Source organism: Lotus japonicus, chromosome 3, assembly GCF_012489685.1.
Source record: "Lotus japonicus ecotype B-129 chromosome 3, LjGifu_v1.2".
Classification (NCBI taxonomy): domain Eukaryota; kingdom Viridiplantae; phylum Streptophyta; class Magnoliopsida; order Fabales; family Fabaceae; genus Lotus; species Lotus japonicus.
In genome coordinates, this window is record NC_080043.1 from 78781115 (window position 1) to 78851525 (window position 70411).

The 70411-nt window shown below is 37.9% G+C and overlaps 8 protein-coding genes across 9 annotated transcripts in view; 5 read left to right on the forward strand and 3 right to left on the reverse strand.

Moving 5' to 3' along the window:
- The first annotated feature begins 4653 nt into the window (after positions 1-4653).
- On the forward strand, positions 4654-7744 carry LOC130746195 (F-box/kelch-repeat protein At3g61590-like). Of its 2 annotated transcripts, none has more exons than XM_057598745.1 (2): positions 4654-4981; positions 6304-7744. In XM_057598745.1, the coding sequence occupies exon 2, from the start codon at positions 6326-6328 to the stop codon at positions 7541-7543; it is 1218 nt and encodes a 405-aa protein (XP_057454728.1). In that variant the 5' UTR covers positions 4654-4981; positions 6304-6325; the 3' UTR covers positions 7544-7744. The 2 variants fall into 2 exon arrangements, with proteins under 2 accessions (XP_057454728.1, XP_057454729.1); XM_057598746.1 differs by lacking the exon at positions 4654-4981 and adding an exon at positions 4999-5599.
- Positions 7745-16297: 8553 nt separating this feature from the next.
- LOC130746196 (uncharacterized) lies at positions 16298-17293 on the forward strand. Its single transcript, XM_057598747.1, has 2 exons — positions 16298-16575; positions 16657-17293. Exons 1-2 carry the CDS (start codon positions 16426-16428, stop codon positions 16939-16941), a joined length of 435 nt encoding a protein of 144 aa, XP_057454730.1. The 5' UTR covers positions 16298-16425; the 3' UTR covers positions 16942-17293.
- Positions 17294-17470: 177 nt separating this feature from the next.
- Positions 17471-21224, reverse strand: LOC130744786 (uncharacterized). The gene is made up of 4 exons (XM_057596941.1): positions 19371-21224; positions 18158-19240; positions 17913-18089; positions 17471-17830 (listed from the first exon to the last, which is right to left on the reverse strand). The coding sequence occupies exons 1-4, from the start codon at positions 21222-21224 to the stop codon at positions 17540-17542; spliced, it is 3405 nt and encodes a 1134-aa protein (XP_057452924.1). The 3' UTR covers positions 17471-17539.
- Positions 21225-26919: 5695 nt separating this feature from the next.
- LOC130746197 (uncharacterized protein At5g41620-like) lies at positions 26920-31222 on the forward strand. Its single transcript, XM_057598748.1, has 3 exons — positions 26920-27437; positions 28658-28783; positions 29593-31222. The coding sequence occupies exons 1-3, from the start codon at positions 27126-27128 to the stop codon at positions 30808-30810; spliced, it is 1656 nt and encodes a 551-aa protein (XP_057454731.1). The 5' UTR covers positions 26920-27125; the 3' UTR covers positions 30811-31222.
- Positions 31223-41787: 10565 nt separating this feature from the next.
- LOC130744788 (uncharacterized) lies at positions 41788-42774 on the reverse strand. Its single transcript, XM_057596942.1, has one exon. It carries the CDS (start codon positions 42772-42774, stop codon positions 41788-41790), a length of 987 nt encoding a protein of 328 aa, XP_057452925.1.
- A 16460-nt stretch (positions 42775-59234) lies between these two features.
- On the forward strand, positions 59235-62549 carry LOC130746198 (BTB/POZ domain-containing protein At2g46260-like). Its single transcript, XM_057598749.1, has 6 exons — positions 59235-59594; positions 60002-60130; positions 60469-60596; positions 60673-60736; positions 60827-61106; positions 61585-62549. The coding sequence occupies exons 1-6, from the start codon at positions 59315-59317 to the stop codon at positions 62402-62404; spliced, it is 1701 nt and encodes a 566-aa protein (XP_057454732.1). The 5' UTR covers positions 59235-59314; the 3' UTR covers positions 62405-62549.
- A 1701-nt stretch (positions 62550-64250) lies between these two features.
- Positions 64251-64975, forward strand: LOC130746203 (eukaryotic translation initiation factor 1A-like). Its single transcript, XM_057598753.1, has one exon. The coding sequence runs from the start codon at positions 64378-64380 to the stop codon at positions 64813-64815; it is 438 nt and encodes a 145-aa protein (XP_057454736.1). The 5' UTR covers positions 64251-64377; the 3' UTR covers positions 64816-64975.
- Positions 64976-66701: 1726 nt separating this feature from the next.
- Positions 66702-70411, reverse strand: part of LOC130746200 (uncharacterized) — a 3890-nt gene continuing 180 nt past the window's right edge. Inside the window, exons 1-3 of the mRNA XM_057598751.1 lie at positions 70104-70411; positions 69238-69617; positions 66702-67013 (exon numbers count right to left, since the gene is read on the reverse strand). The exon at positions 70104-70411 is cut by the window's right edge and continues 180 nt beyond it. Coding sequence (XP_057454734.1) covers positions 69249-69617; positions 70104-70411 — 677 coding nt within the window. The 3' untranslated portion in view covers positions 66702-67013; positions 69238-69248. The remainder of the gene's footprint in view (positions 67014-69237; positions 69618-70103) is intronic.

The window sequence follows — 70411 nt, forward strand, 5'->3', positions numbered from 1 at the left end:
TTGCTCTTAAAGCACTGTAGAAACGATATTCAAAAATATTCAGAGGAGTATAAGAATTTCTCTTATTCCTTTCCACGACAAGTGTTTTGACACGAAACCCTGGAATGTACGAATGATCGATTTCGATTATCGGAGGTTTGCCGAAACTGAATCCCTGATAGCTCAAGAACCTTTAAGTAAACAGTCGATGAAGATTTTTTCTATTCGAAGCTTCAAATGAAGATTCCACACGCGTACACCCATTTATTTCCATGTTTCCAATCTTTCTTCAGAAGGAAGTTTTGTCATCCGACATCAACTGCAAAAAGTAACTTTTCGGGTTAAATCGATTAACACCGTTAGTGAATCGTTTGCTTAAATTATGAGAAACCTGTTTCGAGTTCTGAAATTCTGTCACCGGATTCTATCTTATAATTCACAGAGGAATGTGCAGGAAAAATCGTAATCGCGAAATATTCATTTTCCCGCGTTTTCCATTTTCTATAAATAGCTAGAAAAATTAAAAAAAAATATCATCACCACCAACACACACACACACGGCCGAGAGCAAGGAGGAAGAGAGGGGGCGAAGTGATTTTCGTCGATTCTTGTCTGATCGTCGCTCTGTTCGTTGCTACGCGTATGCCTCGAGGTACTGATGTTTTTCCTTACCTCTGATCGTAAATTCTGTCGCTTTTCTCTATGTCTTTCTGTGCTCAAAGTTTTGAGCTTTTTGTAAAACTGTCCAAATAACTTGATTTTTCTGTCTAAACTTATTCCCTGCATGCCCAAGAGCATGTTTATCGGATTACATTTCGCCGAATCTCGCCGAATCGCCGCAGAACTTCAATTCTGCTCAAAAACTCATTTTTATGCTGAGGTTCCGCTTTTTGAATCAAAAACACTCGACTGAGCTTAGCGTCAGTAGGATTAGTTGTCATAAACGTCGTGGGTATCGACCTCATCCAATTTATTTTTCGAAATTCCGATTTTGAGTTATCGAGCTAAAAATCTTGACCAAAATACCCCTGTTCTATTTTTCGATCCGATAATTTTTCTGAGAGTTTCCGTGGCCTAGATATCGCCTAAGAATACCTAGGAATTGATTTAGATCGAAGAAAAAGTTCGAAAACCCTATTTTCTAAAGTGGCCGAAACCTGTTGTTAGGGTACCGTGTCCAAAAATAATTTTTTTGGTCCCTATGACCTGAGCTATAGCGTAGCTCTTTCGATTGTCGAAATTTTGGCTTTGGTTTCGTGTCATTCCGAGTTCTGTAGCTCAAGTTATGAGCGTTTTAGCAAACGAAGTTCTGTTGTCAATTCGTGCCTAAATAGGAACTCTGAAGCTTTAAAAGCTTTCTTTCCGGTTTCGATTAGTGTTATTAGATATTGTTGCTCCTAGTGAGGCTTGTGTTGATTATTGTGTTTCCTTGTTCTAGGTTCGCAACTTCCATGCACAACTTCTACTCACGAAGGTAAGGGTAACTCGGTTTTAGAGTGTCTTTGAGTCTTGCATGCTTTTATCGCACTGCCTGCGTTTGAGATGAAGATGTTTATATTGATTGGCAGATGATTATGATTATTATGTTGAACATGGAAAATGTTTTCTGGAGGCTTCGGCCGAGTGAACTTATTGAGACGTGTGTCTCCGTTTTCTGTGAGGCTTCGGCCGTTTACTGGTTTCTGTCATTACTGCTTTCTAGTGGATTGGACATGGTTATGTTTTACAGCACTGAATTATTATTTCATCGCTCAGTAGAGCTTGATGTGTTTGTGTGAATGTTGTGATTATGAATAACATGTGGTTACTCTGAATTGACTATTGGATTGGGAGTTATTGTCTGACTTGGCATATAAGGCTTAAGGTGAAAGTGGCGATGAGGATGTGTGGTCCTATCATTGTCTCGTCCATTGTGACGCTAAGTGGCGATCAGGAGGTGTGGTCCTATGATTGTCTCGTCTTGTGAGACGCTATAAGTGGCGATCAGGAGGTGTGGTCCTATGACTGTCCCGTCCATAGTGACGCTAAGTGGCGATCAGGAGGTGTGGTCCTATGATTGTCCCGTCTTGTGAGACGCTATAAGTGGCGATCAGGAGGTGTGGTCCTATGATTGTCCCGTCCATTGTGACGCTAAGTGGCGATCAGGAGGTGTGGTCCTATGATTGTCCCGTCTTGTGAGACGCTATAAGAGGCGATGAGGAGGTGTGGTACTATCATTGTCCTGTCTGGAGAGACGATATTGATCGATCCATTTTGATAGCAGCATATAATTGCATTCTAGAGCACTAACATTTGATCTTGTCGATATCTGATTTGACTTGTTGAGGTTATTGTTATATGTTTTAAATCTATGTTATTATGTTGCTGATATCTGATTAAGTTTAGGTTGTTGGTATTTGATTTGATGTTATATGGTTGAGGTTCTTGATATCTGATTTGATTTCATGTTGTTGGATATATGTTGTCATCTATCTTGAAATAAGTTGCTAGTTTATGTGTCATGAAATGCACTTAAATCTGAATAGCATGCTTTTCCTTTTATACGTGGTAATTGCATGGAGTTAACCCTTTCTATTTGCTACTTGTTGTTTGGGCGCTTAACGCTATTAGGCGATGGAGATCCTTCCGCCGAAGCTTAGCTGCTCGAGTTGGAGATCGGGTTGTAGGCGGTGGAGTAGAGGTGTAAGAAGCAGCTTTGCTTCTCTTATTGTGGACTATGTTTGAGTCTCTGTTTCTATATGAGAACTCTGTTATTAAAGCCTTGCTTCCGTCACTGTTAAAGTGCGCATGTTTATTCAGAACCTTACTTATGGTATTGTAAACTATTATTACTGTATATCGGGAAACAGGTTATTTAAATAAAGTTATGATGTGTTTCCAACCCTTTAGCTGAAGTGTTTAGTTGTTTTTCAGAAAAAAAAAATACCCTTGGATTTTAGGGATTGCAGAATAGTCCTTAGACTTTGTTAGGTTACTTAATGTGATTCCTCAAGAAATTGGGGCGTTACAAAATACATGGCCAACCTCAAATTTGATCACAGAACCTTCATCTCCCACCTTGAATTTTGGAAATTTCCTCCTCCTTAGCTTCCCATAGTCCTCATCGCTGTCATATGGACTTTCTAGGTCTTCAGAACTCTCATTCTCATCTTCAAAATAAGAAATAATTTTGCTTGGGCAAACAGAAGGAGGAGCTTTGTAATTCACAGGAAGAACTTGACTCCAGTCATAGCCTTCTTCATAATCACTGTCATCAAGGCTAACTTCACTGTCATCCTCATCATCTGAATTACCAATGTAATCTTCATCTTCACTTGATGGATTTTCACCTTTAGGTTGAGCTAGCACAAGTTCATCATCAACTGGCACAAGTTCAGCTTCAAGTTGAGCTAGCACAGGTTCAGCATCAACTACCACAGGTTCACCATCAACTTGCACAGGTTCAGCATCAACTACCACAGGTCCACCATCAACTTGCACAGGTTCAGCTTCAGCTTCACTTTGAGGTTGAGGTTCAGGTGGGGCATGAGATATTAGTTGAGCATCAGAGTAAGAAACTATCTCAAGATGACTAGGTTGAGCAACAAAGCAAGAAACTATATCAACCTCATCATACACCACATCATCATCAATTACCAGGTTATCTAAAGATCCAGGAACATCAGTGAGTTTCTCAATGTAGAAATTGACAATATCACTCCCACTGTGCTCTTTGAAGAACCTCAACACATCTGCATCATCTACAAAGGGTCTCAAACCATTTTGAAGCCTAAACTCAGGTTCAAGGTACCAGACTTTAAATGAGCTATAACCTAGATCCCTAGCAATACTGTTCAACCCAATTGAGTTTAGGGTATCAATATCATATTTTTCGAGCTTCACACATTCCCCATCAATATATTCAGACCTAGGGTGAGTCACAAACTTCCCTCCATGAAAAATATTTACAGGTAAGTACCTAGAATCCAACAACCACAGTAAAGACCTTCAATAAATTAACACCACCAACATATTCTATGTAGAAAACGACAGAGAAAAGGCCATAAAGGTACCTCGGAGGAGTGACCTGGTGGACCACAACAGGAGCTACAGGGAGCGTTTGCCTTGGATTCCCTGCGACAGAAGATCCTCCCCGTCCACGACCTCTCCCTCTCCATGCCACGCGCACCATCTTTGGCTGAGCACTGTTGGATTCGAAACTTGAAGAAAACCCGGAACTTCAGGGGTTGAAGCCGCACCAACCTCACAATCTCTCTTCTCTTGCTAAGTTAGGATGAAATTAGGGTAAAAAATTGGGGGAATCGTGTTTGTGTATTGAGGGGAAATTTCTGGGTAAAAAAAAGTTAAAATGAAAAAGAAAATCCACGTCACGGGCTCTGTTTGGTCAAACTAACGGAACTTAACATAAGGGGCTGGATCGCACATTTTTGAAACGTTGGGGGGTGCCTGACCGCTACACGGGGGGGCCCGATCGCTCATTTTTGAAACATCAGGGACCCAAAATGAAATTAAACCTAAAAAAATACTGGATATAAACTTTAATGTAATTTATGCTTAATGAAATTAGGTCATGAAATGAAAAAAAGAATATAATAATAACCCTTTCCCTACACGGCTACACAGAAAGCACCATCAATACCAACGCCAAAACCGCACTACAATTTCATGTCTTTTGTTTGTGTCGAATTAAAAAAATCAAAACTTTATTTTCTTTTTCTCTCTCTTTCCCTCTTTTATGTCTCTCTATTCATTCTTCTCAGTGTGTTGCTTGCTTCGCCTTGTTTATCAACCAAATCTAGATCAACCCATTTGCTTCTTCTTCCATTTCAAGCAAATTTCAAGCGTGCCCATTATGTTTTCACCAAAAAGTTAAATGCTTTTGTATTTGCTTTTGATTCCCCTTCAGTAATAATTTCATCAATCCCAAGTTTCTTTCTTCTTCTTTGGCTGAATCAGCTCACACCCTTTTCCACAGTGACACTGCCAGAGCCTTTCAACCAAGGTATTCATCTCTTTGTGATGGGCTTTGTCTTACAATCCTCAAAATATTTTCTTTTAGCCCCTTTTCAATGCTTTTGTGGTTGTTTTTCTATTCTGTGTTCATGGATCTTGATGTGTTTTTTGAATTTGATATCTGCTTGAAATTGCTTCTTTAGTCATCTGAGGATTGATGAGGTTGGTTTTTGCTTCATGGGTATTAGGGTATATAACCATTTGATTCCTCTTCCCCCACCATCTTTTTTGTTTTTGTTTCATAGCTTAAATCATGTCAACCCTCTTATGGAGAATTGTTGTTCTGCCTCTAAATGTTGCTTCTTTGTGCAGAAAAGGCAATTTGATTTTTGGATGAACAGTTTTTTGGATTTTTTTATTGTTTTAAAATTTGGCTTTAGCACCATTTCAAATGCTTGTAAGGACTCATCAACTTGCAGTGTTTTCTCTATTTATTAGGCATTTGTTTTTTGTTAAACTATTCTTATATGTGAATCTTGACATCTTTTTGCTTTCGTCTGTTTGATAAAAATCTTCCCTTGGGTTATACGTGGTTTTCATTCACTTATGCCTTATATTTTGATGCCAAATTCCAGAGCTAACAAGAATATGGTTGTCTTTTAGTATGGTGAGCTGAGGTTCATATTGTATGTATCTGGATTTGTGAGAAATATCTTATGTTTGATAGTTCTTTCATATTATTAGAAATAGATTGTAATTTTTTGTTTCTCCATTTCATATTGAATATGTTTTACCTGGCTATCTGATACTAATGTGGTATTAAATCCATTAGCAACATTGGTTTCAAATACCAAATCCTTTTGTGGATATTTTCCTTCTGTAGGGGTTTAGCTTTAATTGCTATACCAAATCATTTCATGATCTTACTAATAGTAAGGGGACTAGACTGGGTTTTCTAATTGAGTAAGCGCCGTACTCCTTTCCGTTACCATTTAGACTTCTAAATACCTAATAGGACGATAGGTGATTGCTATAAGTCCCCTTTGGATATTTTCAGGTTCAGAATTTGTATAGGTTTCTTCTTAAAAGGTGATGAATCTTTTCTATGAGCCTTCTTATCTTGTTAAGTTCAGATGGTTGTTCCGTTCCTGTATTTTATCTTATTCATCATTTGATTATTTGCTATGCACTAGATGTTTTTTGTTGTGTGTGTGATGTTTTAGTTGTCTCTTTCTTTCTTGTGGCACTTCACCGTGTATTGATGTGAATTTCCATGATCTAGTATATGTCAGCTTGAACTATGATTTTCTTTCATATTGGTGTTGGTATGTTTTAGTAATTACCTGAGTCTGTTCTCAATATTTTCATCAGGCCTTTCCTTTCCGCCTCTATTATGGCGGGAGAAACATCATGGATCAGCGACTATGATGATGACACACAAAGTGAGACTAGAGACTTGGATTTATTTTTGGAACAAGGTGAGGAAGTTGATAATGAAGGAACTGCTGTTTCAATGGATATAATTTTGCCTGATGATCTGTTGGAGCGTATTCTAGCGTATCTCCCCATTGCAAGCATTTTCAGAGCAGGTTTTGTGTCTAAAAGATGGTATGAGATTGTTACTTCAGAAAGGTTTCTATGGAACCTTTCACGTATGCTACCACAGAAACCGTGGTACTTTATGTTCACTAACTCTGATGAACCAACTGGTTATGCTTATGATCCCCTCCTTCGGAAATGGTATGGAATTGAGCTTCCCTTCATTGAAACCTCTAATTGGTTCATTGCTTCATCATTTGGCTTAGTTTGCTTCATGGACAATGAAAGAAGAAATGTGTTATGCGTGTGCAACCCAATTACCAAATTCTGCAGGAAGCTTGAGGAGCCTCCAGGTTTGAAATTTCCTGATTACAGCTCATTAGCAATCTCAGTGAACAGGGAATCCCTCAGTTATACTGTGGCAATTGTAAAATCAAAGGAAGTCCCTGAAAACTTTTTCCAGTGGGATGTCTCAATTCATATATACAATTCAGCAAGGGAGACATGGGTGACTACTCGGAGAGAGGTTTTGATGGGGTGGAGAGGAGGTGATGAGAGTGTGATTTGCAATGGCGTTCTATACTTCTTAGTCTACTCAACTGGTGGTGGTCATCCGGAGATTCGCCATGCACTTGTTGCATATAATATCTCTGATCATTCATCCCAAGCTAGCTTGAGAAGGAGCTTTATTCCTGTACCGTGTTCTCTTACATGTGGCCGTCTGATGAATCTGAAGGAGAAGCTCGTGATGGTGGGAGGAATTGGTAAACATGACCGCCCTGACATAATTAAAGGAATTGGCATCTGGGTTCTTCATGATACGAAATGGGAAGAGATAGTAAGAATGCCAAATAAGTACTTCCAAGGCTTTGGAGAGTTTGATGATGTTTTTGCTAGCGGTGGCATAGATGATCTAATATATATTCAGAGTTACGGATCTCCTGCACTTCTCACATTTGACATGAGCATTAAACAATGGAAATGGTCACAGAAGTGCCCAGTAACTAAGAGGTTTCCTCTACAGCTTTTCACTGGTTTTTGCTTTGAGCCGAGGCTTGAAATTGCTCCATAGTTTATTCTCCATAGGATCAAGGGTTTCTATTGGCACGTGTGTGCAAGTTTCTGCCATTTACTCCATTGTTCTTGAGTTGAAATTTGATATGATTTCTGTGTTTCAACAGTTCAAACAAAGTGTACTTGCTGATAAAGTTGGTTATTCATGAATATTGGAATATTATCACAGAATTTAAAATACAACTGAGCTATTCTTAAAGGCTTTTTTATTCTCTCTATTTTGATTTGTTAGTTGTTTACCCTGAGATATATATATATCTGCATATCTCCTGCATGGTTTGCTGTTTTTGTTAATCAAAGCAGAACAACATTTCACACATCTGTTGTTTAGCTATAGAGTTCTCATTTACTCTGAAAAATGGAGGTTGTGGTGCATCTAAACTTCTTCGTTTGATTTTATAAAAAAACTGCCTTTGTAAAATTTGATATGAAGCTAGTTTACTAATTAGTGGAGGGTTTTTATTCTACTTTCTTTATCCCTTCTTAATTTAGCCGGTATGTAATTCAAGTTACATATAGGTTCAACAGCTTCAAGAACTTGTATTAGATTCAGAAAATTTAAGGCGTGTGCTTTAGTTTAGTTGTTGGTAATCTGTTGCATGGATTGGTTAGGGAAGGTGGTTCTTTGTTCCCCTGCTTCATCTGTCTCCACACCAGGTAAAGTCTAATTTTGTGGAGACTTAATGGAAAGAATTTGTTTTTTCTTATGTGGTTATATATTTGTTAACTGCATGTCTCCTTAGTGATTTGAATGGACTAATTCTTCCAGTTGCCTAACATATGAAATCTCTTTTATTTATTGCATTTTCTTACTTGAAAACTACACATACAAGTTTTTTACAGAAGTAATTTTGACTAGCTTCTCAACCTTTATGATCAATTCTAACACTCAGAAACTACTACTCGCACAAACCTTTTACAGAATTAATATTTATTCCGCTTCTTTTTCTTCAAAATCAATTCTAACACTCATACTAATCACAAAAGTTCTTTTACAGAATCAATTTTAAGTTAAATATAGAAAGGTTGCTAGTTATGCTCACATCACAATCTTTAGATTTGAGTGTGGCATGTTTGTCGTCTGTAAATCATATTATTTTATAACCTGCTCTGTGATGGTTGGTGGAGAAGTGAGGTCCACGACTGCTGCTCTAGAAAAGCAAAGGTAGGTTTTCCTTGGTGGATTGTGACAAATAAAGCAGCTTAAACAAAGCTTGCTTTTCAAGATGAAATTTAGAATACTCATCAAACAGCCCCTTAGAATATTCAAACGGCTCCTCAAGACTCAAGAGGCCTGGGGAGTGTGAAATTTGCCGTGTGTGATCGATGGAGTTCACAGTAGGACACTAGAGTCACATCCTATTGGAATTTAGTGATGACTTAATTAAGTGCATTTCACTGTGTTGAAAAATACTTATATACTTCTGAATTAATTGTATGCTTCAGTTCATAATCATGTTCTAGAATAATAACTATAAATGGTGCATGAAATGTAGCTTGAGACCAGTTCTCACACTAATTAGTTTTTTTTTTTTGGGAAAATTCGTCCGAGCTTCTAACTATTTTTTAACAGGATTTGAACTCTAACCCTTAACCCTGCAAATCCCGTAATTTCCCTTAGCTATGATTATTAACTAGTGAAAAAAGGAAAAGCTTACTGACTCAACCTTATTTCACCAGGTTTAGACCAATTTAAAGATCAATTGGTTTTTTTGGAGATAAAATGAATTGGACACTTTACTAATCCACTTTTAAAATTATAAAATTTTATTCAAAATTGATTATGATTAGTGCATGTTATATTTCTTTCAAATCTTTATTTTAAGGAAATTCACCTAAGTAACCATGATTAATATAAATCAGTGTGTTTGGAAATTCACCTAATGAAGCATAGTATACGAGCATGCTTTGGATCATACTGTGCCTACAAAGTATCTCATTTGGTAATAATTTGAAGAAGATGACAATAATCTCATTATACTATTTCCCCATTTGTCATTTTTGTGATATAAAAATACTAGCAGATGCATTAAATGGTCATGGATGTTGTTCTGTGTTTTTTACCTCTCTCTACATGGTGTTAGGTTTGGTACCCCACCTATTGGGTTTTGCACCCCACTTTATTTAATACGGAATTTAAAGTTCCATATTTAATACGAATAATACGGAACTTAAAAAACCGTATAGTATTTGATCATATGTGACACATTTTCAACCATTCATTACATACTAAAAAAATACGGAATTTTAAATTTCGTATTGAATACGGAAATTTAATTCCCATATTGAATAAAGTGTGGTGGCAAACCCAAACCGAATAGGTGGATGGTAAACCCAATTCCCCTCTTTACAGTTGAATTGAAATCCAATGTTTATTCGTACAAGGGACAAGAGTACTACTCTTATGCATTAATTGGAAGGCATTGTCAAATCACCACAAAAAGAGAGCTTGGCCGCAGGAAGGAATAGAAGGAGAGTAGAGAAGAAGAAGCACATGGTGTGATCACTGTTCGGTCTCAAGTCACAACAGCTAACAAACAAAAAAAGAATAATGTTACTCACACACCTCTCTTTTGAGGTGTGTGAGGTGGAATGATGAGAGAGATAGGAAGAAAAGAAAAAGTAAGGGAGAGAAAGTATGAGATGTGATAGATGGTAAGAGGAGAGAGATAGAAACAAAAAAAAGGTAGAAATGAAGTGTTTTAAAAATAAGGTGTGAATATATCATTACTCAACAAAAAATTATCTATAATGATAAACTCAAACCCCAACCATGTGAATGAGATGAATAACAACGAAAAGTACCCTTTGTTTTACAGCTATATATGAGGGTCCTGTCCTGTAGCTTTAATGAACACCTCCTTGCTGGACTTTCTATATATTCCAGCTTGTTAATATCCTGTACCTTGGATCCGTTCCTTTTCAATTGTGTGAAGCGATGAATTTATGGTCAGAAACACAAAACATCCAATACTTATTATTACTCTTTTGAATTTAGTTTGTTTTTGAATATTAATTAAGTGTGATGTGAATAGAATTTTATTTTAGTTTATAATAAGAATTTTTTTCACTTTTTATAATGAAGTGAACACTAAATTTGTTTACAGGGTTAATCTGGTACTATTGAGTATACAAATCTAATGTAGTAATCAAGTCTTTACATTAGTCATTATTTTCCTATAAATTTATGGATGTAATGGTAATGCAAAAAATAAACTTTTAAATTAATTGAAATAAAAAATGAACATAACTCTTTTTGAATACGTGACCTTCAATTATTGAATGTCTGCCTAAAGATGTTTTACACTCACAGCAGAACAATTAAACTCTAAATTTATTTGTAAATGTAATATATTGTGAGGGTAGTTTTTTTAAAGGCTTAATTGCAACTTTGGTCCCCGACGTTTATCAATGCAACGATTTTGGTCCCCCACCTAATTTAATTACATGGATGGTCCCCGACGTTGTAGGCCGTGTGCAACGTTAGTCCTACCGTTTATTTCTTAATGAAGGAGGTTTACGTGGACGTCCAGTTGGAGAGAGAAAGGAGGTATGAGGAGAGAGGGAAGCACGCGAGTATCACGTGACCCTTATCTGAACCCATTATACCCAAACCCCTGACCTCCCTGGAACGAAGAAGGTAACGCGATTTAGATCCCCAGGGTTTCAGATTTGGGTATAATGAGTTCATATAAGGTTCACGTAAGTTCACGTGATACTCACGTGCTTCCCTCTCTCCTCAGATCTCCTTTTTCTCTCCAACTAGACGTCCACGTAAGCCTCCTCCATTAAGAAATAAACGGTAGGACTAACGTTGCACACGACCTACAACGTCGGGGACCATCTATGTAATTAAATTAGGTGGGGGACCAAAATCGTGGCATTGGTAAACGTCGGGGACCAAAGTTGTAATTAAGCCTTTTTTAAATTATATTTTGATGATATGTCCATACTATTTAAAATTTGTGTTTTTACGTCATTTTTTTGATAAGTACTTGTATTTATAGTTTAGCGATATTGGATAATTATGGATAAATGGTTTCTATCCAGCCCAAGATTTAATAGATGGAATCAGATCAATAACAAAGGCCAAAAGGCCCATTGGGAACTGAAGAAGAAAATGTTCTGTGTCTAAAATCCATTTGCCACTTGCGGTAACAGAGCTGGGCTCGGGTATTTGGTCTTCTGTTTTCAAATAGCCCTTTAAGGGTTACATTGCACAAATATAAAATTTATCTTATGCTAAAATCTAACTTTGCATTAAAAATTGACCCAAAAAAAAAACTTTGCATTAAAAGAATAGGAATGACAAAAAGTAAGATCAAGATACCAACACATTGAATATTTGACCACTTGACCAAACTATGATATTGTGTTTGGAAAAATTTATTTAAACATATTTTATAGCTAATTGAGTTGTTTTGTATATCTATTAATTAGTTGTTTTGAGCCTATTTTGATAAAATGTATAGATTAGCTTATGATTATAAGCATATGCGTACCTATAGCCTATTATACTCATGAATAGGAGCTTAGGCGTTTAGCTGAGAAGATTAAGGGTTTGGATCTCTTGCGTCTAGTAAAATCTTAGTTGGTGAACATCTATCTTTTTAGGGAGATTCGCCAGCGCCCTTATTTAAGAGTGGACTGTTATATTTATTTATTATTATTTCCGTCTTTTGTTATGTGAATTAATATTATAAATTAATTAGAATATATTTTGTTCAATCATTAATATCAATTATGTAAATTAGTAATTTAATTTTTTTACATGTATTATGATGGATGATAGATTAAGCTTTTGCTATTAACTGTCTTATGATAGTTTAGATCAATTAATCTTGCCTAATGAGTTGACTTTGGTCTCAACTAGTAATATATAAGTTGTACTCTATTAGACAGTTTATTCTGAAAAACAAATTATCAGGTCTAGAGAGTAGTTTCACGTGTCTTTTCACTTTCATACTGGTTAAACACAACAGACTCATGGATTCCTCAACCATGTCAGCTGGTACACAATCTATTCTTATGACGAATCAACATGCTATAATATATGCCTACATGGTTGTATGATCTCTTAGGATCATTTTAAAATTAGCATGACATCTGTTGGTCTCCCTTACATATCATTGACTCTCTGTCTAGTAGTCTAAATGTGTTTTTTTTTCTTTGTTCTACCTTTAATTTCTTTTAAAAAAAGTTAGGTCAAGGGATCTAATATTGATGCTGTGCTAGCTTTTGGAAACCAATATAAAATTTGCCTTTTCAAAAGTTGAGGTTCCTTTCATTCTCTGTTGCATTACTCTCTTGCATGCTGTTTTACCTTGTTTTTCTTAATTGTTTCTATTCTCCGAAGTCCAAGCACTGAACATGTTGCTTGTAGGCGCCAAACCTAATGCTGTTTGTGACAAAGAGAACAACACTAGTCTTTTGTTGAGTAGTTTTGCTGTCTTTGTCGGGGAACTTTAAATATGCTGCACAATTGCACATGATAATTTTCATGATTTCCTCATAAAGTTCAACAATTTGGAGGAAGGGGGGGGGGGGGGGGGGGAGTTCAGGATAGGGAAAATGGTAAATGAATTTACACCATTTACACGGGCTTTGAACCACAATCAATTAAAGAAGGAAAAGAATTTCTACAAAAGTAGACTGATAACGTGAGTTTGCATATTAGTTTAACATTTTGTCCTTAAGTATTTTGATTCTCAACTTTTATGAATGAAAAAAAAATTCTCAATCCAACTTTGTAGTTCCTTTAAGAAAACATGCGTTGGAATTTAGGTGTCTATGTAACACCCTAACCTAACTAATTCCAATTTAAAACCAAACACAGTCTAATGCATTGATAGTGAGACGTGAGATTAATCGTGTGAGATAGTTAACCTTAAAAATAAGAGTAAACAGCCATTTTGGTCCTTGGTTGTGTATAGCTGTGACGGAATGGTCCTCAGCTTTTAAAAATGGTCGTTTTTAATCCTTGAATGTGTTGACGTCGGTCAAGTTAGTCCTTTTTTCAATTTTCCGTTGGTCCCTGAGACGGAAAATGCCAAATATCACGTTTTTTTACACGTTGGCATCCTACGTGGCTCTCCAATGGTTAGAATGAAAGTAAGTAAACACATTCAGGGACCAAAATGACGGTTTACTTCAAAAAATCACTTAACCATAATCTTCAACCTCATCTTCCCTTCATCCTCAATCTCACCTTCTTCTTTCATCATTTCCATAAAACAAACACAAAATCCTCAAATCTTCATCCTCCATCATCTTGACATAAAACTAAAATCATACCCAAAATAATCTCAATTCTTGTTCGAATCAAACTAAAAACCATACCCAAAATAAAACAAAAAATGAATTAACCATTAAATTGACATAAATCAAACAACATATGCCAACGGAATTTGAATTACACTTGTACAGATTTTTTAAAGTAGACTCGCATAAAAAAAGGGAAATAAAAGATCAAACAGGGGTCAAAAGCCATGAACTTTAAAGTCGTGTGCTAATAACTGGCACAAAATAGTCAGATCAAAGACAAGAAAAAAAAACTTTCTTATTCAATTTTGCTGCAAATTCATTCAATTTTTCCATCCCCAAAAGCTTGGAATAATTTTGTTGTTTGACTTCATCCCCTAAAGCTAAAGCTAGGGGTGCGCGACCTTTCCTTTTTACTTCTCCAAATTTAAGGAACCCAGAAAATGTCATAAACTCTATCTCCCAATTAAACACAAATTTCGTTGTTTGACTTTACCTTCTTTCTCACTTCTCCAATTTCTGAAACCCTAACATCATGAACCAGATCAGCCCACACTACTAGATCTGAAATCACTCGCTAAAAAATGAAGTAGAAAGAGGACCTGTTGAAGGAACGCATCATCATAACCGGGCCACCACGCCTCCAACCACCGTGCCTGCAACCCCACGTTCTCAGTCCTGTAATGCACCACCTTCTCGCCGAATTTCCAATCAAACCCATCAACGAACCTGCGAGGAGTTTGATGGTGAAAGTGAAATTGTTGTTGGGGGAAATGGGGGTAGGGTTTGGAATTGGGTTCCGGAGGGTGAAATTAGGGTTTGATTCTAGGATTGAAGATGGGAGACAGGATTGGTGGAAGGTGTAGAAGATTAATGCGGCGAGGGAGATGAGGATCAGTGGGAGCATGTGCCTAACCCTAATCCCACCATTGTCCATTGGTAAGGGTTGAAGAAACACTGACAACAAAAAAATAATGAATAAAAAGACCCAAAAATGAAGAATAAGAGATGAGTAACATGAAGTTGAAGAAACACTTTTTTTGGGTTTTTAAAGTTTAATGGTTGAATATGGAAAAAGATGATGGAGGATGAAGATTTGGGGATTTTGTGTTTGTTTTCTGGAAATGATGAAAGAAGAAGGTGAGATTGAGGATGAAGGGAAGATGAGGTTGAAGATTATGGTTAAGTGATTTTTTGAAGTAATTCGTCATTTTGGTCCCTGAATGTGTTTACTTACTTTCATTCTAACCATTGGAGAGCCACGTAGGATGCCAACGTGTAAAAAAACGTGACATTTGACATTTTCCGTCTCAGGGACCAACGGAAAATTGAAAAAAGGACTAACTTGACCGACGTCAACACATTCAAGGATTAAAAACGACCATTTTTAAAAGCTGAGGACCATTCCGTCACAGCTATACACAACCAAGGACCAAAATGGCTGTTTACTCTTAAAAATAATGTCCAATCACGATAAATGTGGTCCTCTCATAAAATTAACTTGGACTTCGTACTAAATGCAATTTAGCCAACTGGATACATTGGCTGTAAGGGTTGGTGGCGATGTTGGTGTTGAAATTAATCACCTTCTTTCATTGTAAGAATATATTGCTCATTTGCCATTGATGTTGATGGGAAGATAGAAAATACAAGGTCTATCCACAAGAGCACAAACCTCCTTTATCAATAGTACCCTTGTGCATGAGCTTTTCATGATAAATTTTGTCAAGATTTGGATGACATTACTGGGAAAGGAGGACCACAAGTTCCTCTGGTTGATGTCTCCATGAGGATCATAATGGTCCATGTGCTTAGTATTGCACCCAATTTATGGACCATGTGTCCCTAGCTTGAGCCCAAAATCGGTGCACTGACAAACACAACACCAGATATAGAAGCAGCATGCTTTCGACCAAAAAAAAAAAGAAGCAGCATGCTTAAAGTTTCAAGTTTCAACCTTACCTGAGTCACGTTTTAGTCATAATTAATTACATATATATGGATATATAGTCTCGAACCAATTCAAGACCACTATGATCTTATAGATTCCATTAGTTGAAAGAAGGCTTAATCCTCAAATTAGTCCCTGTCTTTGTTTCGCCGTCTGAACCAGGTCCCTGACCGGAAAAATTTGTGGCATCAATCCCTCTTGTTCAAAAATGTTTGGAGCCAGTCCTCGCCGGAGCTCGGAGCTCCGGCGAGGGATGAAGTGGCATGCTGACTGTGTAAATAAATGTGACGTGGCACTTAAAAAAATAAAAAAATAAAAAAATAATATAACTTAATATAATAAACACATAATTAACCCAATTAAACTTAATCTCATCCTAAGTCTAAACCTAAACCTAAACTAACTAAACATTCCTAATTCCCCAGCCACCCCCAATTTCCCAATTCCTCAATTCATCAGAAAGTGAATGAAATTAGGGTTCATACCCATTTCCCCAATTCCCCATTTCCTGAATCGGGTTCATACCCATCCGCACGCGTTCTCCTCTTCTCTTCTCCTACTTCCTCTTCACACCAGTTCCTCTTCTCTTCTCCTACTTCCTCTTCACACCAGTTCCTCTTCTCTTCTCCCTGAATCGCGTGCGTTCCTGTTGTCTTGAGCCTTGAAGAATGAATTCTTCATCCGCTTCGTCCTCCCGTTCCAGGACAATGTCTGCAAGTGGAAAGGCCAGGTGTCAATGTGGTCTCACTCTCATCATCTACACAGCTGGTACTCGAGAAAACCCAGATAGGAGATTTTTGAGGTGCAGAAGATGGCAAGTAAGTGAATGAATGTATTTAATTGAGGCTTTTTAATCTCATGGTATTCATCTTGTAACCCAATTGCAATATCTGCTGCAGTTTCCAGATTCTTGTGGTTTCTTTTTCTGGATTGATGAACCACTTATGGGAAGAAATGCAGCTCAGGGAAGGCATGCTCAAGTTGAAAGTGATGCAATGAGTTTAAATTCTGAGATTGGTAATGGTCCTGTCACCTCTGTGCATGTTCTTCCTGATTTGAATAAAAAGATTAACAAACTCAAGAAGAAGCTTGAAGTTGAGAGATTCCAGAAGAAGATTGCATGCTTGTTCACTGTCCTTGCAATGATGGTAGCAGTGTGGAGTTTATGTATTAGAAAGGGTTGAAAAGTTTAGTTGAGGGATGGTAGTATGGAGTATGTAGGCTAAGGAAGTATGGAGTATGCCTGTATCTTGTGTATGGAAGTATGTAGGCTAATGAAGTATTTTGTATATCTATCATGTACTTATTGCAAGGATTCCCTGAAGTTAATGAAAAGAAGAATAGTTGTTGGGCTACTATTGATGTCATTTATTTCTTTTGGTTCACATTGAACTTCATTCATTATACACATTGAATAGGCTCATTGAATAAGATTAAAATGACACAGCAAAAAGAGGCATCTAATTAGAATTAGGTTAACCATCAACAGCAATACATAAGGAGTTAAACTACTCCACTAGTCATTGTTTGAACAAAGATGAAAGGCTAGGATAAAACATAGCCTAAAACATAATCAAAACACTTATAATTCAGCAAGTTGGTGGCCAAAGTAAGTGGTCTACATACACCCATAAATAATACAAAAAAAGTAAGGGGTCGACCATAGTGGCCATGTGGTCCATATTCTACTGCTTCAGAACCATGTGAACCATTAAAAAAGTTTGAAAGATTCCCTTGCTTTTTTCATACACTAAAAAAGCTTTCCCTTCATCCAATGCAAGGTCAAGTTGATTCCCCCATTGCTGTGTCAAGGACAACACTGCACTGTGTTGGTAAAGTTTCTCCATCTTCAATAACTTGGTCTCTTGTGGCTTCTGGAATCTCAGTTGCAACCCTCTCAACAGTACTGGAAGTCTCAATCTCCATCTGAACTTGAAGGACAGAACCAGAAGTGGATGCTCCTCCCTGATTCCCAGTCATGACATATGAAGTAGTAGCTCCTCCATGAGTCCCTGCATAGATCTTATGCCAATTTTCATCCACAGATCTTGGATCTTCCACTACCTTTTCTTTCTGAAATTAAATTCAATTGTTAGCATAATTTTTACCAGTTACTCATTGCATAATTTTACCAGAAAATGAATTATTATAATACCATTTTTCCAGAATTAAGAGGGAGTGAGGCAGTGACATTAGGATTGACAGGCTCCCTTATAACAATCCCAGGAAGAGAGCGGGGCTGAGGCATTACAATTAACTCTGGGATGTTCTTGCATCTTGTTTTATAATGTCCATACTGCTTGCATCTACTGCATTTTTTAAATCCCTTGTTCTGCAGAAATAAACAAGATCCATCATTATAGGTTTCATATTTTTTGAAGCAGTGTTTGAATTAATTACCTTTGGTTTCTTCTGAGCAGTTGTAGGTTGAACTCCATCATCTTGTGCAGTTGAAGGTTGTACTCCATCATCTTGTGCAGTTGTAGCTTGTGTTTCACCTGGTACAGCTTCATCAACTTCTGGTACAATTTCAGATTGCTCTTCTGGAACAGGGTTCTTACATCCTCTCTTGTTGTGCCCATATTGCTTGCACCTACTACACTTCCAAGTTGCACCCCCCCTCTGTAATTTAGTTGGGTTAGGATCATTTTCATATGGGTCTCTCCTCCGCAATTTCTTTGGCCTCCCTGCACTTCTCTTATACATGGGTGGTAGAATGCACACAGGATCATGAGGGGTGACAATCCACTGGTTAGGGCCAGGTAATGGAGTCACATAATTTTCATATGTTGCATTGTAGGCTTCCCTCTTGTAGCAATCATCTACAAATTGTTTAGGATCATTGCCATTGAAAGTAAGTGCAGATGCAGCATGTCTACAAGGAAAGCCATTAAGTTCCCAGAATCTGCAGGTACAGCTCTTATCCTTCAAGCTTAGTACATGTCTCTCCAAAGTGATAGTATGTCGAACCTCATACTTTTGAGCACCAACAACCCTAGGGATCCAATTCTTAATGTGATCAACCTCATGTAATATCCTCTTCAATGGCCTAGGCATGATCTGTCCATGATGCTTGTGCAGCTTCTCCATCATCTGTGGAAACCTTCCCATTACATAGGTCCTAATCCACTCCATCATAGTTAAAATAGGCTTGTCCCTAGCCAACATAATTGCTGCATTGAAAGCCTCAGAGAGGTTGTTCATGACCACATCACATCTTGAGTAAAGGCTAAATGCATGTCTGCACCAGCTTGAAGTTGGCTTCTCCATCAACCACTGATAAGCACTTTCATTGGCATCCTTTATCAGAAGCATCTTTTCTTTCCAGGCAGCTTCATATGTAGCCTTGGCAGCACCCATCATCAGATCTCTTAAAAGCACACCACCTCCAAATTTAGTTTTCATATTTGCATAGAGATGTCTCACACATAGTCTATGTTCACTACCATGTAGCATATCTTCTTTGAAAACCTCCATCAAACCCTATGATCACATAAAATTTGGCAAAATCATGACAATTTCTACATTAAGGCAGACCAGTGACCAAGAAAAGCATGACAAAAATCTAGACAAATTATACAAAAGCATGACAAAGAAAGAAAAAAAAAATTACCTTTTGTTGATCTGAGATAAAGACCCATCTTCTTGATCTTTCAGGGTCAATGTCATCCATCAATAGCTCCATAAACCACATCCAACTATCTTTTGTTTCAGACTCAACCACACCAAAGGCTAGTGGGAAGTACTGCTCATTGGCATCTCTAGCAACTGCAGCCAACAAGATTCCTCTATGTTTAGTCTTCAGATGGCATCCATCCAAGCCAATGAATGGCCTACACCCAGCTAGAAACCCTCTCTTACAACCATCCAAGCACATGTAAAATCTGCTGAATCTAGGAAACAAAGTGCTTCTTGGTGATTCAAAATTAATTTTACATGTGTTTCCTGCAGCCCTCTTCCGCAATTCATTGCTAAATCTCCATAGAAGGGTATACTGCATTTCAATGGCTCCCTCAACCTCTTGAATTGCCAGCTGCTTACCCTTCCATGCTCTGTATCTGGTTATACCAGTGCCATGGTTAATTCTGAAGTCATCTACTATTTCATTTGTGCTGATTTTATTCATTGTACTCACTTTATTCAACAGCTTGAGCTTCACCCACCTCACTGTAGCTGACTTATTATCAAACACTCTTGCACAATTGTGCTCTCCAACTAGAGTTTTGATTCTGAAAGTCTCTTTATTGCCAACCTTGCTGCATAAGATGACAAATGGACACCCCTTACTTCTGCACTTTACCCTACACCTTATGCTATCATTTTTCATGTATTCGAATTCTCTGCCATTAGTAACAAAGTGATCATGTAGAGCATCTTTGAACTGTAGTAGTGATGAAAAGTCCATTCCAAGGCTGAATTTGAAATCTTGGCCCATTTTTTCCTTAACAAACTTAGGGAACCTTCTTCTAGGAACATCTTCCACCTCAGAATCAGTTGGCACACTCTCTAGATCCTCACTCTCATAACCTCCTTCAGAATCTGATTCATCCCCAAAAGCTAGACCCATACCTTCTTCACTTCTACTACTAAGCATCTGTTTGATATGCTCATTCAAAAGAGCCTCTGCCTCAGCAAAAGATGTGTTGTCCAATACATCTTCATGCCCTAAGTCTCTTTCTTCATCACTATCCTGAAGCCTTTCTCTTTGCACAGAAACATCACTGTCAGAATTTTCCCCATCTCCATCAATAACTTCAGGAACATTGTTGTCATGGCTTATGTTCTCAGGACCAACAACAACATCTACCTCAGGGACCTGCTCTGTACCAGGAACATTGTCATTTTCAGGACTTATGTTCTCAGGAGCAACATCTACCTGAGGAACATTGTTGTCAGGACTAGTGTTGACATTCACAGGCAGCTCAACTTCCATCTCATCATCGTCAGAGAGAACCACTAAGGAAGGCTTGCCCAAATATTTTGCTCTAGTCACCACAGCTTGTATACGACTGGACCTTCTCACACATTTCATCTTTGTTGGTAGGACCTTATTCATTTGTGCTGAAACCTTGTTATTTTGTGCTGGTACCTTGTTGTTTTGTGCTGAAACAGTGGGAACAGAGGGAAGCATGGCAATAGTGGGAACATTGCCAACACTAGGTTGCTCTTGTGATAGATTTTCTACAAACAACAAACCTTGACCAAGTGTGCTCGCATATTTAGCAAATTCAAGAGCATCAGCATCAGTTTTGTAATCCCTGAAGACATGTCGTTCAGCATCCTCAGCAGTGACCCACCATAACTTAAACTCCTTGTATCCCATCCCTTTCACAATGGCTACAGTGTCAAAGTAGGACCATATGTCTTCATCTTGATCAAGAAGCTCAGTTCGACCACCACCAAAGTAATGCAGGTAAGGGGCGGTCCCAAACAAACCACCATGACGAACAATCAGTGTAAACACCATCCTGCAACTCCAGAGAAGCCAAATAAACATTTATCCCTAAATAGCAACCCTAAACGAAAAAACCCACCCAAACAAACCATAAACCCTGAACCACACAAAACCAAAAGGAAACCCAAAGCCTCCAAGATAACAGCCAGTCGAACAAGCTTGTTCGTATTCGAAGAAGAGAATGTGGCTACTTACTTAGTAATCGAAGACAAAGAGCCTTGTCCTAAACGGTGACCTTCTCGAACGAACAACACCAGCACAGCATAAGGAAGAAGCAGCGAGAGGAAGAATCGGAGAGAGGAAGAATCGGCGAGAGGAAGAGGATTGATTGCAGGGCTCGAAATGGAAGAAGAAGAAAGAACTAGGGTTCTTCACGGTTGATGAATTGGGAAATTGGGGATTGATTTGGGAATTGGGAAATTGGCTGGGGAATTAGGAATGTTTAGTTAGTTTAGGTTTAGGTTTAGACTTAGGATGAGATTAAGTTTAATTGGGTTAATTATGTGTTTATTATATTAAGTTATATTATTTTTTTATTTTTTTATTTTTTTAAGTGCCACGTCACATTTATTTACACAGTCAGCATGCCACTTCATCCCTCGCCGGAGCTCCGAGCTCCGGCGAGGACTGGCTCCAAACATTTTTGAACAAGAGGGATTGATGCCACAAATTTTTCCGGTCAGGGACCTGGTTCAGACGGCGAAACAAAGACAGGGACTAATTTGAGGATTAAGCCTTGAAAGAAAGTAAAATGATAAATTCAGAATTTGTGGCTCATCATTTATCGCTTAGTATAAACATTCACACTAAAAGAATTAGTCTTCACTACAAAAAAAATGTTATTTAGTGGGGGTTTTTTTTGCAATTAGTGGGGGTTTTCAACCCCCGCGAGTTACTTAGCGGGGGTTTTGAAAAATCCCGAAGTTACACTCCCCACAAATCATTAGCGGCGTTTTTCAGCAAACCCTGGTACCTGTATATGGATTTAGCGGCGGTTTTTAGCGGGGGTTTTAAACCTCCCTTATCCGCAAGCTTTTTTAACGGGAGTTTTAAACCTCCCTTAAATGCAAGAGATTATTTACAGCCTAGAATATATTCTAGGAACATTTTTAACCTCATAATCCAACATAACAAAACACTTCAATTAAAGAAACAAACCCATAGACAACTTACAATCCAAAATAACCCATACACAACTTTCAATCCAAGAAAGCCTATAGCTAGAATGTAAAAAACAATCTTTGAAGCCAGTTATCAGGTCACAATATGAAGTTCCTGAGTCATGCTAAAAGAAAGTTCAGATTACAGGAACTCAAAGGTTACAAATTTCCCATTACTCTGTCAAGATGAATATTCCAAACTGAAAAATATAGACTATTAAGTTCCGCTCGGTTTTCTTTGGAGTTTGGATTTTCTTTTCTTCTCTTACATGCTTTGCTTCTCTTCTTCTTCCTCATTTCATTATGGGGTAGGGGTTGGTAAAAAAACTAGATAGATACATTATACAACACCTCATCAATCATCATCTAAATATCAAGCATAAATGTATCATGAACCAACCTGAATAACATTTATAACTTGCTTGGTTGCCCATCCAAATAGAGTAATACCAATTAGGAAAGAAATCAATGATATATTTTGGAGAGTACTCCATACAACCTGAAAATGAAAACTTGAGAAACTGAGATTATAGCAAGAAACCTTTCAGATAAGTAACAACAGTAGAAAGAAGAAACAAAGAGAGAAAATTTACATCCATCAATTTCCCTGTTTGAGTCTCTGAAAGATAAAACAGAGTTAAGTAAAGAACCTGTAGTATATTAAGGATAAGAAGCATGTGTTTATTGGGTGCACTACTGGTCTTAATTTCTTTCATTCTCAAGGTATATGCTATTGCTTACAGCATAGGTCGGTACACATCTTCTATAACAGGTAAAAAAGGAAGGAAAAGAAAGTAAGCTTAAAATGTAAATTTAGTTGGAGAACCACTAGTAACTGACAAATCCTACAAATTGAGCTAAAATTAGCAGAGACTATAGAAGAAGGGGCAAGTGACTGTTTCCTAAGATGGACATAAGATGAACAACACACCAAAAATCTAAACTTCTCAAAGCATCTATCTCATTTTTCTAGAGAAATTACACTAAAACCACTTCAAAAGTCCATCTTCTAAAGTGTCATGATCTTATTTATTTATTTATAAATTATTCTATGATTATGAACACACAGTTTTCTCTGCAGCATCCCAGGCCTTCTTTCTTTATTTCAGTTTCAACTTTGTCAGTTACTATTTTCACTCGTTCAAATATCAAAACCAATCCATTCATTTGTTTTTTAATATTCTCTTTTCCCATTCTAACTAGTATAAATATATCTTCTAAAGTGTCATGATCTTATTTATTTATTTATAAATTATTCTATGATTATGAACACACAGTTTTCTCTGCAGCATCCTAGGCCTTCTTTCTTTATTTCAGTTTCAACTTTGTCAGTTACTATTTTCACTCGTTCAAATATCAAAACCAATCCATTCATTTGTTTTTTAATATTCTCTTTTCCCATTCTAACTAGTATAAATATATTTCCACACCCCTCACTCATTGCCACCCCGCATCATAACAACTCTCATTCTTGCCTGCTCTTATCTTCCTAGAAGTAACAACCCTCACCAATGTTTCAGAACTTCATCCTACTTCACTAGTTTAAACGAACTCCAAATAGATGTTTCATTCTCTAACCTATATAGTTCGTACACTTTAGACAACCAAACATGTCTAGGATAAAAAAATACAACCTATGGCTATCCTCAAGTTTCTCGCATGATCTATCAATACTTCAACCTTCACTGTTACACTGTCCCTTTGAAATGCAATTTCCATGTGAATCTGGATAAAAACAAAACGAATTGATACAAACAACCACTGAAGATTGAAGAACAAAGAAAACTGATGTCATTGAAGTAGATGCACTCCAGAACAAGGATCATAGGAATCTGGTCTATATTATTTTTTCTGTGTAGTGCACACAGGCTAAGATGCTAATTAGTCATAAACTCATAACGCACCACTAAAAGCATATACATATTCTACTCAGCAGTATTTATTTCTCCCAAGGAAGATTTGAAAACGATACATGGTTTAAGAAGAAAGTGTTCAAATGGCGAAATTAAATTTCACCAAACAGTCAGTTTATATAAATGAGTTAAGCTCAAGTTTTGCAGGCTAACCATTATAAGCTCATTAATATCTTGTGTGTATGTAAGCTGATTTTTGTGGGTTGTGGAAACGCTTGAACCTTGGCATGACTGCATAAACAAAGCAAAAACCTATCAAGCAACAAAATGATTAATAGCTCAAAATGACAGTACCAATCAGTTCCCAATAACAGTATAAAAAAAATTCTGCTTCATAAAATATTGAAATGATAAGGAAAATATGTTCTTGTAGTGCAATAGAGATTGCCTTGAAACTTATTCCTGCCTAAAACACAGTTAAAAGGAGAAAACAAGCCATTAAACATCAACAAGAACAAGCTCTTATGGGGAGCAAGCAAAACATAATACCATCACTGCTTATAGAAATATAAAATAGAGATATGCAGCTATAAGGGATAATCCCATTTATACTGGCTACAAACATCACCAACACAAGACTTGGAAAAGTAAATATAAATACTAGTGTGCAACGTTCTTCTATAACAGAATATGCAGCTGATGTCAATGCTAGATGCTGATATCAAACAGAATAAATGATTTTATACTATTCGCTTTGTTTCTAATATAGGAATTTTAGTAGCTAAAAGGGGTTCCCCATTCAGATTCAACTTGAGTATTTCATTGAAAAATTGGGATAGATCCAAGTTATCAATCGTATGAAACAAGTCAACACTCCCAGAAGTCAATTGAAACTGGAAAACCTGTATTCACTTCCACAGTTTTACTCGATCATATCATACCAATCCAGCCATAGAAATTCAAGTTAAGCAAACGAAATCGACTTACCTTCCAGCTCCTAACAATGTCTAGGTTCCAGCTCCAGAGAATTTCTGCCTAATTTGTGATTCCAAAGAGAAACAAAACTCAAAATCAGAAGCAAAATTGAAACTCATATGGAAGTGGAGTTGCTTACCAGGAAAATGCAAGTGAAGCAGAGATTGAGCGTTTTCTCGTGAAATACTGGAGATTGAGGAATCATGAAGAGAATCGAGAGTAGATTTTAGGGTTTAATCGAGAGTGGAATCAGGAGAGTGAAATTGAGAGTCGAATCAGAAGAAATCGAGAGTGAATCAGGTTGAAATCGGTGGAAATTGAGAGATCAAATCAGGTTGCAATCGGTGGAAATCGAGAGATCAAATCGGTGGAAAGGATTCAGGAGCTTCCATGGTTAACGAATCAGGTTGCAATCGAGAGAGTCAGAATGAGAAACGAGTTCAGAGTGAGAGTGAGAGTGAGAGTGAGATGAGAGTTCAGAGAGTGAAAATTGGGAGAGTTAATAACGTAATTTTTTGCGGGGGTTATTAAAACCTCCCCTAACTAATGAAAATTAATGTAATCTGCGGGGGTTTTAACAACCCCCGCTAAATAACCCCCACTAAATAACCTCCCCTTTCCTTTCCGCCTCTATTACATACTTAGAGTTGACAAAAAGAAATTGCATCTTGCACCTTTTGATTTTCTCCCTTCTCTTTCCATTCCTTAGTGTCCTCATGATGACATTTTTGTTTGTCTGGTATTGTTAGAAGTTAGGAAGGGGGGCAAACACTTTAAAAGAAGTTCGTACTCATAAAATCGCAAACAGTCAAGAAAATTATCCATCATTAATTAAGAAGAAACTAAAATGGGTGTCCAGTTCATTTTGATGAGCATCCAATGAGATATATTAATTGTAAGTTACAAAAAAGCCTAACTCAAGTTAGTTGATTATAAGATAATATAAAAGTTAATTATCCATATATGTCTTATGGCAAAGTAAATATTCGTAAAAGTTTCACATCAAATATTGTGAAAAAAGAAAATAAGTAGTGAGTTTTGCATAGTTTATACACATTGAATTATTATAAAAATCAAGAATACCTTTAATTTGTTAAATTTTGAAGAAATAGTGAAAAAAGAAAAATAGGGCAACACATTTTCATTCAACTAGTAAGAACATGTCATTTTCTCTCATATATGATAGGTTTTATGTTCGATTTTCACAGTTAATGTGAAAGTTGTGTTGAAGAACATTTGGAAACACAACTTAATTAAGAGCTTATGGTCATAAACGCTTATTTATAAGCTATTTTAATTTTTTATTAAAATAAATCGAAAATAAACTATATATAAGCATAAGCTCTTTTTCATAAGCTATTCTCAGTAGCTTATGAAAATAAGCTGAAAACACCTTATGGTAAGCCATAAGCTGTTTGCATAAGCTCTCCCAAACACTGACATAAGAACTTATACTATCAAATAAGCTCTTCCAAACAAGGTATTATTAAGTATACTTTCTAAGCTGTCTATGCTTTTAAAGCCATTTTGTAGCATGTTGGGTGTGGTGATCAAGTTCAACCCACATTATTTAAGAAAAAGAAAGTAAAGACATATTTAATTACTATTTTATCTGTAGCATTTAAAAAATCGTTTGTGTAGAGTTTTATTGAATGACAAGGGACCACAAGTCAGGAAGTAACCATGAATGAAGGAACTAGTCCTACTGTGGTGGCTAATATCTTGGGAACACAAAACTGAGGTAACTTGTTCATAGAACTTGTCACAGAGACATTGTCCCTTGTCATGTCTCAAAAAAGAAAGAAATAAAAGAACCATTTCAATCAACTCAATTTCTTAAAAATAAATCAAAATTGAAAAATTGAAACATTGAATTGTAAGATAGATAGAGAGGTGAAAGAGGAGACAACAGAAAGAGAGAACAAATGGCAGAAAACTGGAAGCAGCAATGGGCGATGGTGGTGGGGAAAAGGGAAGAAGGACCTTCTACTCCACCACCAACATGGAGACTTGAGCAGAATGGTAGTGGTGACAGCAAAAACCCGGTTCAAGAGTTCCTCAATGTTCCCATTTCTACAGTTTCTGCAAGGAAGCTCTGTGCTAACCTCTGGGAAATTCAGCCCCACCACCAACAAACCCCACTTGCCAAAATGAACAAAACCGGCACCACACTCCGCCGCCGGCGCCGCCGTAGGGACAGAGTGGCTGAGCCTTCTTCCAACACCCCTTCTGACAAGGTGTTGTCTGCTTTCCTCACATGAACTGTTTGTTTTGCACTGTTAAGCTCTACCTGCTTTTTTTTCCTTTTTTGGAAACTCATTGTTTTTGGTTCTCTGCTAGTTCAGTAGAAGTGCCTGTACTCTAGGAATTTCTCCCCTTGTCTTCTGTTTCTTGTTGGCTTTTCTTTCACCATTTCTTTCAGTCTAACAGGATTTTGCTCCTTTGGGATCTGATTTGGTGGGTAGGGTACCCATTTGTTCCACTTAGTTCAACCATACACATATAACCTTAAACTCTATCTGTGACTCATGTTAAATTTCTCCCCATCTTTTTGCTTTATTCCTTTATTATGCCATACAAGTGAAAATTTCAGTTTCAGTTTAGAAGTTTGCAATTGATTTGGTTTGTGTATATTACTTAAGCAAGTGGTTTAGATGTGTGGAAAAATATTATGGGTTAACATATGCTTTATTTCAATTCTTAAACCTGGAAGCTACTCACAGAAATTTCTCCCCACAATTGATTATAGCTCCAGAATCAAATGCAGAAGGGTTTTCAAATATGCATTTCATTTTCCCCTTAGCTGGTTTTCATTTTTCATCCTTGTTGCTTGTTTTCTTCACTTTGCCTTGCATTTTTATTGCCTGATGAAACTAATGTAAGTCTGCTTTGATGTTTTAGTTCCTTTCAAGTTTCTGGTAGATGATTGATTCTGTATAGCTCCCCATTCTTAAACAGCTTACTTCTCATTAGAGGCATCCAAGCATATTTTTTCCTACAATTTTTCTGTTGGTAAACCTTTCTTCCCATAGTTTGTTAACCCACATTGTCTTTTGTATGCAACTTCTAAGTGAGGCAAGAAGCCAAGCATAGGTACCTAACTGGCTAGGAGTCTCTTATGTGGAGAGGTGATTTATTGTTCATTTATTGCATTTGTGTGTTGTTTTTATTTAGCTAGATTATGATGAGTTGAATTGCTTTCACTGACATAGTGAGATCCTTTCAACTCCTTCAACTGCTTCTCTTTACTTTGGTCTTTGGCTTGCATCAATGCAGCTGAATAAGTTAGAAGATAGAGATTTTTGAATGCTCAATTCCTGAAGTTGAAATTTTGTTGTCAGCATTTTGGGTACTATTGTTGCATGTAGAAATATCTGTATAGTGTCTTCTTTTTTAATTAGATTTTAATATATATTTTCTATTGAAATGCTGACTGTTGCCCGGTTCCTTATTGCAGCCAGCATCTGCTAGTAGTGTGAGAAGACATGTTGCTGCATCACTTGTTCAGCACCATAGATCAGTTGAGAGCAATGGCAGTGCTCAACAGCCTGTATCACCCACTTGTTCCAGCAGTTCAGTGGAAGTAAGCATAAATTTGTCCATTTGAATCTTGTCTATATGAGTCTTATGCAGTTTTATGTTTCATTCACTGATTTTATGGGTTTAGAGTTTAGGTGATGGACTTCTATTTAGATAATCAGTTTTTTTCGAAAACGAAATAGACACACACACACACACACACACACACACACACATAATATATATTTAAGTTGAGAAACAACCCCTCTCAACATGGGTACAGTAACAAGCCAACAAAAAGCTGGCAAAAGCTTAGTCGCTACAGCCAAACCCTCCCAAAGGCCTCTAAAGAAAACCCCCCCACAAGATGCTTTAAAGCCAAACCAGAACCCCTGCGTCTGCATAACTGGGAAAGACCCCCATTTGTAGTAAAAAAAACAGAGACAAGAATAAATCCTACCAAACTGCACGACACAGAAAACCAGCAAACAGGTAGATAGTTGAATGACTATCTTAGTCTTAACTATAATCCCTGTTTTGTTTGCAATGAGACATAGAGCCTGTTTGGGTACGGACTTATTGGACCTTATCTACTAGAAAATGGACTAAATAAGCTTCAATAAGTGTTTTTTGCTTTGCATCCAAACAGGCAAATAGTTGAATGACCGACTGTTTCTTAATTTAGATTGAGACATTGAAAAACTGACTGTCATGAATCTTGAATCTTGATGCATTGATTCTCTTCAATGATCCTTCTGTAATAATTTTAATACATCTCCTACAAACTTATTGTAGACCAGAGAATTTTCTAAATGTATTTTTGAAGTCCTTTGAAGCTGTCAGAGTCATGCATATGCTATTTGCTGCAAACAGGTGGCACCATATAAATCTGCAGTAACTCCCACAAGTTCCTTAGACTTCAAAGGCATGGTTGGCGAGTCTAGTTACGGTCTTACAACATCCACAGAGTTACTTAAGACACTCAACCGTATCTGGAGTCTTGAAGAACAGCACGCATCAAATATATCACTAGTGAAAGCCTTAAAAACTGAACTATATCACTCTCAGACTCAGATTAAGGAGTTACTAAGTGAGAAGCAAATGAATAGGAAGGAAATAGAGAACTTGATGAAGCACATGACAGTGGACAGACTTGTTAGGAAGAGCAAAGAACATGACAGAATTAAAGCTGCAGTTCAACCAATCAAGGAAGAGCTAGAAGATGAAAGGATGTTACGAGAGCATTCTGAAAGTTTGCATCGGAAGCTGGCCAGGGAGCTTTCTGAAGTAAAGTCTTCGTTCTCCGGCTGTCGGAGAAATCTAGTAAGAGAGAGGAAAGCACGAATCCTTTTGGAAAATTTGTGCGATGAGTTCGCCAAAGGAATCAGAGATTACGAGCAAGAGGTACACTCTCTTAGGCGGAATTCGGAGAAGGGTCAGGTTAAAGGCAACAATAGCCTTGATAGGCTGATACTTCATATTTCAGAAGCTTGGCTTGATGAGCGCATGCAAATGAAGCTAGCCGAATCCGGCAGCGATCTCGTAGATAGAACGTCAATTGTTGACAAGTTAGGCTTCGATATTGAAACATTTCTTCATGCGAGAAAATCTGTTGATTTGAAAAAATATGGTTACTCCTCCCCGAAGGAGCTCAAGGAAATTTACCCTTGTCAGCATTCACTGGAATCCTTTCCACTACATGAGGTTGGAAGTGCACCCCAGAATTTGGCTCAGGAAGATTCCATTGACAGCAGGACTTTGTTAAAGGAAGAGGCCAAACAAGATCCAAAGGAAAGTGATAGTGCCAGACCAAACCAGATTGGAAACAGTTCCTTGTTGTCATCAGAAGGTGATAAGATTTATCCTGAGAGTATTTGCAGGGAAGATTCTTGTGTCCAGTCTGCAGTTACAGCTAATGGTGGTCATGTGAAAGTGTGGAAATTGAAGTTGAGTGCTTCAGATTTTGACAACTCTGAGTCTCCTACCAAATTGCCTAAGGGAGTAAAGGAAAACACATTGATGGCAAAACTGCTAGAAGCAAGATTAGAGGGACAGAGAAATCGCTCTAGAGCTGGCAAAAGCACTTCCTAATATGAGTAGAGAAGTATCACATGGAAAAATTGGAATGTGAAATAGTTGCTATGGGTAATTGGGTATGACCGAGGGATCTCTCATCAAATTCCTGTAACCATGTTGTATCATATATGCAAGAATCATTAAGTTATTCAAAGTTGAGAAATGCTAGCAACACACTTTCACACTTCATGTGGTTGGTTTTTTTTTAAAGAGAAAAATGATGATGCACCTGGACTGGGCGAGCCCCTAGAGGGGCAACGCCCAGCATGTATCCCGCCCTGAGGCGGGGCCCTGGCCTTCAGATGGGCCTTGACCTCGGAGGCCCAATTGGCCCAATAGGTAGTACCCAAGCTCTATAAATAGGAGGTAGTTATCAAGTGTAGGGGACTTTTGACTCATTTGATGAAATAACACTCGAAATTCAGCACACTCTCTCTCATTCTGATTCTCTCTTAGCACAATCCCTCTACCTCTAGGTACTATACCTCTCCTCAATGTTCATTCCCAGAACATTTGGCGCCGTCTGTGGGGACTGTAAACACTCTACTCCCATTCACGTGGATTGATTGTGCATGAAGTTACCTCTGATTGTGATTAGGCAATTCTCTGGTTTTCTGATTTTGATTCTGTGATTAGTGGTTGGTTTTCCGATCGAGTTTGCATCGTTTCTGGTTTGGATGGAGACTCGACGCAGGAGGCAACATCATTCACCAATGCGACAGCGGATTTCGCCGCCTCGGCGGCCTCATCGAGTGGTCCTGGATTCTCCGGTACGAACGACAGGAGTACAATCGCCTTCTCCTCCTCCATCACCTCCTGTACCACCACCTCCTCCATCGCCTTCACAGGTGGGATCTCTGGAGCGCTCACCAGAGAATTCACCTGCTCCGGGACAACAACCGGCGGTGACGCAGGAGCAATGGCGCCATTTGATGCGCAGCATTGGCAACATCCAGCAGCGGAATGAGCATCTACAGGCTCAGTTAGATTTCTACCGCCGCGAGCAGCGAGATGATGGAAGCAGAGAAGCAGATTCCGTGGCTGAGTTCCGTCCGTTCTCGGAAGATGTCGAGAGTGTGGCGATTCTGGATAACATGAAAACGTTAGTTCTGGATTCTTACAGCGGAGATTCCGATCCGAAGGATCATCTTCTGTATTTTAATACGAAGATGGTGATAATTGCGGCGTCAGATGCGGTGAAGTGCAGGATGTTTCCATCGACGTTCAAATCGACGGCGATGGCGTGGTTCACAACTTTGCCGCGCGGATCGATTTCAAATTTCAGAGACTTCTCATCCAAGTTTCTAGTGCAATTCTCGGCGAATAAGAATCAGCCGGTGACGATCAACGACCTATATAATATTCGCCAGCAAGAAGGAGAATCACTGAAAGAGTACATGGCAAGGTACAGCGCAGCGTCGGTCAAGGTTGAGGACGAGGAGCCTCGAGCTTGTGCTTTAGCATTTAAAAACGGTTTGCTACCGGGAGGGTTGAACAGCAAATTGACACGTAAGCCGGCGCGTTCGATGGAGGAGATGCGTGCTCGCGCCAGCACTTATATTCTTGATGAGGAGGACGACGCTTTCAAAAGAAAGCGCGCGAAGTTGGAAAAGGGCGACACGTCGCCCAAGCAGCGATAAAAGGAGGAGTTTCAGATCGGTGGCAAGGCGGAGGGGAAAGAACAAGGTGCGTTCACGAGAGAATGACAGATCGAGATTCTTCAAGGCGCATCCAGCGATGGCAGATCGGAGCAACACGGTTCAGACCGACAATGAAGAGCGTCAACAGAGGTGAAGCTTCAGATCGAGGAAGCATGTAGGCGAGGGAGAGCAGATTGGTAATGACGAAGAAAAGAACGAAGGCGAGGAATCTGTCCAGAGCACAATACATGAAGAGCAGAGCCAATCCCGAGACGTTTTTTTTATGAGGCGTTGGAATTCTGGCGATCACGTTTGCTTTGGCGAGCACGTTTGCTTTGGCGAGCACGCGTTGGCTTTGGCGAGCACGTTTTGAGGTTAGGCGGCGAGCAAGTGTTGTTGGCGATGGAGTTCGGCGGCGGGAGAACGTCGCTGGCGTTGGAATCTGGCAAGCACGTTTTACTCCGGCGCGAAATTCTGGCGGGCACGTTTTGTTTTGGCCGTGGAAGTTTGGCGAGTAAAGCGTTGCTATGGTTAAGATCGCTGGCAACAAATTTTCCAATTCCTTCGAACTTTTCCTCCATCTTTCATTTGATTCCCTTCTCAGTTGTTGTATTTCCTAATTTTCTTATTTTGAAGTTGATATTAGAAGTTATATTGTCTTCACTGGTTTTGATTCAGACAGAGAGGAGCAAATCGGATCAAAGAGAAGGAGTGGGTGAATTGAGGCACACCATTAAAGTTTTATGAAACTTGGAAGACTCTTCCATAAGCGGTTTGTTATTGGGTGGGACAAGCTCCTGATGGCGCGATTTAGTTACAAAGTGAAACAAGTTTCACGATGAACTAAATTAGCCCCGGAAAAGCCCACGTAACCACCGGATTCATTGGCGATGTGTGGGGTACAAATTGCCCATTCTACTGAGCACCGCTTTGGTAATCCAACTGGCCATTGGAACCCAAAGCACTTTGAGTCCCGAAATGGGACGATCACACCAAGGGTGGCGACCTACCGCTAGGGTGGTGACCTCATGCCAAAGGGTGGCGACCAAACGCTATGGGTGGCGACCTGTAAGACTCAGTTTTTAGACACACAAAAGTCGCCAAAAGGGTGGCGACCTCACGCTAAGGGTGGCGACCTACCGCAAGAGGATGGCGACCTACCGCTAAAGGGTCGCGACCTACCGCCAAAAATGAGGGTAGCGACCTACCGCAAAATGGTGGCGACCTACCGCAAGAGGGTCGCGACCTACCGCAAGAGGGTTGCGACCTACCGCCAAAAATGAGGGTAGCGACCTACCGCAAAATGGTGGCGGCCTTACGCTGAGAGTGGCGAGCAAGTCAAACTAATTTCTTATAAGGCTAAAGCAAGATGGTGATGGCGATGCGGCAAGTGAGGACACTCCTACTCCTCATGACTTGGACACAGTCTGGTGGACTTGTAGACTATGGCGAGTGAAGGAGCATGCGTGCTGGGCGGATCTTCTCCTAGGGACGATGCGGCGGCGACTTCAGCTTGAAAACACATTGTGCTCTCCTGCTTCGAGCTTGTGGACTTGCGGACCAAGGGCGCTCGCCCTTCATCTTTTGGCTGTCAAACCCAATTGTTATTGTTTGTGGGAAAGCGCGAAAAGCCTCGCCACTATAAAGATCAAACACCATCGCCTGACAGGTGACACCAACAACAAAGTTCAGTCGCTCGCCGGGGTTACCGCCAGTCGGTGATTGAATGATCAGCACATGACCCATGCCTGCCACCTTTTCCGCCGGCGAACGATCATACACCTGCTCCAACTTATCGCCAATACGAAGTAATCGTTCTCACCGCTTGTGGACTAGTGGACTTGCCAGCTCGGGTTGCTCGTCAAGTCAGTGGACTGGGTAACTGAAAATGCAAGTTTCCTTTTGCTCACGCCATGTTGGCGATATAGTTTACTTCTCTTTTCTCAAGCCATGTTGGCAGTGCAGATTCTGGTGTACTGTAAGACATATGTAAAAGCATTTAAAAGACACCCTTAGCTCTCGTACCTCGAGCTCGGTGTCTTGTGGACTAGTGGACTGGGCGAGCCCCTAGAGGGGCAACGCCCAGCATGTATCCCGCCCTGAGGCGGGGCCCTGGCCTTCAGATGGGCCTTGACCTCGGAGGCCCAATTGGCCCAATAGGTAGTACCCAAGCTCTATAAATAGGAGGTAGTTATCAAGTGTAGGGGACTTTTGGCTCATTTGATGAAATAACACTCGAAATTCAGCACACTCTCTCTCATTCTGATTCTCTCTTAGCACAATCCCTCTACCTCTAGGTACTATACCTCTCCTCAATGTTCATTCCCAGAACAGCACCGATGGTGTAAAGTTTTTTTACACCGTCATCCAATCGGATTTTAAGGATGTGTCACGTCAATTAATGAAATTGAATAAAAAGAGAGATTTTTTCACATCCTTGAAATCTGATTGGTTGATGGTGTAAAAAAACTTTACACCGTCGGTTTATAGAAATTAAACTCTTTTTGAAAGTCTCAATTTTCAATATGAGAGAAAATGCATTGATTATTTTGAAAATAGACCAATCACAAAGAATGTGTGTGAAAGTGTGTTGGTATCCGTTCTCATTTACGGGTGGTAGGTGCCTTGAACCCGCCCAAAGCAGGACTCGAAATTCAGCACACTCTCTCTCATTCTGATTCTCTCTTAGCACAATCCCTCTACCTCTAGGTACTATACCTCTCCTCAATGTTCATTCCCAGAACAGCACCGATGGTGTAAAGTTTTTTTACACCGTCATCCAATCGGATTTTAAGGATGTGTCACTTCAATTAATGAAATTGAATAAAAAGAGAGATTTTTTCACATCCTTGAAATCTGATTGGTTGATGGTGTAAAAAAACTTTACACCGTCGGTTTATAGAAATTAAACTCTTTTTGAAAGTCTCAATTTTCAATATGAGAGAAAATGCATTGATTATTTTGAAAATAGACCAATCACAAAGAATGTGTGTGAAAGTGTGTTGGTATCCGTTCTCATTTACGGGTGGTAGGTGCCTTGAACCCGCCCAAAGCAGGATGAGTAATGATATGGACACACCTCATTTTCTAAACACTTAATTTTCACATATTTTTATTTCTATCTCTTTCCTCTTATCATCTATCGCATCTCATACTTTCTTTCTCTTACTTTTTTTTTTCTTCCTATCTCCTCATTCCACCTCTTTCCACCTCTCTTAGAGGTGTGAAATTATCATTATTGAAGCGGGATAGCCGGGTTGGTCAACCTATAAGGTGTAGGTTTCCCTTATGGGCGGACTCACCTGCTGTAAAATTAAACAAAAAAGAGAGAAAGTGAGATTTTTAAAAATAATTGAAACATATTTAAAAATTATAAAAGTAATGTAAATATTATACATTTGAATTGAGAATAATTCATACACTAATATCTGAAAAGAGCTCCAAAAATTATAAAAGTATTGTGAACGCTACCTAAAATCCTTTTTTTTTTAATAGACAAATGTTAGTTGTTAGAAATGTTAGTAAATTAGTCCCTCCTCCGGGTTCGAACCCAGGACCCTTCACCCTCACCCCACTCAACCCTTATGTCCTTAGCTCTTACCACTTGAGCTATCATTCGGGAACCGCTACCTAAAATCCTTAATTCTTCAGCGGTAAAAGGAAAAAATGCTAAGGCCTCGTTTCTTTTTAGCACATGTGCATTTTGGGCCGTTTATTTTTTTTGCAATTATTTTTAAAAAAAAATTAAAATGAGAGAGACACAACCAACATACCCTTCTCCATGAGACCACTTCATACTTGTCCCTAGGTGGTTGTCCCCCTAGCCTCACCACACCGCTTGGTTCTTATTTTTCTCATTTTGCCCTCTCTTTACTTTTCATTCTCAGTTTTAGTCCCCCCTTTGTCTCCCTAGTCCCTACTGCTCTCTTTACTGTTTCATTTTCAGTTTTGGTCCCCACTTTTTATTTCCATTTTGATTTATGGCTTGGATCTTGAATTACTTGACATTTATCTTTATCTTAAGATGTATCACTTTATCTTTCATTTTAATTAGGACTTGGTTTTTTCATCGGTGCCACCTAATATGCACCACTTTTTAGTGGTGCAACCTTGCACCACTATACTAATTGTCAATTTTACCCCTGTTAAAAAAAATTATTTTATAAAAAGAAAAAAATATTGGTATTACTGGGTGGATTTTGATGGGATTAATTTTTTGAACAGGGGTAAAATGGACAATTAACATAGTGGTGCAAAGTTACACCACTAAAAAGTGGTGCATATTAGGTAGACCCTTTTTCATCATTACTACAAAAAATGATACTGGTAGGTGAGGTTAGTAGCCAAATGACATTTGAGGAGAAGCTAGGTGATACAAGTTCTAAGACACACTTGGTTTTAATACTTAAGTTACGATATGGTGGGTTAACAACAATGTATATATTATCCTTTATGATACTGATCTATCCTCATGCAAAAGCTATCTTTAAATACCAATTCATGTTAACTCACTTTGCGAGAACGAACCACTTTCCTTCATAAGATTGTGTGTACAATATTTGCTGTTGAGGGCTATGTTGGTGAGCAATCCGTAAATACATTTGTAAGCGACATAAACATATCCTGACTCGTGATATTGACTAGAGTCAAACTCGATCACCCAAACTTTTTTTTTTGTAAATACTTCATTTGTTCCACAAAGATTGTTGTTTAAGGTTGTGGTAAAAAGAGTAAGATGACAATTATGGATAGTACAATGTTACTGAAATACTCTTACTTAATTTTACTAGTACCATGTGCAACTATTAAATTCTACCTTGGATTTAGAAGAACGTAGCTAATGGAAAAAAAATTATGGTTCATTAATATGAAAGAGTATAAGTGAGAAAATTTATTAAATAAAGGTATATGTGGAAAAAATTTGAAAAATATGTCTTGATTTTATAAAACAACAAACATTTTGAAAATATGAAGAGAGACTTAAACAACAATCTTTATGAAACGAAATGAGTAATATTGGAGCCGAAAAACCCAAAACCTACCCAAACTTTTATTCATCCAATAAAACTATATCTTTAAATGTTTCACATATTAATCATACAAATTACCCTTAGGTTGTGTTTGGATGAGGGATTGTAGAAATTCAAGGGATTTTAAATGCTAGGGAATTCAAATGATTCAATTGAATTCCCTTGAATTTCAAATTTTATTGTTTGGATAAAATGTTGAAATTCGCTCAATTGTAAAATTCTTTGTTTGGGTAATATAAATGAATTTCCTTCATTTAATTGTTTTTATCTTAATATAATCGGCCGAAAACCCTAAAAATCAGCCCGACTCTCAAAAATAGACCGAAACCTTAAAAGTCGACATAAAAGCCTAAAAAGTGGCTGAAAAACCGAAAGTCGGCCGAAAACCCAAAAATCGGCCGAAAACCTAAAAATCAGTCGAAAACCCTAAAAATCAGCCGAAAACTCAAAAGTCGACACAAAACCCTAAAAAGCGGCCCAAAACCCTAAAATGACAAGAAATCCCTAAAAATATGCCGAAAACGTGAAAGTCGACTCGAAACTCAAAAATCGGCCCATAACCCTAAAAATCGACCTAACTCTCAAATATCGGCCGAAAACTCAAAAGCCGTCTGAAAACCCTAAAAATCGGCCCGACTCGAAAAAATCGGCCGAAACTCAAAAGTCGGCACAAAACCCTAAAAATCGCCCCGACCCTAAAAAATTGACCGAAAACCCAAAATCGGCCCATAATCCTAAAAATTGGCCGATAACCCTAAGAATCGGCCGAAAACGTGAAATTCGGCCCGAAACTCAAAAATCCCCAAAACCCAAAAATCGGCTGGAAACTCAAAAATCGGCCGAAAACCCTAAAAATTGCCTGACTCTAAAAAATCGTCCGAAAAATCAAAAGTCGGCACAAAACCCTAAAAATCAGCCTGACACTCAAAAATTGACCGAAAAACCTAAAACCCGACCTTTCGGGTTTTCGGCCGATTTTTAGGGTTTTGTGCCGAATTTCGAGTTTTCGGCCGATTTTTGAGAATCGAGCCCATTTTTAGGGTTTTGGGCCAACTTTCAGGTTTTCGGCCGATATTTAGGGTTTTGTTCCGATTTTTGAGTTTTCGGCCGATTTTAGGGTTTTGGCTTGATTTTTGAGTTTCGGCCAAACTTTCACGTTTTCGGCCGATTCTTAGGGTTATCGGCCAATTTTTAGGGTTATGGGCCGATTTTGGGTTTTCGATCAATTTTTGTGTGTCAGGCCGATTTTTAGGGTTTTGTGCTGATTTTTGAGTTTTTTGCTGATTTTTAGGGTTTTGGGCCGATTTTAGAGTTTTCGGCCGAATTTTGAGTTTTCGGCCGATTTTTGAGTTTTCAGCCGAGTTTAGGGTTTTGGGTCGATTTTCGAGTTTTCAGCCGATTTTTGAGAGTCGGATCGATTTTTAGTGTTTTGGACCATCTTTCTGTTTTCGGCCGATTTTTGAGTGTCGGGCCAATTTTTAGGGTTTTGGGCCGATTTTTGAGTTTTTGGTTGACTTTCGAGTTTATGGCCGATTTTAGGGTTTTTAGCCGAGATTAATTTTTTTTACTGAATTTAGATAGGGTTAAGGGAGAGATGAAGAATTTGAAATTCCTCCTATTTTGAGGTGATTTCAATTACCCTAAATCCTATTGAGTAAAATACCTCATTTAATTACTAGTAATTTGAGAATTCTCCACATTAGATATCCAAACAAGGTATTTTAATTGAAGGGATTTGAAATACCCTCTAAAATTACATTCCCCTCAAATATTCCCCCGTCCAAACACAACCTTAGAGTGCTAAATTGCGTGTATTTTAAATTTTATATTGAAGTTGTCAAAAAGCCATTGAATCGTTATATTAACAATTCTATTCCAGGTCCAAAACCCCACTAGTGATGAAGATTAGGTTCAAGACAGGTACTCGAAGCAAATAGAATTTGGTATTCGTGACTATCATTTAGCAAATTATCTATTTTTAATTTTGATGCGATCAGGAAACAAGACTTGATATTCTCTCCCATTTCATCTGATTTATAATACTGAAAAAAAAAGTGAGTCAATTATTGATTCAACTAATCAATTTCAAAGTGAATTAGATTTATGCTTTTGTGTGATTAAAATGAATAGTTATTCAATTGAATTGTGAATCATTATGAGAGAGTTGAGCTTAGCATGTTTGAATTTCAGTTTGATGGTTTGTTTGAGGCATTGGAACTCGAATTACACATTCCAAAACCTCAAACAAAAAAGAGGCTATGAGTACTTTTGTTGGTTGAAAGCACAAGCACACTCTTCAATTATTATCGGTATTAAGAAGTTTGTGGCTAGAGATTGAGCTGTTCATTTGCGTGAAGGAAAATATTGTTTTTTGTTAAAATAATTAAGTTGGAGTTTAAGAGCTCTTTAGATTATGTTGTTCATGAGCTTTCTCCCATGGAGTTGAATAATTAAGTCCTTTGTATGGACTATCATGGTCTTTCTATCCTTCTAGAATAGTTTTCTTTATTTCCTTTGTTTAAAATAAGAAGGAAATGGGTGTGCAAGAGTAATGCAATCTAAAGTGATAATTAAAGGAGAAAAACGACACTACGAGGTCCTATGATGAACTCAATTAGTGTCTAATATGGGAAACAAGATATAAATCTAGACATCATGTATGGAATACATGTGTATATTTGCAAAAGTTTATGGTTTATTTCCAGCACTGACTAAATGAATTCGAAACTATGCCATGATGACAACAGAGCACAAATATATTAATTTCTTCGAGGGTAGTCGACCACTAAACAAACTAACAAAGGTATCCCATAGTTGAGTCACACTCAGTACATGAATTAAGTGTTAAGACTGGTTACTTTGTTGTCTAAGAAAAAATAAAGGTTACACTTTACACTAAGACCGGGTTACAAGCACTCAAGCAGGTAATCTTTATCTAGCGAAGAAAAGTTAGAAAACATACGTCTCAAAGCGCGGTTTATCTTTGCAATGTCAAAAAAAGGTTAAATTTTATTGCCAGTATCACTAATGGCGATGTTCCCGAATGATGGATTAAGTGGTAAGAGTTAAGGTCATAAGAGTTGAATGAGATAAAGAGTGAAAAGTCCAGGGTTCGACGAACCTTAAGAATGACTAATCTACTAACATTTGCGTATGAAAAAAACAAAACAAAAAATATAATGGCAATGAAATATAATATATCGAGATTTATTTCCGTCTATGTGCGAATGTGACAGTTCGAAATTTTCATTTGTCCAAAGAGAGATTTTTTCTTTCTATTAATGTGCAAGACATAGTTTTCTATTAGAATACAATATTTTTTTTGGGTACGTAAGATAAATGGCTGATGATCAATAATGTTACTTACACACCTTTTTTTGAGGTGGAAGAGGTGGAATGAGGAGAGATAAGAAGAAGAAAAAAAGTAAGAAAGAGAAAGTATGAGAGGTGATAGAAGATAAGAGAAGAGAAATATAAACAAAAATATGTGGAACTGAAGTGTTTAAAAAATGAGATATGTATATATCATTGTTGCCTAAGGATTGATACTTGGACCTTCACACCTCAACCTATATCTATATGTCATTTAACTCTTGTCATTTGAGCTATTAGAATATAATATATAATAATTATATGAAAGAGCCAAAATATTTAAATGTCTAGCATGCATTGACATTTCACTAGAAAATAAAGTTTTTAATTAAGTTTCATTGCACCATATATTTTTTCTACATTTATATAATATAACCTTAGTTAAGAATCGGTATAGAATTTCACAAGATTCTCAATACAATATATTATTATTTAGTTGAAAACCTTGGGATAAATAGTATCTTCTCTTTAAATTAGAAATCATACATCAACGACTAGTTGATCAAATGGTACATATTTGATTCCCCTTAAGCAAAGTCTCAAATTTGAGTCTTATAGATGAGAAAACCCTTATTGGAAGAGTTAATCTCACCATGATGGAAATATTCTCGGCTCAAACATGATTGCTTTCGAATGAGAACACTTATCTTTTTTTTTTTTTTGAAAATGATTCATTCAATTAAGAAGAAACAGGGGCCTCAGAGGCCAATACATCAGACTGGACTAAGCCATGAAGGTCTTGAGGGATCTCCTCAATCCAAACCAACCTACCCAAAAGAAAAGAACGCTTAGCTAAAGCATCAGCGACCTTATTGCCAGAACGGCGAACAAAACTGAAAACAAAACCATCAAAACCAGAAGACAAACGACGACAATCTGAAATCAACGAGTCGACAATAGAACAACCACCTCGGCGTTTCCACGCCTCAAAAAGAAGAAGACAATTTGTCTCAAACACAATGCGCCGAAACCCAAGCTCCATAGCCAAACCGATAGCCCAACAGAAAGAGAGCCCCTCTGCAACCAAAGAAGATGATGCTGGACCATGCGAGAAGCACGCGGACGCCAGCAACCTCGCCACGAAAATTCCGAGCTACAACACCGAAACCAGCGTCACCATTAGGAGCCATCGCCGCATCAAAATTTAACTTGAACGTGCCCGGTGGTGGACGAGACCAAGCGTGGGGTAGGTGAAGCTGTGGTACCATAGGAACCTCCAATGGTGGCAGCGGTGTGAGTGAAGATGCATGATTCAGAATCTGCTCCAAAGTGGATGCCTTGTCCTTGAAACAAAGCTCATTACGGGCACTCCAAATTGCATAGAGCAGGGTATGAAAGACTCCAAAGCTGGACTCATCTGCAACCTGCATAAAATCAGAGACAAATTCGTGCACACGGCACTCATGAGCTAGGCGAAAACCAAGGGATCTAGCAAACCAGATTGGTTGCACCGTCGGACAAAACAACAAAGCATGATGGGTCGTTTCCGGAGCTGCCAAACACCGCGGGCATATCGGGTCAGGGACCAAACCGCGCGCATAAAGGGAGGCCCTCACCGGAAGGACTTCAAGGCATGCCCTCCACCCCGTTTCACGACATCGAGGAAGTGCGTCAGCTTTCCAAAGCTTCCTCCAATCCGCACGCGGAAGAGAGGGCACCTGAGAAGAAGATGCAACCGCAGCTTCAGCACCACGATGAAGGTATTGGTACCCTGACTTTGTTGAGTAGTGACCATCTGGAGAGAAAGGCCAGTACAGAACATCGTCATGAGGAACAAGAGGCAATGGGATTGCCAAAATCGCACGCGCCAACGGCGGGCAACAAATGAAATTGATCAGCTCTCTGTTCCATGTCACCAGGTCTGGCAGCATGAGATCAGACACAAGGGAGGCTCCAAATTGTTGAGCAAGCTCCATACTATACACCAAAGTATCCATTCCTGGAATCCACTTGTCTGACTAAGCCTTAACACTTTTTCCATTGCCTATGTTCCACATCCCCCCTTTGCAAAGATCTCACCAGAACGGATGATGCTAGACCAAGCATAACTCGGGCGATAACCCCGATGAGCCACATGAATCGTGCTACGCGGAAAATAAACCGCTCTATAGACCTTCCCTAGAAGTGATTCAGGGTTCGATTTGATGCGCCACCAATTTTTGGCTACTAAAGCAGAATTAAACATTTTAAAATCTCTGAACCCAAGACCGCCATTATCCTTGGCCTTGCACAAAGCCTTCCAACTAAGACAATGCATACCCCGTTTCGTCACATCGCCACCCCAATAAAACCGGCTAATCATTCCCTCAATCTGATTGCATAAACCATCAGGGAGTAAAAAACAGGACATGACATAGGACGGAATTGCCTGTGCCACCGCTTTGACAAGTACTTCCCTACCCGCTCTAGAGAGAGACCTTTCTTTCCATCCCTTAAGCTTCTTCCAAACACGCTCCTTGACAAAATTAAAAATCTGAGTCTTCGACTTCCCAATGATGGTTGGAAGCCCCAGATATTTGTCATAGCTCTCCACCGCCTTTACATTCAACAGCTGTCTAAGCTCATGGAAACAATCATCTGGCACGTTTCGGCTACAAGAGAGCATCGATTTGTCAAGGTTAATGACCTGACCTGAAGCTTGTTCGTAACTCGCAAGAATTGCCTTAATGGACAGTGCCTCAAGCGCCGTTGCCCGGGCAAAAATAACACTGTCATCTGCAAACAACAAATGTGAGACTACAGGGGCAGTTCTAGCAACTTTTATACCATGAAGGGAAGACGCTAGTACAGCCTTGTTAATTAAAGCAGAAAACACCTCACCACAAAGAATAAAAAGATAGGGAGATAGGGGATCCCCTTGTCGCAGACCGCGATGAGGTTTAAAAGGCTCCTGAGGTGCACCGTTTAACATAATGGAAAAGTCCATAGTGGACACACATGCCATGATAAGGCTCACCCAAGTGGCAGGGAACCCCATTTGTTGTAAAACACTCGCCAAAAAAGGCCATTCAACTCTATCGTACGCTTTTGACATATCTAACTTTAAAGCCATCACGCCATTACGGCCACTTATCTTTTTCTTCATGTAGTGGAAGCATTCGAACGCCACCAAGGCATTATCCGTGATCAGGCGACCAGGAACAAAAGCAGTTTGAGATTCACAAAAAAGCTCAGGCAAAATTAGTTTAAGCCTATTCGCCAAAGTCTTGGTAATAATTTTAAAAATTACATTGCATAGACTTATGGGCCTAAATTGATTTGCATGCATAGGTTTCTTAACTTTAGGTATTAGCACAAGAAGAGTTTTATTAATAATACCTGGTGAGATATCTCCATGAAGGACCTGCAGGCAGAAATGTGAAACATCGTCGCCTATAATATGCCAAAATTTCTGATAAAACAAAGCAGGCAAACCATCACACCCCGGTGCTTTAGTTGGGTGCATTTGAAGCAGGGCCTCTTCCACCTCCTCTTTAGTAAAAGGATTGGATAAAACCTGGTAGTGATGTTGTGAGACTCTCCCTGCCACCAGCGATGTAACTGACTCAATATCAACAGGACCAATGGAAGTGAAGAGGGTCGTAAAATAACTTGCTAGAACCCGGTAAATATCCTTATCCTCCTCCACTTTGTGCCCCAAGTCATCTTTTAGCTCCTCAATCGTATTCTGTTTGCGTCGATGTGTGGCTTTTGTGTGGAAAAAATGAGTATTCCTATCACCATGACGGAGCCAGTTGGCCCGTGATCTCTGACACCAAACCACCTCCTCCTGTTCAAGGAGAACATCAAGTTTACTCTCAATTTCCGCTGTTTCATCTACAACCTGAGAACACTTATCTTAAAAAAAAAAAAAAATAGAAATCATATGCGGACTATTAAGTGGGGCTGCTCAAGGAAAAAAAAGAATTGAATAAGATTTTTTTTAAAGTGCAAATTATATTAAGCAACAACACGGTTATAATGTGCGGCCCGAGCACCATCCTGAACAAATAAGTTTTGTCAGAGCTTCTTCAATCTAAATAGATAGAAAAATGGTGTGAAAATGAAAGTTTGGTCAAATTATCTACCATGAATTATTAGAACGTTGAATAAAAAAATCCACAAAATTAAAAGATAAATCTAACTAATTCAAAAAGAAAGTTTGTATATAAGCAAAATAATTCTTTGAAATATTTTTAAAAAATAATAATTCGAAACCTGCCAATCATACGGTTAATGCTAACGCAAGCGAGCATTAATAGAAAAGATATGCATCATTACACACTATCAACGGTAAATCCCAATCAGATGCTTACTGATTAGTTAATGGTAAAAGATACTCCTCAGGAATAAAGTTAGTTAAAATTAATAAATTGCTTCACCAATCCTCAAACATCAGAATCCTTCTATGAGATTTTTCCAAATAAACAACATTAAATATATTCGACCCTCAAATTCAATGGCTCAGATTACACATCAAACCAATGTCTTGGCCTATATAAACCAAAGTTTATGGAGTTTCCATGCATCACATTCACAACACAAACCTCTTCTCTAGATTTGGGATTTTAAACCCAATTTGAGGCTCTCTGCGCTCCAATACTGAAAGGAAGTGATGGTAAACCCTAGCTGCTAGTTCATGGACACCTTTGGCTTCGCACAAATAAGCATATATGTGAAAGTCATGGGTATGCATGAATTTGGAGATGGGGGTTGCCTTGATCTTTTTGAATTGGAGTGAAGGGAGCTCCAAAATGAGGCTTCATGCTTAACTAAGATCTCACTTAGCTCCTACAAAAAAAAGATCTCACTTAGCAAACTAATGTCATCCTTTGGTAAGGACGGGTTCTAATGGATGATATATTTGTAAGTATTGACTCTTAACAGTGATCAGAGCCGACGACGCAGCATTTTTTGGAAAAAAAAGCTACTTGTCATTGATGTTTTTGTTGTATTTTTTTTAATGTTAATTAACTTAACTATTTTATATTGTGGTTAATTATTAATTAAATTAATATTCTTCATGCATGTATATTTGTTTGTCTTTTAATCAACCACATGTGGCAGAGTAATTGTTCGTCCCGAAGGAAATCGACAGGGTGAGGATAACTGCTTCCGGTGTCCTGAATAGTGAAACTGTAATTCATGTCAGGCACCACAATCTGAATTCAAAGCGATCGATGTGAAGAAATGAAGAGAGCGAGCTTGCAGAGATGAAAGGAGAAGTGGTATCTCAATATCTTAAATATTTCTGGTCAATTTGTAATAAGTTTTGAGAGTATATAATTTTAATGTAGCGGCGGAAATCAATTGAAAGTATGTTTTTCAGACGGATGATGTGTAGAAATTAAATCCAAATTGGAACATGTCATGTGAGATACATATTTTCATTCATAGCCGATTAATAAGAATTGGGATAATGTTTAATCCACACCTCTCTTTTGAGGTGGAAAGGTGGAATGGTGAGAGAGATAGGAAGAAACGAAAAAATAAGAGAGAGAAAATATGAGATGTGATAGATGGTAAGATGAGAGAGATAGAAATAAAAAGAGGTGGAAATGAAGTGTTTAAAAAATTAGGTGTGTATATATCATTACTCATTTCTTTGGCACCCTTTTAAAAATGAAGGGTTTCATACCTTTTTAGTCATGTTTTCTCCATAATAGACTTTGTAAAATTTACAAATATGACTTTTGCATGGTAAAAAATGAACTAAAGGGTATTGTGTCCTCTTATTTTCAATGGATACCATAGCAATGCCCTTAAATTGGTCCCTATTAAATTTCCTTAAAAATCTCCCCGATTCAAGCCTTTTATAGAAATAGAGTACAATATATATTTTGACCATTAACTAGTAGGAAATTATCAGGGAAATTTCGCCCTTGATTTTCTAGCTAATTAACAGTTATTTTCTAACTAATTGTGCATGATTACTTTTTCAGTTATTAGTTATCAATAACCTTTTCTTAAAAGAACGACAAAATAATCTCATGATCAAAATTAAGCTAATATTAAAATATATAACTTAGAGCTGTTGTCCTCAATCATGTTGCTATCAATATTTTAAAATTTCATTGTGAGTACAGATTTGACCGGAATTAAGTTAATTAATTAAACAAACCACTATAACTCACCATCGCATTATGTTCATTGTAATTGTTAATTTGGAGTATTTTATTAAGTTAGGGGTTTTTTTTTTGAGATTAATTTCTATGCACCGACGGTGTAAATAGGTTTTACACCATCATTCAATCACATTCCTCCATTTTGTTAGCTCACAATTAAATTTGAATTTAATAATATCTAAAATAGAAAAATGGAAGGTTGTGATTGAATGATGGTATAAAACTTTTTACACTGTTGGTGCATAGAAATTAATCTCTTTTTTTTTATAGGCCAATGTTAGTTGTTAATTGTTAGTAAATTAGTTCCTTCACCAGGATTCGAACCCTGACTCTTCGCCCTGCAAATCCCTTCATTCCCTTAGCTGACCAAGTGAGCTACCCTTCCTAGGGATGGCAGAGAAGCCCGAACCCATGGGCACCCGACCCAACCCGACCCGATTTTTTTGGGTGAAAACCCGAGTTAATGGGTTCGGGTTCGGGTTCGGGTTTTACCCGATTGCTGAAAGTGTTTTCGGGTTCGGGTTTGGGTTTGGCTAAACCCGAACCCGGTTTGTATAAGTGAAATTCCAGATATATCCTTAGGTATATATATGTTATTAGAATAGAATTAGGGTTTGAGGTCACGGCTTTCTTCTCCACTTTCAGATCACGGCTTTCTTCTCCTCTTCCAGTTCTGCTCTGTTTCCTTCTTCCGCCCACGGAGCTGCCATTCTCCTCTTCCAGTCTTGCTCCGTCTCCTTCTTCCGTCCACGGAGCTGTCGTTCTCCTCTTCCAGGCCCGCTCCGTCTCTTTCTTCCGTCCATGGAGCCACCGTCCAAGCGTCCACGGAGCCGCCGTCACCTCCGCTTCAGGTTTTCTCTCTTCCCTTCAACCGTTTCCCCTTAGCCTCTGTTTGATCTGGAACAAGGTTTGGATGAGGGGTTTGAGGTGAAATATAATGTCAATCAGGACTGCATCAACTGCCTGGGAAGGGAGGAAGGAAATTGTCACTGGAGAAGTGATGATTTTGATAAAAAAAAGTGGCTTCTTCATGCTATTATTGCTCAAGTAGAACTAATGCTGCCTATCTCTGCTCTATTCCCATTCTCAATACTGATTCTCATGACAAAAGTATGTCTTCTATCTCCTCTTCTCTATTCTTTAATTTCCCCTCTTCCCAACTAGAGCTACTATAATAATCTTACATGCATATATCATAGTCTAGTTTTATTCAAAGTCATATGTTTTCTTGAGAATTGGAGATTAGATTTCCATTTTCCAGCTGTAGGAACCCTCCATTAGGCTCCAGTTTAGGAACAATTGTAATTGGAAATTGGATGGAAAGGACCCACTTTGGGTCAACACTGATTTGGATGTTCGGAACAACTTTGATCAATTTATCAATTCACACTTTTGGAGTATGTAGTTTAGGCCTCCGATTCATTGTATATACATCAAATAGTGAAATTAAAATCTGTTCAATCATGATTAGATTAACATATATATATTCAGTTGTCTGTGGTGTGCATTCACACATGGTCTTCATTCTGCTCTCTTGTAAGTAAGTCATTAATAAATAGCTTATTCTGTTTGAACTTTGAAGGAGCATGTCAGCAAGATACTAGCATGAAATTAGGATTCAAGAAGATTAATTACAAATTTGAAAATCCATGTTTAACCATTAATGAGTATTCTCTTTGCAAATCCTAGGATAAAAAGAATGACATATTACTTAATGTAGCAAATCCAGTATGACACTTTAACCTTCAACCTAGGCTAATATTGATGCAGCATCTGATTTTGGATTGGTTGACTTAATATTGCACACCTAAAAGGTGTAAACGTTGCTGTTATAAATGGTAAAAGAAACTGCTATTCATTCTTCCTTTTTTATGGATTCTCAAATGCAGATGGACAAGACTTATGAAGTTCTTTGCAAAATATTTAGGGATGAAGCTAATGCTGTTTTGGAGAACTGAGAGCACCATTGGATTGGGTCGGGTTTCCGGGTTCAGCTGATTGTTTGAGGTTGTGTGCGGGTGTGGGTACGGGTCGGGTGAACCCGAAACCCAATGGGTTCGGGTGTGGGTTTAAGTTCACCACCCATTTCGGGTTCGGATGCGGGTGCGGGTGTGGGTTTTTGATCTCGGGTTTGGGTTTGGGTTTGGCAAAACCCGCACCCTACCCGACCCATTGTCATCCCTAACCCTTCCCCCTATTATGATACGGGTGACAACAATAGATGCACACACACAATTATCTGGCATCACGACGCTGCTATATGTTTGGAGTATTTATGATTTTATATTAAATGTCCCCACTTTTACAAGCAACATACCTCATAATTAATTTATTAATTTACAAGGATGTAGATACTTTAAATACACTCACACCTAGATAAAATACGTAGGGAAGATGAAATAGGATTATATAGAAAGATAATAAAAGTGAAAATAATATGGTAAAAAAAATAAAGTGTGAATGTATGAAAAACTTCTTTATATAGGTTTTTCTTTGTCATAATGTAAATGAGTTTAATTTTTATGTACCGATGGTGTAAAGTTTTTTTACTTCGTCAACCAATCACATTTTAAGAATGTGAGAAAATCTCTCATTTTATTTAATTTCATTAATTGACGTACTACATCCTTAAAATCTTATTGGTTGACAGTGTAAAAATTTTTACACCGTCATTCATCGCTGCATCATCTTTTTCTCAATGTAAATTAGGATTTGAAGAGGGAAAGTTGTTAGAATTTTATAAATTTCATGTGGTTTTTTTTACGAGAAATTAAAATGGATTTTGTTCACATTTTAAATTACCTTTGAATTTTTGTTCATTGTCGATATAGAATTTTTAAAATGTTAGAAAATTTATTATGCAAATTTTAGTTCATTGATAAATCATTTGTTGTTATGTACTAGGATTATCTTGAGTAAGAAAGGTACAATAAGGAAATCCTAGCAGAGCACAAATATAGACATGATGTAATAAAAAGGAAATATTCTCATTAATGATAGTAAAGTTGTCAGATATAAGGTAAAAACCTCCCTTTTATAGAGGGTGTGGTCATCATCTAGATTATTCCTATATTTGGGTCTTTACAAACAAGGCCTAAATCCCTATGCAAATAGGACAAACCCAAAAGAATCTTCCAACTAGCAGATGGGACCACCGGTGAGACGATAGACCCTAAGATCACCAATTGTCGCCTAAGACCTTTTCCATACCGATGTATTGCCCTAATCCATGAGTGTCGCGGGCGGGCATGAGATAGTTCATGGCCCGCCCAGTCCACAATCCCCCAAGATATGAGGTTCAAGACTCTTGAATCGAAATGTCTTTATCGTGTCCTTCGATGGTTCCAACGCCCATTGTTAGCACCGCCCTTGTAAGAAATTTGGTCGTTCTTCCTTCTAGGTGATATTATCGCCATTATGTAGGCACCGCTCCCTTTTGGTGGCGTGAATCATTCCCTTATATCGACGTGTTGTTGCATGCCTGGCGATCTTCAATCTGGTGTCAATCAAACGTCAATCGGATCTTTTTCACTGACACACGCATTCCCCTTTTCCCAGATTTTGTCATCATTAGCAATGAATGTAATATGTGCGTGCGTGCGTCTCGAGGAGTTGCCTTGTTTGGGGAAGGCCTTGGATCGTGGGATGCCTTTTCATCTTTCAAAAAATTTCAAAACTTTCAAATTTTTTCAAAATTCATGTCGGTTCGTACTCTTTCCCACTCGTTCTCTCTCTTCTTTCCTCAACTATAAAACCTCCTCCCTTTTCCTCTTCACTTTTACTTTCTGCAAAGTAACTGCTCTTACTCTTTTTCTGAAAAAATCATTTTCTCCCGATTTTTGATTCGATCTGTTTGCTCCGGCTGTCGCCATTGCGCGGTGTTTCTCTTTAGCCGACGCTCTCATCACCCAATCTTACGTCCCCTCCTCTGGTGAGTTCTTCACACATTTCTTTCTTGTTTTGTTGTTTTCTTTCCATTGTTCTTGAATCTGTTCATCTTCTTTCTTTAAACCCGTTTTACCCTATCATGAGACTACCCAGTATATCTTTGAATAGTGTTAGTGTGTCTTCGTTAGAACTTTCCTCCCCTTCATCAGGCGGGGAAATTTCTTCACCATCTGTCATCGTAATTCATGACTCGCCCTCGATTCTTGATGAGCCCGGCCCCGCCGGCTCTGTTGATTCTATTCTCTCTTCCAATGAAAGTTTATCCTCGCCGGAATGACGAACAAATGTGCATTTGGTTGAGGATAAGTGTTTATGGCGTTCTATCTGGGGTAGTATTGGGAGTATCAACTCCCATCGAATATCAGCTCAAGGGTTCACGAAAGTGAATCCCGCCACTTCATGCAATGATGATTTGCATCTAAACGTTCTCCCCTGTGTCTATGGTTATTTTTTTACTGATCTAAACATCAAACTTCTTTTCTCGCCTTTCATATGCCATGTGTTATCTTTTTTGAATATGGCGCCTTGTCAACTCCAGTCCAATGCCTGGGGCTTTATTAGCTGCTTTGAAATTTTGTGTGATCATCTGAGTTTCACGCCCACCTACCCTTTATTTTTCCTTTTCTATAAGTCCGTTACTACCAAACCTACTTCCATCAAGTGGGTTCCCCTTCTAGCCCGTAAAAACATGAGCCGGTTCACCGCGCTTAAGAGTCATTATAAAGTCTGGCAGAAAAAATATTTTAAAATAGTTGAATCGCCAGAAATAAAGAATTTGTTCCGAGATTTCAACAATTGCCCTCTCTTTCCTTTTTACTGGACGAAAAATCCTCGCCAGAAAATTTATGTTTCCTATGACGCTTTGGATGATTCCGAGCAAGGGGTTGCTGCTTACCTTCAATTGTTGCCGGTATTTTCTGGTCATGACTTGATTGAGGCGTCGAAAACTGGCACCTTGAATCATTTTTTTAGTAAGTTGATGATCTTGGTATGTAACTTAGAATTATCATCCATTCGCTATTTTTAACTTGTCTTTTTCTTGTGCAGCGACGATGGGTAAAGTTAAGGTTGATGCTAGCCCCTTGAAGATGAAGGAGTATCTCGCCCAATCTGCTGAGGCGGCGAAAAAGAGGGCTGCTGAGGCTGAACAGAAGAAAAGACAAGGGGGTACTTCTGACTCAGGTAATGTTAGAGACCTCAAGCGCCAAAGGACTTCGGGCGCTGCTGAAAAAGTTTCTGGTGACAAACCTTTGCACCAGGCGACTCTAAATCAATCTAGCTTGACCTCAAGGGGCAAACCGGTGGAGAAAAAGAAGGGAAATAACCATCTCCCGCCACCCCGTCAGGATCCAAATGCGTTGATTGACTGCCCACAGACTCCGTTGTTCATGCTGGCTCTAGTTCAGCCGTTGGAGGCGAGGCTGTCCCTGCATTGCTAAGTTTGTCTGATCCTCATTTTAACGGTTTAGACTTTATGAACCGGACTTTTGACAACACGCTCCACAAAGACATCGTTGGTCAAGGTCCTCCCAACATTGCCTCTATGGCTATCCATCATGCTCTTCTGGCCGCTAGTAATGTGGCGGGAATGGTCCAGTACGTGAATGTAAGACTTAGGATTTTAGAATTAAAATAAATTAATTAATTTCCACCTCACGCATAAGATTTTGTTTAAGCGTGAGAGGAACTCGACTTATGTTTGATGTTCGGATTAGTATAATGAGAAAGAAATTTCAGGAAATGACTAAGAATAGTTCTATAGTCGCTATATGTTATAACACGAGTCTTATTCACTTCCGCCTTAGGGCAAAAACGTTAGTAAATAGCTAATCTGCTCTTAAAGCACTGTAGAAACGATATTCAAAAATATTCAGAGGAATATAAGAATTTCTCTTATTCCTTTCCCTGACGAGTGTTTCGACACGAAACCCTGGAATGTACGAATGATCGATTTCGTTTCTCGGAAGTTTGCCGAAACTTAATCCCTGATAGCTCAAGAACCTTAAAGTAAACTGTTGATGAAGACTTTTTCTATTCGAAGCTTCAAACGAAGATTCCACACGCGTACACCAATTTCTTTCGATGTTTCCAATCTTTCTTCAGAAGGAAGTTTTCTCTTCCGACATCGATTGCAAAAAGTAACTTTTCGGGTTAAATCGATTAACACTGTTAGTGAATCGTTTGCTTAAATTCCAAGAAGCCCGTTTCGAGTTTTGAAATTCTGTCGCCGGATTCTATCTTATAATTCAACGAGGAATCCACATGAAAAAATCGGAATCGCGAAATTTTCATTTTCCCGCGTTTTCCATCTCCTATAAATAGGAGAAAAACTAAAAAATCCTCACCATTCACCCATGGTGGCCGCGAGCTCAAGGGAGGAGAGGGAGAGGAAGATTTTCGCCGTTTCTTGCCTGATCGTCGCACTGACAGTTGCTATATGTAGGCCTCGAGATACTGATGTTTTTCCTTACCTCTGATCGTAAATTCTGTCGCTTTTCTCTATGTCTTTCTGTGCTCAAAGTTTTGAGCTTTTTGTAAAACTGTCAAAATAACTTGATTTCTCTGTCTAAACTTATTCCCTGCATGCCCAAGAACATGAATATCCAGTTGTTTTCCGCTGAATCTCGCCGAATCTCCGCAGAGATCAAATTCTGTAGAAATACCCATTTTTATGCTGAGGTTCCGCTTTTTGAATCAAAAACTCTCGGCTGAGCTTAGCGTCAGTAGGATTAGTTGTCATAAACGTCGTGGGCATCGACCCCATCCAATTTATTTTTCGAAAATACCCCTGTTCTAGTTTTCGATCCGATATTTTTCTGAGAGTTTCCTTGGCCTAGATATCGCCTAAGAATACCTAGGAATTGATTTAGATCGAAGAAAATGTTCGGAAACCCTATTTTCTAAAGTGGCCGAAACCTGTTTGTTAGGGTACTGTGTCCAAAAATAATTTTTGGGTCTGTATGACCTAAGCCATTGCGTAGCTCTTTCAATTGTCGAAATTTTGGCGTTGGTTTCGTGTCATTCCGAGTTTTGTAGCTCGAGTTATGCGCATTTTAGCGAAAACATGTCTTATTGTCCATTCGTGCCTAAATGTCGAACTCTAGAGCTTCAAAAGGTTCTTTTCGGGTTTTGATAGTGTTATTAGTGTATTGTTTCTTAGCGACTAAGCAATGATACTTTGCTTAAGGTTTGGAGCGAGTTGAGCTGAGGAAAGAGACTTTGGAGCAATTGGTGAGGTTTCACAACTAAGGAGGACGCCTGGGGAACTTGCTGGGTTCAGGAGCTTTATTTTGGATTGGACTGAGATGTTGAGCTTGGATGGAGAAATTGGCTAAGGTAAGGGTAACTCAGTTTTAGCGTGTCTTTGAGTCTTGCATGTATTTATCGCACTGCCTGCGTTTGAGATGAAGATGTTTATATTGATTGACATTGGATTATGATTATTGTGCTGAACTGGGAAAATGTTTTCTGAAGGCTTCGGCCGAGTGAACTTATTGAGACGTGTGTCTCCGTTTTCTGAGAGGCTTCGGCCGTTTACTGGTTTCTGTCATTGAACTGAGTTGGTATGTAATTGAATTGATTTATGTTGGTTGATAATATGAATAACATGTGGTTATCCTGATTTGATTATTGAATTTGAGATTGTTGTTTGAGTGACCACTGAGTTGGATGAGATGTTTTGATTTGCTTGAAGTGGCAGTGGAGTGGATATTTTCACATGACTGTCCCGTCCTTCGAGGCGTTATCAAGTGGTAGTGGAGTGGATATTTTCACATGACTATCCCGTCCTTCGAGGCGTTGATGACAGTGGAGTGTATATTTTCACAGGACTGTCCCGTCTTGCGAGACGTTATCAAGTGGCAGTGGAGTGGATGTTTTCACATGACTGTCCCGTCCTTTGTGGCGTTAAGTGGCGGTGTGGTGGTGATTAATCCAACCCAACTGAATTTTTTTTGTTCCGATCCAAGAATTCAAACAAAAATTTGGACCGGATCATAGTTTATTTTTGTTGTTCATTTTTTAATTTCATTGATTAAAAAAAAACAGAGAAGTTCACAAATAAATATATATAGAAAATTTAAATTTATTGGGATTTGATCGTAACCAATTGCAATTAAGTCCATAATTTTGTTGCATATTTGGAAATTTTGCACAAACTTTATTCTTGAGCATTTTTTTCATTAAAATTTATAGAAAAGCCACTACAAGAAAACGTTTGATTCAATTCATAAAACTTTTGGGTTGAATATGCTTTTATTATTATTTTTATTTTAGTCTATTAAAATTTTAGAAAATTAATGTTATTTTAGTCTTCCAAAAGGGGGACTAAAACCGCATGCATTTGCAATTCGTAAGGATTAATAATGAGTAAATTATTTCCTTTCAAAAAAAAAATAATGAGTAAATTATTATTTTTTGGTTAAATAGAGCAAGTAATACTTTAATGTATTCATTTTAATGTATTTATATATATACAAAAAAAAAAAATACACGCTTTCATATTTTGGCCTCCTCAAATCGAAAGTTTGGCTCCGCAACTGAGTGTGATGAATTTTGAAAATTTTCACATTAATAGAGATATGATTAAAATGATTTTTATTAAGGGTAGAACACCCCTCACTCACTCCTAAGCTAATTATTAGAGTAGAATTTGATCTAACTCAAATTGTTTTGTATTTAGTTAAATTATTACCAATTTAATATATGAAGGATGATTTATTAATTATAAATTATTTTTTTCAATAATTCCTTCTCCCCTGAATTGAATTTCCACCGACCGGCCACTACCGAGAAACGTTCTAAAGTTCTATTCAAAAAAAAAAAGAGAAAGGTTCTAAAGTTGGAACAAGTAATTATATTCGAAGCTAATAGAGTTTCGTATTTGAGAGTCGTGACTGTTATTGAAAAGAAAAATGAAATTTGCTTGTGACCTAAAGTTGTGCATGTACTAATGAATGTATTAGAGGTTTTGGTGCACGCACTAATTTTGGATAGATACTACTCAACAAATTCGATTATTTCAATTAATAAATTAATTGATGATCAATTGATTTAATGCATGTTTGGTTTTCAGTTAAGAAGTCTCTTTGAAGCATTGGAATTCGAGATCACGATTTCCAATGCACATTCAGCAAAAAAATGCACTTGTTGGGTTTAGTGAATGTGCTTTCACATTCACCCACAGGCTTTTAGTGTCTGTTTGATTTTCAGTTTGAAAGTATTTTCACTCAACAGATGTCCAAAACCTCTTTCACGTTTGAGACATTAGAATGTGTAATCTCGAATTCCAATATCCTGACCGGACTTCCAGAGTGAAAATCAATCTTACATATTAATTGTCGAGAAAACGAAAAGATACAAATATAATTAATTTTGTTAACTTCTCTAAGTAGTACTCCTAATAGAGCAAGGCTAGAAAAGTAGTATTTGTTTTCGTATTTTAGAATTTAAAATAAAATTTATTTGTCCTCATTTTATTCTTCTCACGACGACATTATTTTAATAAAAAATATCAATTAATGCTCTCTTAAAATTTCAAATGATAATATATTCAAATGTTTTCCATTTCTCTTTATCCTCATCCTCACCCCATTTATAGCATACAATCAGTAGGGCATGCATCTATCAATTTGTAACCAAGACCAAGCTTGTTGATGAGTCTCTTTGCCTCATAATCAGATGCAAGGAATTTTCACATGTTCAAAAGTATCATGCAACAACTTAATGATCATTAAAATTCTTTCGTCACTAATTCCACGCAAATACTTAATGTGATATAATCTCACTAAGAAAGATAACTTTGAGTACTTACTACTCCCATCATACAACGGTTCTCCCTCCATCTTTGAGAAACTCATGAATTTCTCTAACATCACGAACTGCTCGATGATGTAATTGCCATATACCTCCTTCACATCTTCCTCTATGTCCACTAGGTGATGAGGAGACTTCGTTATCAGTACACATTTTAGAAAATCTAAATGTGTCATTTATCATATTGTGCATCGATCTCCATTTACCTAACTCGTCATACAATCTTCACCCACCAAACTCTCTTCAATTGTTGACAGAAGAACAACAGACTCATTCAATAATGTCTCCCAATGATGATACCAAAAAATGTGTAGGAATGTGAAAATGGTTTACACAATAAGTCATTAAACACTTCTTGTTGAGGCTTCCACTTCCTAAAACCGCATTTATTGCATGGGAACAATATTGTACCAACACTAGCTGTGTTCAAAGGCAAAGTCTAAATACCTATTTAAACATGCTTGATACTCTGGTGTATTGCGCGACATTTTAATCCATTATTTATCCATCACTAAAAACATGAAAAGCGACAACCTTTACTCAAACAATTCAATAAGGAAGAAGATAAAAATAATAAAAACCCATCCACCAACACAAGTATAGAAGAAAAAGAAGATTAAAAATAAAACTAAAATCAGAATTGAAAACAAACATTATTAGGCATTGAAATTTAAATCAGCAGCACTCCAACAAGATCACTTCAAGATTAAGGTCTGCTAGATTTGGAGAAGCATCACTTCTGTGTACACACATTCACACACGCATGCATGTCACATAAATTAAAGTCTAAACCATCTCCAAAAGTCTAAATCTTCATAATAAAAAAAAAGGCCAAGACAAGACACAATCAGAATTAGAACTGAAGATCAGCAAGTTGTACATCTAATTCCAGTTAAGCCAAGTTTTTTTTTTAAGTAAGTATCCAGTTAAGCCAAGTAAGTTGAGATATACAACACATAAGCAAATTGTTTTATTTTTTTCATACCACTTGATTTTTTGGTGCATATGATTCTTACCCTTTTTGCACGGATTGAACATTTTGAGCAAAAACAGGATGTAAATGAGATTGTTTATGCTGCTAACATAAATTTATACATGGAAAAGGCATAAAGTAAGTAGCATCAGAGCACTTTTTAGACCTTAACTAAAGAATGTTAATAACTGATTCTCTTTCTTTGTGTATGTGATTCCAAATTCACAAACCACTCCAAGATTCAAATTATCAATTTGAGATCTGGCTCCACCTGAGGTAGTAAACTATCAAGTAACAAAGAAGTATCATGGTGAAATGCTGGATTTTTCTTCACAAGTATAGCTGTAAAGCACCGACTAGACCACGGGATCTAGTTTGGTAGCAAACTAATCCTTTTAAGGAAGCAAATGGTGATTAGCTTAGCAATCATAGATATCTGTTGCAATCACTAAATGTTTGAGGTCTTCCTATAGTATTATAACAATGCTTTATTTATCAATAATGTTACATTCCTTATAAAGAGATCATGATTTTGATTTCTCACTACTACTGTTTTTTTTTATGAACCTCACTACTACTGTTTGCCTTGTTTCTAGCTATAGCATGAAAAAAGTAAATATATCTCACAAGGAATGTGAACCCCTTTTTAATTTCACCCAAAGCTTACTCGAATTCTACAACATATTCCAAACTGCCTTGCCAAGAATCACAATGTTCTTAATATGCATGTCTTTAACGCCAAGACCTCACTTCTTCTTCTCCATAGTAATTTTATTCCAGCTCACAGGATCCTCTCTTCCCAACATGCTTAGAACAAATGAAATATAATTTCGCATAACTTGGTTCATTGGGTTTAATAATTTGTTGGGGAGTCAGAAAGCTTGCATGATATCATTAAATAATTTGATTCATCCGATTTACATAGACACTAATAATTAGTCATTGTATAATCATTAAATAAACTTTTAATTTAATTAAAATAAAATTCTTGTATATGTGTGACATTAAATCACTGAAACACAGTAGTTGTAACCCGCGATTCCAGTGGTAATTGGATTACTGGTAGCTCTTACAGCAGTGAGATTGGTTACGCGTTCCTAGCAGAACTTCTAACGACTGAACCTGAGTTGCAACATGTATGAAATTTGGGTTATAAGGAGGTTCTTTGCTCCTTAGATTGCAGAAATGTTGTTCATGCGCTTACAACCGATGTAGATCGATATCAGTACTTTCTGGGAACACGACTCTATTCTTCGTTTTGTGCTCATGTTTGGTTGGGATTGGAGATATGATTGACACTGTTTGTGATCCCTAGAACACAGAATACGGTAGCTGATGCCCTCGCTCGTGATGCAACGATAACTAAATCTTCTACACGGGTTTGGAGACTCTCGCCTTCTAAGGTAATTGCATTGTTGTTGTGTCAAGATTTGTTAGGCTAGCTTGTTTATGTTGTATATGTTCCACATGTAAAAAAAAAAAAAAATTAGTATTAAGAGACCATTATGTGGGGTCAATTTCCCCAAATGCTATTGGATACGTGCAAGAATCTCAATGAGTACCTATATAAACCCTCTCCCTCATCGGTTTCATTTCTCTCGTTTTCTCTAGGGTTTATTCTTCTCTGCTGAGTGTCACATGATGAAGAATTCGAATGCTCTGCTACCTGATCAGCCAATCAATCACCATGAAAGTTCGAAATCGGAGTTCGTTGACCCTGCCTTGGTGATGGAATCTGAGCGGTCTCATGGTGGCACTTCTTCTGAATCCGATTTTGGCTTCGCCTTCAATGACATCAATTTCTCTGACAGGCTTCTCCGAATTGAGGTCATCAACGAAAACCCGGGGGTCACCACCGCCAATTCAGATGGTGTCACCACCACCTGGGCTCGCCACAGCAAGAGGAGACGCGAAAATGGTACCCTCTCTCTTTCTCAAGTGAAGAAATTGAACGGAATTTTTGTGTTTTTTGTTATTTCCACACATTCTTGGGTGTTTTGCATGTTTTCAACTTGTTACTGATTATAAATGTGTAAGCTTTCTTGGGGGGGGGGGGTAAAACTGTGTTGGAAAGGTTAAAGAGTGGTATGCTAACCCAAAATGCGGTGGTAATTTGTTTGAGTTTGTTATATGTACTTATAGGTTTTGAGAAATACATTGCAACATTGCTTAAATAGAGCCTTGAAAGTGATTTTGATGGATTTTGCACTGCATAAAAAGTGTTGTTCTATGCATTGGATGGGTGTGTTTGCCTGAAGTTTGCTGCTTTTTGCAATTGTGCTGTAATGATGTTCGCCTAATCGATGTGTATTCTCTTGGCTGCAGTTTCGGATCTTATTGATTTGCCTGATGAAAACCACGTTTTGAACGTGAACCAACCTGATACCGATGATGATGTGGCCTATGGAAATCAAGATAAGGAGACCTATGTAGTGTTGGAAGAATCCCCTTCTGGTATTTGAATAGCTTATACATCTTATACTTAATTTTGAGATAATAGTTATTTGGCTTAAGAGATTCTTACTTGTTCTCCTGCCCCCCTTTCTCACTTTTTATCTTTGTTGTTGCTGTCCTGCAGCACTCTGGATTTGAGAATTGCGCTTTCTTAATGAAATGCTCCTGTGTAGAAGATAAACCAGTAGAAATCCATAGTAAAATTTAAACAAGAGTATAGTTTAACGGAGAAACCAGTGTGTTACAGAAAGTTTAACATACTCTCCCTTTGCTTGTAGTAAGGAAACAAGTGAGTTATCAGTTTATGAACAGTTTTGGTTTTAACATGGTTAATATAGGTGATGAAGCTGCAAACATCAATGATTCAAACAGGAGCAAAGATTGCTCTCCAGCTACAGTTGTCAGAGTTAAAACACTGCATATAAGTTCTCCTATCCTGGCTTCTAAAAGCCCTTTCTTCTATAAGGTAGATGAAGACCTCTTATTTATATATTTCTGCCAAAAGATAAGTTTGCTTAACAAATTTTATTTACTTTTTGCAGCTTTTCTCGAATGGGATGAGGGAGTCAGAGGAGAGACATGTCACCCTCAGGATTAATGCTTCTGGTATAAACTTACCTTTTTATATCTCTGCCTCATCATTTTAATTTTCATCAAATAGCCACCTGAATGTCATACTTATTTTCCATGTTACAGAAGAAGATGCTCTAATGGACCTGCTGAATTTTATGTACAGTAATACCTTGAAGGCTACTGCACCATCAGCTTTGCTGGATGTGCTTATGGCTGCTGATAAATTTGAAGTTGCTTCATGCATGAGACACTGTAGCCGGTTATTGCGAAATTTGCCCATGACACCTGAGTCTGCATTACTTTACCTGGACCTTCCTCATACTATCTTAATGGCCGATGCAGTCCAACCATTGACTGATGCTGCAAAGCAGTATCTTGCTGACCGATACAAGGATATAACCAAGCAAGTGCTTGCATTTTATTTAATTTCGGTTGCATTTTCTTAAATTTATGCACCGCAATTTTTGTTTGGTTTTTTCTATTCTATCAAGTGCTATTTAATGATTCCTCTTCATACTTCTGTTAAGTTCTTTCCATTGCCCTTGTTGGAGATATGAGAGACTTGGGGAACAAACCATGGATTCAAAGGGACTGATGTGTGTGTTAGCATCTAATGTTTGGAACGCTCTTGTAGATAATTTTGGTGGATGGCTGTTAGTTCTCATCAATCAATTTCCTGTTATAAACATTTGAGAGGCTTTTTTTATTATGCTACTCCATGAACTGCCTTTTGGAAAAACACCTTTTTCTCTTCCATGACATTATTGATTCTAATTGTCCATTCTTTTGAAAAAGACCAGTTTGCTGTGCTGTCATTCTTCATTCTTTTCATCTCAAAGCCATCTTTCTTTTTGAATGCTAACGTTCTTTTTTTTGACCAGGTTCCAGGAAGAGGTTATGGCCTTGCCTCTATCTGGAATAGAGGCAATTTTGGCCAGTGATGATCTCCAGGTTGCATCAGAAGATATTGTATTTGACTTTGTATTGAAGTGGGCTAAACAACATTACAACAGACTGGAAGAGAGGCGAGAAGTCTTGGCAACACGGCTTGCTCCTTTAATTCGCTTCCCCTGCATGAGCTGCCGAAAGCTTAAGAAGGTCTTAAACTGTAATGACTTTCAACAAGAGGGTGCATGCAATAAGCTTGTACTAGAAGCCGTATTTTACAAGGCGGAAACTCCACATCGTCAACGGTTGCTTGCAGCAGAAGAGACTTCTTCCTTGAACCGTTGTTTTGTGGAGAGAGCATATAAGTATCGTCCTGTTAAGGTGGTAGATTTTGTACTTCCCCAGCCGCAGTGTGTGGTGTACATGGATCTGAAGCGGGAGGAGTGTGCCTCTCTGTTCCCATCTGGCCGGATGTATTCTCAGGCATTCCATTTGGGTGAGCAAGGTTTTTTCCTTTCAGCACATTGCAACATGGACCAACAAAACTCTTTCCATTGCTTTGGGATGTTTTTGGGAATGCAGGATAAGGGCTCAGAAAGCTTTGCTCTGGACTATGAATTTGCTGCAAGATGTAGCCCAACAAATGAGTTTGTTAGCAAGTACAGAGGCAATTACACATTCACCGGAGGGAAGGCTGTTGGGTATAGAAACTTGTTTGGAATTCCATGGACTTCGTTCATTGGTGAGGATAGCATTTTCTTCATTAAGGATGTTCTCTACCTTAGAGCTGAGCTCACCATCAGACAGCCTTGACCTATTTTTAGCTGTTAATTTTTCATTTTTTGTTGAACCTGCTGTAGTAATCATCATGTCCCAGCCACTATGAACTAGGTTATATACTGGTGTTAGACTTGTTTATATTTGCTTAGGTTATATGCTAGTGTTAGACTTGATTTCATATCCGTTTTTTAAAATATCAACTACAAAATTTTCATCTTTTTGGTGTTTGTTGGGTTAAGATCTGAATGTGGTTTTAGAGTTCATGAAGACAAAAGTATTTTATTTACTGGGAAGCATTGTTCTTGATCCTTATCAATAATCAATAATAAATACATGCATATCATGAAAGCCTGCGGTGAAAAATGTCATTTGTGATGCCGTACTTTCCACGTTGTTTATGGGGAATCCTATTCTAACTTCCTCAACAGTCGTGTTGAACTCAATTCTTGATCACCACGAAAACAATTTAATGCTCGGCATATCAGAAAATAAACATTTAATTAAACTAAAATTGACATATCAGAAAATAAACATCTAATCAAACTAAAATAAGAAAGCATCTAATTGCTTTTGATTATCTGACATTAAATAATTTGATGCAATGTTATTAGGATCGGGATCCTTCTTAAAATCGGTTAGAGGGTAAAAAATTGTAAATCCTAGGATCAGGATCAGATCGTAAATCCTTTAAGATTTTACTAGAAATGCAAATATATACTTCATAAAATACATATAAAAATTCTCAGACATAAAAAAAAAAAGATTCACATCAAAATCACTCAATGACATAATAAGTTTCTAATATAAGAATCATAATTCAAGTGCTGAAGTGCCATAGCATAAGTCACAGTTGCATATCATATGACATCACTTTTATTTATTTTCATTAAAAACATTTATCATTATGAGTTTTGGCTGAAATTGATACTTTTTTTTAATTCTGAAATGGAACGTTAAAATGGGTTAGAAATAGAAAAGCCAAGTGTGAAACTCCTTCTCTTCAGGAGCGCAAGATTGGGATCCAAGCAGGGACGTATGTACCTTATAGGGTATGGGGTCAAGTGCCCCCATACACTTTTTAATATTTTCTTAATACTATGTGTTGTTTGTATTATTTGTCTTATAAGAAATTTATTTTTTTACTACTATATATATTATTTGCCCCCACTACTTATTTATATGTATGTGTGTATGTATATTGTCCCCACCACTCAAACTTTCTGGATCCAAGGGATACTTGCTTCACTGATCGGGGTCCAGGTGCGATCCAATTCATTCTCCGATCCAACAATAGATTCAGATCGTTGGGGCTTTCTCGAATCCAAAATCGTAAGATCTTGAGATTCATATCGAGGTCTTAACAACACTATTTTGATAAAAAAAAAAGTTTTACACTAACTTATTTGAAATCCAGTTAGTTTTTTTGTGGTTTAATTTGATTTTTTTTTAAAATTCTTAATTTGATTTGAGAGAATGAGATAATGATAACTCATATGACTTTCCTCTTATTAATGTTTATTTTTTATTCTAATTAGATTAGATGAGTGAGTCTCTGCTGACATCCCCAGCATGTTATTGACATCTTATATGGTAATCTAAAGGTGTTTTCTCTCTGTCATACCAATTTGAAAATAAAAAAAGATGAATCAAATTAGATAGATTAGATAAGATTAGATTTTTTGGTGTGTTAAGATTTATTTAGTAATTCCTAATTCGTGAGTAAAATGTGGTAAATCTCAAATGTCTCTCCAAAGTATCCCAAGATTATATTAGATTTGTTTTTTATTTCAACATGAGAGAAGGGGTAATACCGTCTATTCAGAACACACACCACTAGTTTGCATTTCACACGCTCACCGAGTGTATAAATTCACAAGATAGAAATCGAATCAAACACAGACTGAACCAATTCTCAATTTAGGGTTTCATCAACCCCAATTCAACCCAGTCGAGAACAATCGCCACCAGAGAAAGCCGTTTCACCACCACCACCGTCACCGACCACCATGCCGAAGAACAAGGGAAAGGGAGGGAAGAATCGCAAGAGAGGAAAGAACGAAGCCGACGACGAGAAGAGAGAGCTCGTATTCAAGGAAGACGGCCAGGAGTACGCGCAGGTCCTCCGCATGCTCGGAAACGGCCGCTGTGAAGCCACCTGCATCGACGGAACCAAGCGGCTCTGCCACATCCGCGGTAAGATGCACAAGAAGGTCTGGATCGCCGCCGGCGACATCGTCCTCGTTGGGCTCCGTGATTACCAGGATGATAAGGCGGATGTGATTCTGAAGTATATGCCTGATGAGGCTAGGCTTCTGAAGGCGTATGGAGAGCTTCCGGATAGTACGAGACTGAATGAGGGGATTGGTGGTGGCTTGGATGAGGAGGATGATGCTGATGCTAATGATTACATCGAGTTTGAGGATGAGGATATTGATAAAATCTAAACCCCTTTTTTGTTTGTTTGAATTTTAATTATTACTGTTTGTTTGATGATGAATCATGTGTACTATTTTGATGCTTTTTTGTTGAGGTTTTATGTATTGTGGGATATGGATTATTATGGCGGATTTTACTGCAATAATGATGGGTTGTTATCTTTGTTTATTTTGATGTTTGCCTATATAGATTATATCAATTATGTGGAATTCTGTTTGTTTCAAATGTGTTGTGCTTTTGGTGTTTTGATTGTTGATGTGATGATGGGTGGTTTCTACCCCCCTTTGATGTTGGTTGGTTCTTGATAGTGGCTTTTGCTCTTGGGAGTGGGAGGATGAGATGAAGATGAAGGTATCTATGGTTAGTTTGCTTTGTTGATTGATTTATGTGGAGCTGAGAAGTTGCTTGATTGTGTCTTTGTTTCATGTCATTAGAAGAAACTTATTAGGTTGTTAGGAAATTTGGGTTGAATTAGATTGTTGTGGTGGTTTTGGAGGAATTATGTTTGTGTTGATGGCAGTAGCTTCTAATCTATGTTTCAATGTTTGCAATTATGTTTGTGTTGGAGGAAAATAGTATTATTAGGGATTTTCAGTCTTGCAGTCTTCTATGATTGCTGGTGTATTATACTCCCTCTTTGAATCAAGTTGATATGAAGGCTAGTGAGTTGTCAGTTCATAATAATTGCAGATGTTCATTTATAGGATGTGGTCAAAAGATAGAACATTGGTATAGGGATTTGATTGTTAAGTTTCACTTATTCAGGAAACTTAGGCCCATAGATAAGGGTAGGTTGATTTCAATTGTTCAAAGGTTAACTATTCATGTGGCCTGTTTTTTAAGCAGATCTTATGTTCATATGAACATGATTATATCTTGTATTGCATGCGCAATTTGTCACTAGATTTTCTATATGCTCCATGGGATTGCTCCATGGGATTTTATATCCCAGATATTATTTAGGATCAATTCCCAGACAGTTGTTTGAGTGGTTGAGCTTCGTCAATGTCTGTTAGCTGCTTGATTTTAAGCTATCGTTTTGCTTCATAAATGTGGATTTGGTCATATGTGTTGAAATGTGCACGTCTTTGGGATAACAACTGAGTTTTAGTTTTCTCATCCCTGGAACCATTGTAATATCTGTGATTCGTAAATGGGTAAAGAATGTGGATTAAGGGTGCAGTTGAATACAATTTAATTATGTCTTTATATGTCAATCAGCGATTCATGAGTTTATTTAAGAAACGTAGTGAAATATGTTTCAAGGAGTAAATATATATACTTTAAATTCTTTGATAAGTTAATTTGAGTAGCTCAATAGAATAACTTAACTGAACTAAGTAGGTTATAAGTTACTACTTTTATAAGCATAATCAAATACTTACGCTTCAAGATATATTTGAATAAGTTTTGTCAAGGCACCATAACTGTAAACATCTATTCTTAATGAGTAGTACTTTTTAGTAACGAATTGATTACTAGCAACAACGGATAGAGAATGGTTTATTGGCGATTTTCAATTCACTCAACCTAAAGATATATAGAAACCTGGAGAGTTTTACTTTTGCCTTGAATATCTATCATGCTTCATTCTGTACAAATTTGAGGTGCAAAACTTTCGGAAAAATGGTTCAATTCAGTGTGCAAGTGGTCTGATTTGGCGTTTGAGTTCGACGAAAATCTTAACATATTAAGTTAGTTATGCATAGTTGAATCCAGCAACAAAGCTGAAAACAGGATAGAGCTGAGGCCACTTCCATCGAAATTAATTGGAGATCTATAGTCATTATTTTCAATCTAAGATTTGCATAATGGTTAAAAATGGTCTAGTCAATTGCATAATTCAGGATACGTTAAAGAATGGGTATGTATTTTATGCAGGCAATAAACGTACTAGCCAGGCCAAATACAAATTTTGTAAATATCAAAGACTTGAGATACAAGCATTAAAATTGATGAAGCACTTCAGAATCATACAAAATAATGGCCATCAAAGATTAAGGCATGCAAATTTATTAGCCATTCACAATTTCACATCATTACTATCAAAAGGAACACAGAAAAATTGACATTCAAGAACCTATTCCTCTAAATTATGATTCTGCAGAACAATTTTTACTGCTCTGGAAGGTCCACATAACAGACACTGCCAAAGAAACCCAAGGTCCATCATAGCTCTCCGTCCACTGCCCACTTGAATGTGAACCTGTAACTCAAACAAATTATTCATAGGAGTATTAAGCTTTCCTTGTTTTTTAAGAAGAGATAACTGACCATTGAGCTATCACAATAAGGAGGGTATAAGAGGGAAGAGAACAATAGAATACCATACTAACCAAAAAAATTATCAATGGCCAAATATTCTTTAAGAAAATAATTTGCATTTTAAAGTGAGTTTCAACTTCAAACACACAATAGAGACAAGACAGCAAAGAAGGCATCTAATGCCACTTATTGGAACATAGAATCCTGTTAATCTCACACACTTTGCATAATTGCTTTAAAGCAACATAGGATAGATATTTACAGAAGTAGGAACGGCATCTTTAGGATATAGGAATAGAATAGCAAGTACAGGTGACTGGTATGATTATGAAACAACCAAAAATGAGTCACACACAGGTAAACATGAAATTTTAAAGCTTTAGAAAGCCTAGACAAACTCCAAGAGTTTTGCGAATTTTATTTCCAGATATGATACCATGCTTTCAGTTTATTTTATGCAGGATCACTCTTCCACTCAACATTTATCGACATAAAATTTAGCACCTGACTATTGAATACACTTTCACAAGTCACTGACTGATATTCAGTTTCATTCTTTCTTAACAAAAAAGTCTATAAATAATAGTACTCTTTCCAATCAGTGCTAATACTAGACATTCAATATGTGCATCTCAAAACACGCAAACTGCGAAAAGCAATTCAGCTCGATGTTATAAAATGGAAGCCATGGAAGTATGGAATGGATGATTTTTAATTAAACACTATTTGATAGTCATGGCATGGCGGCTTTCACATGGCAGCTGCTAGAAGAAAAGTGGGTATGCAGTTCCATTGGCCTAGAAGAAATAACAGTTAAATCACCTTAAAAACAAAGAAGAAAATAAAACAGATGTGTATTAGTAACCCGCTTTCAACCCTAAATACATGTCAACCCAATAATAACCTGAAATATTTATGATTAGTCAAGCCCTAATGATCCATCAAATCCTAACTTAGACCGCCACATCTCTGTTCTTACTCTCGCACACTTGTGTTGTTTTCTCTCTTTGGTAGGCCTTAACTGTTTCCTCTGGCTCAAATCCTAACTTAGACCCACACATCTCTGTTCTTACTCTCGCACACTTTGTCTTCTCTCTTTGGTAGGTCTTAACTCTTACTTCCGGCTCAAACTCACATGCTCAGCTGCTCTCACATCTCCTTCATTATCTCCGACAAACAGCCCTTCTCCGATAAATGACCCCCTAGAGCAAACTGCAGATCTCCCGTGAGTGACCCATTTCCCTCTTTTCTAAACATCAAACCTTACTCTCTAAATCACTATTTTTTAAATCTTTCTCTATTCCTCTGTCTACCTCTCTCTACTTCCTTGTCTGTTCTGTCCTATTAATTTCTTATTTTGTGATTGTATCCATCTTGAGCTGCTAATAATGCACTTTAGGTAAATTTAATTTACTGCAATATGTCACTAGTGTATTGTTATTGACATAGATTAAAAGTACTTTATTATTTTTTTGGGGTGCACACATACTTAATGTTCGATTTGTAGTCAGTCAGCCATACTTCTACCATAGGCGTGCACAAAGACATATTATATAGTACTGTTATAGCAGATTCTAGGCCTGACGCCATGAACTACCATCTGTCATTAATGGCATTGATTCAGCTCAAGTTTGTTCCAAACAAGAAACAATGACAAGTTTCATTGAGCATAATATCCTGCATGATTTTCAGACATAGCTTTGACTAATAATTCAGTTCTAACATTCTTTCATTGGGTTTCATTTCATAAAAAGAGACTAGTTCAGGCATAGCATGATAGCGTCACACGATGAATGAGGTTATTTTCTGTTTTCACTTTAAACCTCATCTTTTTTTGGCTTTATTTTCTAGCAGTACATGAAGCTAATATGAAATTGAGTAGCATGAAATCAAATGGAATAAATTCATCATCTCATGATATTTTATGATAAAATAGAGATCTGTTTCCATTCCATTACGTAAGATAGCTTCATCCCAACCCCAAAATTAGAAGGACAGAAAATGAAACCATTACATGAAATAAATTACATTTCATTCGTCTTATTCCAAAGGATACAAACAATTATAACCAATATAACTCCATTTGTCTCTAAGCAGGCATTCATTCCATTCATGTTCAGTTTACATGACAGAGCAATCACAAAAAATTCTGAAACAAAACTGACCTGTGATCATTCTATCTAATCTTCTCCCTTCCACTGATCTTGTTAGCTGCTTCCCTGATCTTGTCAATGTAACCCGGAATGGGAGGCGTGAGAGTGGCCATAAAACGGTTGGCAGGAAACGGAGCCAAGTCAGGGACCAAAGCAGCCTCCTTCAAATGTGGAGGCAAGGCCTCAATCGCCTCCTTCTTCATCCTCAAAAGGTTCGTTTCTGCAGCCTGTCTAGCCCTGGTCTTCCTCATCAGCACCCTGCTATACTCCTTCGCCAACCTCCTCCCATCCTCCACCGTCAACTCGTACTTGGGCAACTTCTCCACATCCACCAACCCCAACGTCACATAGTCCAACCCAGGTGTCCCAATAATCGTCGGTTTCTCCGGAACCTTAGTAGCATTCAATACACATATCAGAACAAGGGAAAAAATATAACATACTAGTCCCTTTACACATTTGATGCATATTAAAACGCAACAAAACATAAATTTAAAACGGTTTTGATTCATTCACACTCAAATTCTCTTCCATCTCATTTCCACTCATTTTTTCCCTATCTCTCTTTTCTTTTCCTATCACATCATGTATCATATCTCTTCTTTTCTTATCCCTCACTTAATGTGAGAATGATATGAGTGTGAATGAATATTTACTTAATTTAAAATGTTTTCTATTTCCATCGAAAAGAGTACTGATTCATTCACAATCCACCGTCTCTTCCATCTCATTTTCACTCACATTCTCTTCCTATTTCACTTTTACTCCTATCACATAATCTACCAAAAGAACAAAACATAAAAGCAGCTACCTTAAAAAACAAAACAAAATATACCATAAATTTTGAACTGTTCTATCTCTACTGAAAATGGTGCTACCTTATACTTGTTGAAGACCTTCTTCTTCATCATATCAAGTTCCCGCTGCCTCTCCTTACTAATGAGCCCCATTTTCTCCCTCTCCGCTTCTCTCTTCTTCTGCTTCGGCGTGAGATACCGAACCGGGGTTGGTGCATTAAGACATCTCTCATAGAGAAGCTCACGCTCTTGCCTCTCGCGGGACCCGACCGGAGGTCCGGAAGAGGGTTCGGATCCTTTCTTCGTGGTGATGCGGGATCGTTTCAGCGCTCCTGCTTTGATCTTGGCCTTCCCTTTCGCCGTGCCGCTCACCGAGCACCGTTGGATGA

What these genes read in the sequence shown, in the direction of transcription:
- LOC130746195 (XM_057598745.1), top strand. Translation starts at nt 6,326, where the DNA reads ATGGCGGGAGAAACATCATGGATCAGCGACTATGATGATGACACACAA.
- LOC130746196 (XM_057598747.1), top strand. Translation starts at nt 16,426, where the DNA reads ATGAATTCTTCATCCGCTTCGTCCTCCCGTTCCAGGACAATGTCTGCA. An exon ending in TGAGGTGCAGAAGATGGCAA is followed by an intron (nt 16,576 to 16,656) that starts GTAAGTGAATGA and finishes TATCTGCTGCAG; the next exon opens with TTTCCAGATTCTTGTGGTTT.
- LOC130746203 (XM_057598753.1), top strand. Translation starts at nt 64,378, where the DNA reads ATGCCGAAGAACAAGGGAAAGGGAGGGAAGAATCGCAAGAGAGGAAAG.
- LOC130746198 (XM_057598749.1), top strand. Translation starts at nt 59,315, where the DNA reads ATGATGAAGAATTCGAATGCTCTGCTACCTGATCAGCCAATCAATCAC. An exon ending in CAAGAGGAGACGCGAAAATG is followed by an intron (nt 59,595 to 60,001) that starts GTACCCTCTCTC and finishes TCTTGGCTGCAG; the next exon opens with TTTCGGATCTTATTGATTTG. An exon ending in CGATACAAGGATATAACCAA is followed by an intron (nt 61,107 to 61,584) that starts GCAAGTGCTTGC and finishes TTTTTTGACCAG; the next exon opens with GTTCCAGGAAGAGGTTATGG.
- LOC130744788 (XM_057596942.1), bottom strand. Translation starts at nt 42,774, where the DNA reads ATGGATACTTTGGTGTATAGTATGGAGCTTGCTCAACAATTTGGAGCC.
- LOC130746197 (XM_057598748.1), top strand. Translation starts at nt 27,126, where the DNA reads ATGGCAGAAAACTGGAAGCAGCAATGGGCGATGGTGGTGGGGAAAAGG. An exon ending in CCAACACCCCTTCTGACAAG is followed by an intron (nt 27,438 to 28,657) that starts GTGTTGTCTGCT and finishes TCCTTATTGCAG; the next exon opens with CCAGCATCTGCTAGTAGTGT. An exon ending in GTTCCAGCAGTTCAGTGGAA is followed by an intron (nt 28,784 to 29,592) that starts GTAAGCATAAAT and finishes TGCTGCAAACAG; the next exon opens with GTGGCACCATATAAATCTGC.
- LOC130744786 (XM_057596941.1), bottom strand. Translation starts at nt 21,224, where the DNA reads ATGGTGTTTACACTGATTGTTCGTCATGGTGGTTTGTTTGGGACCGCC. An exon ending in CTGCTCAGAAGAAACCAAAG is followed by an intron (nt 18,090 to 18,157) that starts GTAATTAATTCA and finishes TTATTTCTGCAG; the next exon opens with AACAAGGGATTTAAAAAATG. An exon ending in CTCTTAATTCTGGAAAAATG is followed by an intron (nt 17,831 to 17,912) that starts GTATTATAATAA and finishes ATTTAATTTCAG; the next exon opens with AAAGAAAAGGTAGTGGAAGA.